This window comes from Electrophorus electricus, chromosome 22, assembly GCF_041902795.1.
Source record: "Electrophorus electricus isolate QZ-2024a chromosome 22, ASM4190279v1, whole genome shotgun sequence".
In the NCBI taxonomy this organism is placed as follows: domain Eukaryota; kingdom Metazoa; phylum Chordata; class Actinopteri; order Gymnotiformes; family Gymnotidae; genus Electrophorus; species Electrophorus electricus.
Window position 1 is genome coordinate 12,816,810 of NC_137518.1, and position 71,646 is coordinate 12,888,455.

The 71,646-nt window shown below is 43.3% G+C and overlaps 3 protein-coding genes and 1 non-coding gene across 4 annotated transcripts; 1 reads left to right on the plus strand and 3 right to left on the minus strand.

Moving 5' to 3' along the window:
- Positions 1–4,314: 4,314 nt before the first annotated feature.
- On the minus strand, positions 4,315–4,386 carry trnae-cuc (transfer RNA glutamic acid (anticodon CUC)). Its single transcript has one exon. It is a non-coding gene; the product is annotated as a tRNA-Glu (tRNA).
- A 931-nt stretch (positions 4,387–5,317) lies between these two features.
- Positions 5,318–6,899, plus strand: mustn1b (musculoskeletal, embryonic nuclear protein 1b). Its single transcript, XM_027029841.3, has 3 exons — positions 5,318–5,468; positions 5,802–5,925; positions 6,490–6,899. Exons 1-3 carry the CDS (start codon positions 5,460–5,462, stop codon positions 6,594–6,596), a joined length of 240 nt encoding a protein of 79 aa, XP_026885642.1. The 5' UTR covers positions 5,318–5,459; the 3' UTR covers positions 6,597–6,899.
- An 11,713-nt stretch (positions 6,900–18,612) lies between these two features.
- On the minus strand, positions 18,613–29,312 carry itih3a.1 (inter-alpha-trypsin inhibitor heavy chain 3a, tandem duplicate 1). Its single transcript, XM_081705689.1, has 22 exons — positions 29,165–29,312; positions 28,548–28,580; positions 28,313–28,333; positions 27,836–27,990; positions 27,466–27,570; positions 27,203–27,365; positions 26,405–26,515; positions 26,194–26,322; positions 25,934–26,050; positions 25,674–25,842; positions 25,385–25,510; positions 24,806–24,987; positions 24,433–24,618; positions 24,113–24,252; positions 23,374–23,534; positions 23,180–23,218; positions 23,000–23,047; positions 22,801–22,914; positions 22,482–22,683; positions 21,580–21,752; positions 20,777–20,888; positions 18,613–18,853 (listed from the first exon to the last, which is right to left on the minus strand). Exons 1-22 carry the CDS (start codon positions 29,267–29,269, stop codon positions 18,715–18,717), a joined length of 2,730 nt encoding a protein of 909 aa, XP_081561815.1. The 5' UTR covers positions 29,270–29,312; the 3' UTR covers positions 18,613–18,714.
- Positions 29,313–30,288: 976 nt separating this feature from the next.
- On the minus strand, positions 30,289–43,306 carry LOC113589952 (inter-alpha-trypsin inhibitor heavy chain H3). Its single transcript, XM_027029831.3, has 21 exons — positions 43,127–43,306; positions 41,668–41,822; positions 41,344–41,448; positions 41,110–41,272; positions 40,908–41,018; positions 39,869–39,997; positions 39,646–39,762; positions 39,373–39,541; positions 38,672–38,797; positions 37,446–37,627; positions 37,134–37,319; positions 36,039–36,178; positions 35,783–35,943; positions 35,477–35,503; positions 35,321–35,377; positions 35,113–35,169; positions 34,876–34,998; positions 34,507–34,708; positions 31,678–31,850; positions 31,302–31,413; positions 30,289–31,141 (listed from the first exon to the last, which is right to left on the minus strand). The coding sequence occupies exons 1-21, from the start codon at positions 43,253–43,255 to the stop codon at positions 31,003–31,005; spliced, it is 2,763 nt and encodes a 920-aa protein (XP_026885632.2). The 5' UTR covers positions 43,256–43,306; the 3' UTR covers positions 30,289–31,002.
- Between the last annotated feature and the right edge of the window lie 28,340 nt (positions 43,307–71,646).

The window sequence follows — 71,646 nt, forward strand, 5'->3', positions numbered from 1 at the left end:
AGGCATATTTATTGTGCCCATTTTTTAGTGGAAACTTCCTTGTCAGCCCCTATTTCATAACTATGCATGTGAAGAAATAACTTTGTATAACACACAGACAGGAGGAAGTAATGCAGGAGTATTGCGCAGTCTGCGTGCCAAATGATCCACCTTCTCTTCTGGTCAACCACTGTACTGGAGTAACCTTGACAAAACACTCAGAATCAGCTACCAGATTATGCTCCAGTATGCTCCTGTGTTTGTTTGTTTGTTTGTTTGTTTGTTTGTTTACAGTGGATCAGCCTTTAGCTGGGACATAAACCTGCACAGACAGACCAAAAACCTGTACTCCTGCTTTTAGCTGATTTATGTTTATGGCCTTAAGTGGCATCTGAAATATGATAGTCCGCCTTGTCTGTTCAGTCATCTGAGCACGACTACAGAAAAAATAGCTCCCAGCTGTTGTTGCAAGTAGGTGAAAGGCAACTTCTCTTTTGCTATGATCTAAATATATTCATAAGAGGGGGACCACTCAATGTTGTAAAATGGATCTTTGCCAGATCTACATGCTATTTATAGCCCATACCGCAGAAGCAAAATAGAAACAAAGCACAAAGTTCTGCTTATATCAGTCAGTTTAGGCTACTGAGGGTCTATGATGATGCCTTTAATGTTCACTAGTCTGTTTTCTTCCTCTTGTATGCCAAATAATGTTCTGATCATTAGGACATGGGTGCAGTAACACAGTAACTACTGTAAAACCCTTATCAATTGGCTAAGCCTGAAGGGTAACGTTTTTTCCACCTTGTAGTTTTTCCATTGCTTGAAGTCAAAATCCTTTGTACACAATCAATTTATCATTCACAGTTACATAAAGATTCATTCCTAGGGCTAATGCGTTCACCAGAAACTAAACACAAACCTTCCAAGACAGCCTGGAAGCAGACAAGGAGATGAGGACCAGATGCCAGCCTTGTCCTGTTCATGATACGGACCTTTGGGTCCGCACGTTAAGATGTTCCTTACGTGTGCCAAGATGTTAGGGATTAGATAATGACCTAGCTAACCTCCCCCCTCCCGTCCACCTTGACTTATCAGTGGGTTGACCACCACGGAGCCCACCACATCACACGCCTTTTCATTAGGATTGTCACCCTTCTTCTCTGGGGTTTGTTGAATTGAGCCAACGATGTGTCCAGAAGGCTCAGCGGTAAGATGTAGCATCCCTGAATGTCCACTTTGTAATAAATACCACAGCTGGTACAATAGTGGCCTCCATGGTGACTAAGGCCATACAAAGCCCCACTGTTAAAGCACGCTCAGTCTCACCAGTTCCACTTAATTAGACAACCACAGACTATCTATACATAAATGATATCAACCGAACCACAGACTATCAATACATAAGTAATAACAACTAATCCCCAACTAATCTGTGACCTCTTGAACCACCGTCACTGACTAGCCCTTTCGGGTATCTCTGATAGCTCTTTTAATGCTACTCTTTTTTTGAAGTCCAACAATCGGAGAACCTTTTAATACGCAGCGTATTTGGGTTCAGTTAGAGTTCAGATCCCCTCGCTACAAAAGCATTGACTTGAGTACAGGGGCATCACTAGAGATTTATGTGTGTGAGTGTGTGTGTGTGTGTGTGTGTGTGAGTGAGTGTGTGTGTGTGTGTGTGTGTGAGTGTGTGTGTGTGTGTGTGAGTGTGTGTGTGTGTGAGTGTGTGTGTGTGTGTGTGTGTGTGTGTGTGTGTGTGTGTGTGTGTGTGAGTGTGTGTGTGTGTGTGTGTGTGTGAGTGTGTGTGAGTGTGTGTGTGTGTGTGGGGGGGGATTACTATCGAGGTCTTGGGGTCAGCCCTTTCACTGTCAGTCTCACTTTTTCTCCCTCTCCTTTCCTGTGTGAAGAACATTTTTATTAATCATTTATTAAACCTGTTAAAATGTTTTATATAAACTGGCAAAATCTCTGCTGACTCTGTTGACTCTGTTGACTGGTATGTAGATACAGTAATAAGTAATGAAATCTAACGAGCCATCCATTCACTTTAGCCTTAAATAGGGCACTGTTTGAAGCAGAAACCGTTTAAATATGTATTTGTTATTCAGAGCCACTAATTCGAATTGCCGTCCACCTTCAATAACAGCAGTGGCAATACTTCGCTGGTAAAGGGGGATATTTAAGTCTAAAATCAAGTCTTCCCAATCTGCAAAAAAATTGCATGTTTGGCGTGTTTGCAGTATAACTGCATACTGACGACCATGTAATCTCTTGGATCTGACAACAAAATATGCAGATATAACAGATCACTAACAGCATGAATATCCGTAAATTATCATCAGATAGTCTGTTGAATCTGACATTTTATGAAAAGAATTATAACAGATCACCAGATAATAGACCAGCATGAACTGCACATACGTTTGCTATACCATAAAAAAAAGAACTTAGCATTCAGCCTTTCTGTAACACCCCGATCGGAGCAGGGCGCGGAGCAGGACACACAGACTCCTTCAACGCAGACAGACGTTTATTTACATATAACGCAGAAAACAGTGGAACTCACACATAACGTAATAAGTGAACATATAACTATCTCGAACGATATGGATATTAACAAGGCGACACGAACATAGACGTTTAACATGAATACACATCAACAACGACCAACGACGAGGTGCACACTGATAGCTGTTTAAAGAGACATGCAAACACTTAACGTCTAAAACCTGTACGCTACAGGCCGTACCACGTGACTCGGGGGGGGGGGGGGGTCGGGGGCGTGTTCCGTGACACTTTCAGGATAAAATAGGTTACATTCAAATTTCGTGTAATCGTTGGGGTTGATGGTATATTATATTTATTTATAACCTGTTATATTAATGAACAAACTATCTGATAACATTGAAATACGACTTCACAAACTAAACATTCTTATTCAGACTTCTCATAGCCAAGTGCAGAGGGTCACAAAAACCGGCACAGCGTAATTTATTGTTATTCATTTTAGAGATCTCTTGTATCTATTTGCATATTTTGATGTCAGATTCAAGAGAGTAATATGCGGTCGTCAATATGCGGTTATAATGCAATCATATCCAGCATGCATTTTTGCAGAGCCTTTTTTTTGCAGACTTGCTTTTAAGAACAGTAAATATTCCCCTCTACCGGCGAAATATTGCTACGGTCAAGTGTTCATAAAGTGCAATATGCAATATTAATGTGCAGTACTGCAAGCGGCCACTGTTCCCGTGGCTAATTCCATTAGTGTCACGGCCTGCTCCGCCCCCTTAAGTCACGTGGTGCGGCCCGACCCGGGGGGAGGGGGGAGGGGATCCGCGCGTACGGTTTGTGTCGTAACCGGGATTGCACACACGTGCGCAGGGTTTAACGTTACGTGTCTCGCGCCTATTTAAACCGCTGTACGTGTTTGCTCACTTTGATGGTCATTGTCGCTATTTATGCTTCAATCTTGAGTATTCTAGCTATAACGCTGTTTCTGTGCAGTCGTCTAGTAATGTATCAGGGTTCTATGTTGAACGTTAAGTGTACAGTTATGTTTTCCGTTAACGTTATGTGTGAGTGCGAGTGCTGTTGTCTACGTCTTAACGTAACAAATGTATGTCTCCCTCGAGGGAGTCGGTTCGTCCACCGTGACAATTAGACTCACCACTAATGTGTCTTCCACATGAACGGCTGACTTTTGATTGTCTTATAATTGCCATTGGGAGGAGGACGTGAGCAGCGACAAACAAATGAGTCATTGTTTATCCTCCACAGTTTGGGAAAATATTGCAACACCCTCAAACAAACGAAAAAAAAACCCCAACTGTAATAGAAAGCTGGACACCCGGATGTATGGCCTAAAAACTGGAGTGTTCGAGTGAAAACTGGACGGGTGGGAATGTTGAGCGCATATAAAATATAACAGTATTTGCTATCGACAGCTAATGCAATAAATGTTAAAAATTAAATGTCGTTTGCAACTATTCCACGTGATAAGCCGTTGAGGAGCGTCTCATAAAGTGACTTGTAGGTCAATGTAAATATAGACAGGACGCCGGTCCGGAAGTCCGACTAATTTACCTTTAATACGCAGTAAATGAATAATTTAAATTCGAATAAACTATGAGCTCTTAATGCACATCAGAATAAATCATCTAGTGTTGTAGAAGATAGACGTTTTAGTCACATGTTAGAGCTGGTTGTATCACAACTAGATGATGGAAGTTCTTGATTTTTGTTACCTGGGAAATAGCCATATCTGTACAATTTCTTAATGAAGATATGAATTTAGACAGCGAAACCTTCTGATTTACGGCATAAAATACATTCCCTGACCGGGAATCGAACCCGGGCCGCGGCGGTGAGAGCGCCGAATCCTAACCACTAGACCACCAGGGATACGAGAAAAGTGATAGGAATGAAGCTACTAAACGTCAATTTATGATTATACAGCTCTGATTCTAGTCCTAGAACTTCCCTACTACACGTCATAATAACTCAAGATCTAATTATTTAAGATTCATAAAGTTATTCAGGTGTTTAACAGTTCAACATACCATGCAGCCTAAGGGAACTGCAGAGCTGAGCTTGAAACTGACCCCATTACTAACTCCTCTCTCTGACACACTGGTTCAATGTCTATTCTTAGCATGGCTTCTCTAAATCACTGACACACACACACACACACACACACACACACACACACACACACACACACACACACACACACACACACACACACACACTCACACACACTCACACACACTCACAGTGGCTGAGTCATTGTGCCTTAAAAGTGCTTTGTTATTTTCTTTTGCCCTGTCCAAACTGATGTGTCTCGCCCTGCTTTTGGAAACTTTCGCCATCATTATGGTTCTTATAATTATCATGTCCTTTTGCTCCTGCCTGTCATAACACATTTTAAAAATTCACTTATGTTTATTTGTTAAGCTTTGAGTATGTTTGGTTACATTTAAGAGTAATTGCTTATTAGAAAATATATAATGGCTGGGGTTCTTCCATAACCTACACGATAGCGTCATTGCATATTTGTATATTAACATATTTAATATAAATCTGGACAGATTATACTTAACATCAACGTTATATTTAACATTTTTGGTAATCTGTGTTAGAAAGATTGACTAAATGGTGTTTGACTGGAGTAGAAATCACATTTCCATGTATATTTAATCTATCTTTATATTGTAACCATGAAGCATTATATTATGTCCCATTTTAGTAGGGTAAATGAAGGGTGAGTGTATTTGTTTAGCTCTCCATGGTGGTCGTGCTGAGTGGGTGGGATCACCACCTTCAGTTTCACAGCGGATGACGTCCTATCTAATAATACACAACGAGAACGACAAGAGAGAGGTGGGGTCCATGAGAAAGCAGCAGAACGGATATATAAAGTGTGGAACCGGCTGGGGTGAAAGGAGAACAGGCAGCTCACTTCACAACCATACAACATGTCTCAGGTACGGACCCAAAGTCTGCTAACTGCTTCTAGACATATAAACTGTGTGAACGTTGACACAACAAAGGAGATAAGGGTGTTGTTTGTTTAAAAGCATCAACAGTTAAAACGCTGCAGTCAGTGGAGCTCCTCTATGTTCGTGTAATGCTTCTTGCACAAGCTCCGAAAACAGGGACGCAGCAGACAATTGCAACAGAAAACGTTGGACGAGGAAGGAATGAGGGCAACTTCACTTCCGATCTGACCATGTCACTCTGGGGCTGTCAAATGAAAACATGAAATGAGTGCTAGCAAGCGCTCTTCTCCTCTTTTACTGCGTCATTCTTTCCATCAGCCAGGGGAGGTGAAAAAAAAGAAGCGTCCGCCTGTGAAAGAGGAGGACCTGAAAGGAGCCCGCAGTAAGCTCGGCCTGAAGGGCGAGGTTAAGAGCAAAACGTACGAAGTCATGGTGGAGTGCGGTGAGTGTGCTTCTCCTTGCATCTCCGACAGACACATACACCTGCGGTGGGGTCTTAGCTTAAGCCTGTGGTGGAGTCTTATCTTAAGTCTGTGATGGAGTCTTATCTTAAGTCTGTGATGGAGTCTTATCTTAAGTCTGTGATGGAGTCTTATCTTAAGTCTGTGATGGAGTCTTATCTTAAGTCTGCAGTTGGGTCTCCGCCAAGAATCTCATTTTGTGTATGACACCTAATATTTCTTGAAAGCTGGTCCACATTTGTAGTATTATACATATTATACATACATACATACCTTTTGGTGGATTAAGGTTTTATGGTTTTTATTAAGGTTGCTTTAAGTCCAGTATTTTAAAGCAACTATTTTGATTTTACGTTTAGCTGTTAGTTAGCTTTAGAGGTCAATGTTTTTCTGAGTTATAATGCTGTAATATGTTAATTTAGATTTTTAAGACATTAGTGTTTTTAGTGTCTTTACATCTTTGTGGACTTTCTTTATTAGGCACACATAAAATATTTCTCTTTCTGTCTCTCACTCTCTATCGGTCTTTCACTCTCACTCTCCAGAGCGCATGGGCAAAGTAGCTCCATCCGTGTTTAGTGGGTTGCGTTCGGGAGCAGAGACGGCCATCGAACAGCCCAAAGCTCCAGCAGGCAGTGTGTTTGGCAAGTGATGACACCAGCAAAGCACCAGCAAACCGATGACATCAATAAAGACCAAATAGAAAAGCATGACTGGAATGGCTGAGTGGTGGTGCCCCGTGGGCCTCCGAATATAACCACTGAATTTTATAGTTGACGTATTGATGTCCAGAGGTACGATGAGTGAAATGGACTGTCACTGATTTCTTCTAATTGATAATTATTGATTATTATTGATATGCTTATTACTTTTTCCTAATTGCATTGCTTGGTGATTTTATGCTTGTAAGGTGCAATTTCTAGTCATGTTTTATACATTAAAATCCTAAATGGCACAGGTTGTGATGGCATTGTTTTCTTTTATACATTATGGGTTTATGCAGTAGGTGAGGTTTGGGAGAATGACCATGACGGGAACTCCTCCTGCTCAGCTAAAGTAACTGTCTGTGCTGCTCTCTATTGGGTCTTCACACCTCACCACCTCCTCTCTCCTCCCTATCCACCTCCCTCTCTCCTCTGTATCCACATTCCTCTCTCCTCTGTATCCACCAGCCCTCTCCTCATTATCTACCTCCCCTCTCCTCCATATCCACCTCTCTTCTTCTCATTATCCACCTCCCTCTCTCATCCATATCTACCTCTCTCTTTCTGCATGTCTACACTGAACTGGATTTTCAGCAAGGGAAGACCAGCCTTCAAATGCAGAGCAGAATGCACACAAAAATCCAGATGTTCTCTGACCTCTGTGCCCTTTTTACAGTTGTGTCATTTCTCAAACCGTTTGACTAACCGAAGCTGTGATTTGCTCTTGCAAAAAGACAGCTGACAGATTTCCTAATCATGTAGTGTACATACACTTTATCTGGTTTAAAAGTCTTAGTATTGATTGAGGACAAGGTCCATGAATCAAAATTGTTGGTAGTGACTACCAGGAATAATAGCAGAAAATCAGAACATAATTCTCAATTAATTCTGAGTCCTTATGAATATATATTGTCTTTTGTGCACTTTTGTGCATGATATGTTGACTGGTTGCTTACATGAGTTTGTGAAGTTGTATAGTAACAGCTTCACTGATCATCTGATCAGAAGCTGCCTTTCACATGGTCTTGAAGAGCCCAGACACAATGTAGTCTGTATGGACTCCATCAATCAGCCCAGTGCTGTTATTATGAATAAACCAACAAAGCATGTTTTCTCCGTTCTTTACATCCTGCCTGAAGTCCTTCTGCCAGCCCCTGGTTAAGAAGAACCACATAACAAGGATTTAATGTCATGTTCTGTACTGTAAATGTATATTTGAGGATATTAGGCCATACAGGAATATGCCTTCCATAGCAGTATTTAGTTCACAGTGTACAATCAAACACAATATAAAATCATATGTATTGTAAACATTGCAAATTTCAAGATTTCAGTGAGGTGCCTGTGTGTTTCAGTTTATTTGTATTAGTCAGTTCCTAAAGTGGTGTTATTAAGTTCCAATATGCACCTTTTACGTTTTTACAGCAATTAATTTCCTGATTCGGTCATCTGTGGCTAACATCCTGACATCGGTGGGTGTATGTATAGAAAGACAATAGCTAAACATTTTCATGCAAAACAACCCCTCACCGATGTCTTAAGGAGCTTTGAGACAGTACTCTAGAGCAGTACTCTAGAGCAGGGCTGTTCAAATTCTGGTACAGAAGGTCCAGGTCCTGCAGGTTGACCACTGTTCATTTTTGTGTAAACTTCTGTAATTGCTCCAAAAGCAGATTCACTTTGAGTTGAAAGACCAGTAGTAATACTCAGGGAGCGAAAGCTATTTATACTCAGTAACTCAGTCAGGATTCCTGACCCTATCTCTGACTCAGAAAGGGTTCTTGATCCTATCTCTGACTCAGTCAGGATTCTTGACCCTATCTCTTGACCCATTAGTGTTTAAGCCTGTTTGACCAGTCAGATACTCCAGTCAGTAAGTGTATTGACATTTGTAGTGGTTTACATTTACCTTGTGACTACAAGGATGTGTCCCTTCACAAACATAAGGGTATCCAGTTTGTTTGCGTCCTTCCCAGGAAACATGCCACTCACCATAATTTCTACTCCATTATAGAACTGTCCTATAAAAGGCAAAAACAAATTCAATATTTAAACAAATACAAAATTTCAGGTTTTGAGCTAAACCAATATATGTAGTACAACAATTAGAGGTCTGGAGAATTAGTACATTTTTAAAATATTGATATCTTTAATATATATCTTTAATAAATATATCTTTGCATAATCTCAGAATCTTTTTACATCAAACCAGACCTCTTTATTTCATACTCACGTAGAACCTGTGAATGTCTGCATCAATACACCATTAATAAATATTAAAATGAATAAATATGTCAGAGTAAAGATGAACCCTTAGAATAAGTGCCAGCAATGAGAAGAACATGTCTAGTCCTTTGATTCTTCCTTTTAGCTGATAAATCACTCAGTTGTACAGCTGTGGCTGTATCAGGTTGCATGTAACAGCCTTTTTTGACAAATGACAGCTGCAGTGTTAAAGACCAAGTGCCTTATATTAGTTTAACACTGTTATGGCCCCAGCAGTGCAGATAGTTAAAGGGAATGTTCGCCTTTTTTTTTTTTACACAGGATCCTAAACATATAAAGCACAATTTCTAGTCACCTTAGACAGTTTTTATGTCAGCAGGTGGAGTTTTGAGATTTTTTTATTGTCAACAAATAATTATCTTGCTAATCGAATTGTAATCAGATGAATTTATATGGATTGATTAGAAAAAGGAAAAAAAAGAAATTGGGTGACCAGAAGACACTGGAAGCTGACTTTGTTTTGGTCTCACTCGGTAACAGTAACATGAGGTGTGTTGTTGTGGGCTGTGGAAATGCTCCATCAAGATCATCCATCAGTGATCATTTCCACAGATTTCCCTTAACATACAGAGCCTCGTACACATTATGGCAACGAGCAATACAGCGGACCACAGGGGGCGTTGTGTCTGAAACCTGAAGTTGTACCTACTATTTTACCATGGACTGGGGTATGGCATGGGACTAGAGCTACAGGTAGCTTTAATCGTGTCTAATATTATGAAGCCATTGGGTGGATTTATTTTTATTGGGTTCTAACAAATTATTTGAGCAATTGCTATAAAAACTATGTGAGGTGTCTAGACATCACCCTAAAAAACCTATATATGTTTAGATAGGCTCAAATATGAAAAAGGTGACCTTCCCCTTTAAAGATGGCATCAAATTATAGTGACCAATGTTCACATGCCTGTAACAATAATAATACCAAAGTATATCCTAGTTTAGCACACTGAAACTCAAAACCAAACTCAAAGAATTCTATAATTCTACCACACTATTTCTTTTTATACAATTGTTTTCAAGACGCTATGAACATTACATTGTAGAATGATGAAAGAAAGACCTGATTGGTTGGCCAAGACTTCTACAGTTGCTAAAATATGGACATCAATGAAAAACACAAATATTCAATTCTGAGATTGTCTTTACCGAGAAGGCCATGGACACTTTGTGAGAAAGAGTGGCTGTCCAGGCTGTAGAAACCCAGATAGTCCTGGTGGTAGGGATGCTTCTTCCACACTTTGTGCAGGATGATCACAAACTTCACAGAGTTTCTCAGGCTGACAGTGAGACTGCGATCTTTAGTAACCTGCAGAGCCATGCTAAAGAAAGGAGAAGGAAGAAGAACTTTTGTAGTTTGATTCTAAAAAAAATGTTTTAATTCGGAGTCAAAATTGCTGAAGTTTTTATGGCCACTAACAATAGAGCCAAACTGACATGCTGAAGTTGGTGGTGAGGGCTGTCTTGGTTAACTCCACCTCGAAGAACACTTCCTGTGAGACGTTGCCCTTGTTCAGAGCTGTGGAGGTCATGACAGTGTGGGAGAATTGAGATGCCACCTTACAGTCTATCTTCACACTATGTACCTCTATCTAACACAGAAAGGGAAATGAGTGGATAAGTGAGTTTCTGGTATCTATATTAAATTAATCTTAAAAATTCTGTCTTTCATAAAGAATAAATGCATTCAAAATATTAAAAATGCCAAAAGACAATAAGATACATCATTGTGGGTCTTATTGGTTTAGACTGTTAATGATTTACATTTACATTTATGGCATTTAGCAGACGCTCTTATCCAGAGCGACTTGCAAAAGTGCTTTGTCATTTACTCATAGAATACATCCTAGTACAGTAGAGTAGGCTAGAAGTGCAAAATACATAAGGTTTATCTTAAACAATGATAAGTGCTATAAACAATAAGTGCTAGAGTTTGTTAAACCACATAAACAATACCCTACAATAAGTACTATATTAGTCAGTCAATATGAGAGCAATGTCAGTTGTCCTTTAAATATTCTGCAAATAGATGGGTCTTCAGTCTGCGTTTGAAGACTGTAAGGGACTCTGCTGTCCGGATAGCAAGTGGGAGTTCATTCCACCATCTTGTAGCCAGGACAGAAAATAGTCTCGATGCTTGTCGTCCATGAGACCTGAAGCAAGGTATTTCAAGCCGAGCCATACTTGAGGCTCGAAGTACTCGAGATACAAATTGGGCTTTGACCATTGACCTCAGGTATGAAGGGGCTGGTCCATTTTTGGCTTTGTAGGCAAACATCAAGGTTTTAAATCTGATGCGTGAAGCTACAGGGAGCCAATGAAGGGAATGCAGCAGTGGAGTAACATGTGTGAGCTCAAAAGTCTAACTTTGACATCACAAGAGACTGCACAAGCACTTGGGTAGCTTCCTGCAAAAGAAAGAGTCGAATCCTTCGTATGCTACAAAGGAGGAATCTGCAAGCCCGGGTTAGATTAGAAACATGAGTTGAGAATGACAACTGGTTGTCCAAAATTATGCCCTGCATGTCAGAGGGTGGAAAAGAAAGAAATAATTGAGTGTCATCAGCATAGCAGTGGTAGGAGAAACCATGAGAAGATATTACATCACCAAGAGAATGAGTATAAAAGAGAAGAGAAGGGGACCCAATACTGAGCCTTGTGGAACACCAGTGGTGAGTCTACATGGTTTGGATGTGGATCCTCTCCATATCACCTGATAGGACCATCCATTCAGATAGGACTGAAACCATCTCCAAGCAGAGCAGGCCAACCAAGCCTGGAAAGAACAGAGAGAAGAATTCTGTGGTTCACTGTGTCAAAGGCTGCTGAAAGGTCTAGAAGAATCAAAACAGATGACTGCTTGGCAGCTTTAGCAGCATGAAGTTTCTCAGTCACTGCTATGAGGGCCGTTTCTGTAGAATGTGCCAGTTTGCAGCCAGACTGATTGGGATCATGCAGCTGGTTCTAGGTGAGAAAAAGAGACAATTGATTATAAACTGCTCGTTCAAGGCCTTTGAGATGAAAGAGAGAAGTGATACCGGTCTGTAGTTGGTAACGCTGGAGCTGTCAAGTGTGGCCTTCTTGAGGATTGGTACCACCCTGGCAGTTTTGAATGCAGTAGGCACGTATCCAGAAGATAAGGAGTTGTTGATGATGAAAGAGATGATAGGAAGCAGATCTCTTACGATTCTCAGGAACAGAGCAGAAGAATTGGAGCCAGCAGACATGTAATTGGATTGCTGGAAGTCAGGAGTTGAAGAATTTCATCTGAGGAGAGAGGAGAAAAAGAAGTCAGGGAGATGGATGTTGGGGAATGCACATTGGTTGGAGGGGTGGGAACAGAGGAAAAGGACTGGCGGATTGCCGCAACCTTCTCCTCAAAGAAGGTGATGAAATGCTCAGGAGTAAAAGATGAGGAAGGAGGGGGAGGGGGAGGATTAAGGGAAGAAGAAAAAATAGTGAAGAGCTTGCGTGGATCAGATGATGATAAATCGAATTTCTTTCTGTAGTAGGATGACTTTGCAGATGTTACTTCCAGTGAGAACTTGGAAAGGAGAGACTTGTATGAGCTGAGGTCTGAATCTACCCGAGATATCCTCCACCGCCTCTCTGTAGTCCTTAGTTCTCTCCTGTGGCAGCGAAGTGTTTCTGTTAGCCAGGGGGCAGGTGGGGAGGACTTAGTGGGTCTAGAGGAGAGAGGGCACAGAAGATTCATTGGTGAGGAGAGTGTAGAAATGAAAGTATTTGTAACTATATCCAAAGAGAGAGGATGGAGAGTCAGGGTGAGGAAGGGTGGACAAAATAGTAGAAGGGAAGAGGGAGTTATGGAGTGCAGATTGCGACGGAGGAAGGAGGAACATGTTGGGGAGGACTGGATGGAAAGAGAAGGAAGGGAGAGAGAGAAGGATAGAAAGTGATGGTCCGAGAGGTGGAGGGGGGCGACTGCGATGTCCGATGTTGTGGTGGTACGGGTGAAGATCACGTCCAGAACAATGCTCACTTTGTGAGTCGGAGGGTGAGGGTAATGACTAATTCTAGAATTCACCATCGAACATTGGCTATACCAGGCACTAATGTGCCCTTGTTATTCTCGGCCAATATTACTAGTGCATGTTCAAATAAATACAACAAATGGCGAATGACTGCAAAAATGGAAGACTTGCTTTGTCATTAATTTAAATGAATTTACTGAGGCACTGCTTACACTTTGCTTCTGTAAAAAGGCAGCAAGTTTTACTGCAAGTTTTTTGTTTTAGGAATTTTGGATTAGTTCCAAATGACCCATGGTCATTTGATGGACGTGATGGTCGAACAGTTCAGGTCGTTTTCAATGATTTCACTGGTGAAAACTGGAAGATTTATGGTCCACATTTTTATTTACATATTAAAGTTCCATCTACTTTGATTGAGTAGGATTGCCATTAATAGCTTTGATTTTAACAGTGCTGAATGTATGTTTCTCAGTTCTGATGTCTGTATTCTTTATTATTCTTGATGCTATGCATTGGTTATTTGCATGTTATTTACAGTTGTACTGGGGCTCGAGGCACTGGGGGGTTACAGTGACTGGACCCCTTATAATTCCAGTTGAGCCCTTTCCATCAGGGATTACACTATGCATGTATAATGTTGGCTAAATATGATGTACATTTATTGCAATCCAAATTGGTAGATGACTAGTGAAAATGTTAAGTTTAACACTAGAAGAGGCTTTGACTTTTTCTATATTCTGTGGAATATTGGTGGAAGGCAGATGCATACGCTGAGAAGAGAGATATTTATTAGGTGAAAATCCAAAATCAGGGTCGATAGTACGGTCCAAGGTCAGTTTACTAACATGGAGAGATCCGGGAAACATGATAAAACAAAGAAAGTAAAACATGAAGTAACAAAACAGAAAACAGGCTAGGTACAAAATGACAGGCAGCATGAAAACACAGAGGCTAGAAAAAAACAGCTAAGTAAAACAAACGAGAGAGGCATGGTTAACAATGACCAGCAACAATACAGACTAAACACAGGATATGTATACATAGCATAATGAGCATTAAACAAGAAACAGGTGATACAAATGAAAGGCAGGGAAACTTAAATGAGGGGCAGAACAACAAAGAAGCAAAGACATGAAACAGGATAACCATGACGACTGTTACGAACCCCAGGAACAACCATCAGCCCCGCACAGCCATGCTCACTTGCACACACCCTTGATCTGACTCACCGGAATTCTAGCACACACCTGATTCCCATTCCCCTCATTACCAACCCCTTTATAAGCTTCCCTTCCCCGTGCACACGTTGCAAAGTATTGTTCCCATGTAGCGTACCGAGTGTTTCCTCATCCTGTGTGCTTTCCTGGTTAATGACTCCTGCTTTCCTTCTAGACTTCATCTCCTGACCCTCGGACACCTCCTCAATGCTACCCTGTGCATCAACCTCAGACTGACCTGACTACGGTTAACCGTGTTACTAAACATATCTGTTTGATTGCAAAGATAAACTTCTGCAACTGGATCCACTTCAACGTGTGTGCAATCGTTACAGAATACTTCGACTTTTTCATGGATCCAGCAGAGGTACAAAACAGACTGGTCCAGCATGAGGTTTCCATGGCCGAGCTACGTGAAACCGTTCAGAGACTTTCACAGGTTGTACTTACCGTGACTTCAGTGATTCCTTCACCGTCCACTGCAGTTACTCATTGCATTCCTGCGGCCGTCCCAGAATGATTCGATGGCTCTCCAGACCGATGCAAGAGATTTCTGATGCAGTGTTCCATGTATTTTTCCCATTATTCCACAGAATTCATCACTGACAAGGACCATGTACAGTTTGTGCTGTCGCTACTAACTGGTGAGGCAGGGGCTTGGGGAACCACCCTCTGGGTTAGCCAGGACCCTACATTACAGTCTGAAACAGAATTCTACAATCTTGTCAAGGCTGTGTTCAATCATCCTGTGAGTGGTGGGGATCCCAGAACTATTTTATGCGAGATACATCAAGGGAGGCGCACAGCAGCTGACTATGCCCGGGAATTCTGTACGATCGCTGCTGGCAGTGACTAGAGCAAGACAGCGTTGAAAACTGTTTCGTCACGAACTTTCTCTGGGATTTCAGACGGAACTCTCATGCCGAGGGGAGTCGACTACACTGTCCGAACTTATCAAACTCACTATTACTGTGGAAAACCTACGACGGACCCATCAGCCATTACAACGCGCACCCCGGGCCCATACTTTCGTATCAGAGGATTCTGACAAGAGATCCGGTGGAGTCCCTGAGCTGATGCAAGTGAGTCGTTCATGCCTCACCCCCTGAGAACGTGCCAGACGATTCACCGGCGGATTTTGCCTGTACTGCGGCGCTAACAGCCACTTCTGCGACAACTGTCCTGTACAACCCCGTCCCCATCGAGAGAATGGGAGGTCTCCTATGTTTGACACACACGTAAGAACATCTCTACTGTATCTGACTCATCAGCTTAGGCAAAGGCAAGCTATATGCACAGCACCTCCCGATCCCCAATGCCGTAGTTCTGCTCTGCCGGACCCTGTAGTCCTTAGGGCTGATGGTAACAGTGTTTCTCTCTCTGCCTTAATGGATTCCAGTGCAGCAGGGAATTTTTTAGATGTTGGGTTAGCTCCACGACCAGGAATCCCTAGAGTCACCTTAAATCCCGTATTCATTCTCTTAATGACCAACCCATAGGTGAGGGTATAGTCCGACACAAAACTGTCAGTCATGCTACAGATCGGGTTGTTCCATTGTGAGTCGATTCAGTTTCTGCTTCTGCCCATGTCCCGTGACTCCGTCATCCTGGGCTTTCCCTGGCTGTCGACCCATAACCCTTGTATCTCTTGGTCCTCGGCTGAACTGACATCATGGAGTGCATGTTGCTTCCAAAACTGCATGTCTTTTCCAAACCTCTCCACTACGGTCCAGAGCCCTGAGCCGCCAGCACTCCAGTCTGTCCCTCAGCTCTGTAGAACCTTCTCAGATGTGTTCTCTAAGGTTAACGCGACTAGACTCCTACTTCATCGACCTTGTGATTATGCTGTAGAGCTCCTTCTTGGGGCTCTCCTACCCCACAGATCCAAGCCTTACCCCCTTTTCTGACCTGAAGAGGCGGCCTATATCAGTGAGGCGCTGCAGCACAGTTTCATACGGCCCTCTACTTCACCAGTCGCTTCTGGATTCTTCTTCGTGAAGAAGAAAGGAGGAGGGTTACGGCCGTGCATCTATTATCAGGCCCTTAACGAGGTGACAGTGACGTATTCCTATCCTCCTCCCCTCATCTCCCTAACCCATGAATGACTACTAGGGGCTACCATCTTCACGAAATTAGACTTGCATAATGCCTACAACCGCATATGCATACGGAAGTGGAAGACAGCCTTCACCACGACTCGAGGCCATTATGAATACCTAGTAATGCCATATGGCTTCTCTAATAGGCCCTCTGTTTTTCAGGTGTTTATGGATGATATATTTCAGGACATGATAGACAAGTTCCTGATTGTCTACATAGACGACATCCTCGTGTTTTCCCAATCAGAAACGGAACATGTGGATCATTTAACGGCCATCCTGACACGTCTCCGGCAAAATCAACTGTATGCCAAGGCACATTAAATGCGCCACCTTTCTAGGGTGTACTCTTAAGCCGGGAGCCCTCTACATGAACCCTGATGAGGTAACTGCTATATATAAAAAGACCTTTTGTGGTGGAGGTGGATGTCTCTGACATAAGAGTGGGCACTGTACTATCTGAGCATACAGGAGAGAGAGGTGATCTACAGCCTATTGCATACTTCTCCCAAAAACCAAGTCTGGCAGAGCAGAACTACGGCATTGGGGATCGGGAGGTGCTGTCCATATAGCTTGCCTTTGAGGAGTGGAGGCATTGGCTAGAGGGAGCGCGACCCCTGCCTATGCCCCTCCGACCATGGTCCCACCTGGTTGTGGACTTTGTGATGGACCTACCTGTTTCAGAGGACAATACCACCATCCTAAGTATAGTGGACCGGTTCTCTAAAATGGTTTGTTTTGTCCCTTTGGCAGCCCTGCCCACTGTGCTAGAAGCAGCAGACATCTTATTCCACCAGGTATTCAGACAGTTGAGCCAACCTGAGGACATCGTGTCAGATCGTGGCCCCCAATTCACATCGTGGGGGTGGAGGGAACTGTTGGGTAAGCTGAACATTACGGTGAGCCTAACATCCGGTTATCAGCCTCAGGCTAATGGGCAAGTAGAGAGGGTGAACCAAGAACTTGGTAAGTTCCTACACCTCTACTGTCAACACCAGAGACATGGAACACATACCTTCCATGGGCGGAGTATGTGTAGAACTCCTTGTGCCACATGGGAACTGGTCTCACCCCATTTGAGTGCGTTTTAGGTTACCAACTGCCTCTCTACCTCTGAAACACCCCCGTGTCAGACCAGCCGGCCATGGAGAGATGGTGTAAGGAGAGCAAACAGACCTGGGAGGAGATGCACCAGCGACTAAGGAAGGCAATTGCTGCCTACAAGAGGAAGGCGGACAGAAAACGGGGAGAAACCCCTTAATACGTGATCGGACAGAGGGTGTGGGTCGCGACCAAGGATGGCCGTGCTGGCTCCACCGGCAAGATCAATGCGAGGTATGAGAGCCTGTATACCATCACTAACCAGATCAATGAGGTGTCCTACAGGATTGGAATCACGGGGATCAGCCGGGCATCTTGGGCGTTCCACGTATCAGCGCTGAAGCCCATGAAGGAGGGTTCCCTCACCGAGGAGGAAGCTCCCTCGGTTGACCGGCCTCCACCCTTGGAGATGGAAGAGGGCCAGGTGTATAGGGTGCGGACCCTGCTGGACTCCCAAAGGAGAGGGAGGGGACTGCAATACCTGGTGGACTGGGAGGGGTACGGCCCAGAGGAGCGCAGTTGGGTTTCGGCCTCCCAGATTTTGGACCCCGACCTTGTTACCTCCTTCCATAGGCTGCACCTGCTGAAGCCTGCCCCAAGTCAGCTGCGTTCCAGGAGCCTGGTGGGGTCTTTGGGGGGGGTTCTGTCACGGTAGGCCGGTCCCCTACTGGGAGGGACACGCCCACTCCAGGCAAGGACCGAATCACTAACCTGCCCCATTCACAATCACCTGTCTTGACAGGAGACACCTGCTCCTCATTACCTCTCACTATATATTCCTGCAGGTTGAGAGAGACAGCGCTGCGCATTAGCGGTCGAGACCTCTTTAGTGCCCGTCAGTGCAACTCTGATACTACGAAGAGGATTCGTCGTAGTGGTTTCATGTTATTTAACTCCTAAAGGAAAATAAAGAACAAGTCTGTTCCACCTCGGCTCTCACTTCATCTGTGCTGCCTACGTCACAATAAATCACTAATGCAGTATCATTATTTGCCTCCACTCCCATAGTTAAAACAATTAGAAACTAGACTAGAAACTTTGGGCTGCTCAGTGGTTATGTGATCATCGTACATCTCAGGCTCACCCACATGGTTTATGTAGTCATTCCAGTTCTCACCAACTACTTAATTATATAATGTCAAACCACAAAGGTCAAATGGATTTGAAGCCAGATCTGATAGCAGCAAAATATGGATTCCATAGGTTTGGTACTAAACAAAATACTACAGCAAATGTAACAATAAAACATCTGAAAGAACACTGTACATGTAATTTTCACATTTTTGTTTTATTCGAAAGTGTACGGTATACGCATATATATTTTGATTTTGTCTAAATGGTAGTCCACTGAATAGTAGATGCTGTTGTCTCTTAGATGGTCTTGAAGAGACCAGACACAATGTAGTCTGTGTGGACTCCATCAATCAGCCCAGTGCCATTATGATGAATGAACCAACAAGGCACGTTTTCTCCGTTCTTTACATCTTGCCTGAAGTCCTTCTGCCAGCCCCTGGACATCCAAAGTTATTTGGAACAAATGTAAGATCATTAGTTGCTTACATGGAATATCTATTAAATGTTAACACAAATGGTTTTGGTTTTATGGCATATATATATAACAGGGTTGTGTTTTCACTACAATACCAGTGAAGCCTTGCAAATGTACCAGGTTTTTCATGATATCAGTGCTTTGAATTGTTTATTCTCTCTCACCATACACAGTTTGAATATCTCTACATCTCTAGCTACAGTACACTGCAGTTAGTCACACACACACACATACACAAAGAAAATACCTTGCAAAAATCACCAAATTTATCTGGATTACAACAAAAGCTGCCCCTCAAAATTAATTACATTAATCTAATGGTGTCTGTTCTAAGACAATGTTCTGTGACAAAAATGACTAACTGAAAGATCCTGTTGTCATTAGGACCTCTGTGCTGTGGAAGCTCCATGTTTACACTGAAGAAACATATTGATATAATCAAGAAATTTGCTTACAATTACCTGTTAATCATTAAAAAGTTAACCTTCTCTGGATAAAACACCCCTAATTTAAAGCAGCAATGGGTAGGTAAATATAAAACTGTATTTCAAAAAGTTGTCATTTTTTCTAAAGTGGTCACTATATCCTGACAGTACTACATCAGACAGATAATCTATGAGAAAATCAGACTCTTCCAGTCCCACCTAGTCCTCCTAATGCCATTATCAAGAATCAAAACAACCAATCAGAGCCTTGAGTGCCTGACGAAATGTTAATCACTGCTTTCGCAAGCGTGTGGATAAACAACCACTATCAGTGAAAAATCAACTGGTCCATCCAGTCCTCCTTCACCAGCAACAGCTTACATGACAAAGACAAGTAAACAGAAGATAGCAAATTAAGTATAATTAGATTAAACCAAAGGTAAAACAAGGATAAACATTGGAGCAACTTTACACAGGTGGAAAGAGCTACGTGACCTGAAAGGATTCACAATGGAGTCAAGAAATTAGTGGCAAATGTTATAGATGTGCAAAAGATAAGAGCAAGGCTACAAAATAATATACTCATGTGATTTGAAATCCTTTTGAGTACTTTTGGACCCACTGTGAGGAAATGGAAACTACATCACACCACCCAGGCACCAAACATGGCTTAGACATGACCATCCCTCAAACGTGCCAGAGCAAGAAAGGGACTCAGGAGTGAAGCCACAGGGAGTGTCAGTATCATAATGAGGGGATGCCGTTCCTCAGCTCGTTAAAACTGATGAGCGGTTGTATTACGCAAAATACAGGGAGATACTGCAAGACAATCTGCTTCAGTCTGCTAACAAACTAAGGCTTAGGAGAAAGTTCACCTTTCAGCAGGACAGTGATCCCAAGCACAAGGCCAATGTAACACAGGAGTGGACGAACAACAACAGATGAACATTCTACAAAGGCCATGTGAAAGATCTAAATCCAACTGAGAGTTGGTGATATTTGAAAACTGTTCTCTACAAGTGCCATCCAAACAAACTAAAGGACCTGGAGCAAATCTGCTAGAAGAAATGGCTGAAAGTCACTCCCAAACATTGTGTAACACTGGACGAAATTTTAAAATATTTGGGTCTAAATGTCATAGTATTTATCAGATAATCAGATAATCAGATAACAGTGTTGGTGATTTTCACATAATCCAAACATTCTTTATAGTTGTAGAAGTATCTGATGAAGAAAGGAAATTTAATGACACATGGTCTGCATGGTCTCCAGACTTCAGTCCTATAGAATTTATAAGGACCGATCAAGATGATTTTTTTCAGTCAAAAATCACTGAAAAACCTCATTTCCAGCAAAGTATGTATAGCTAGCTCTGTATATGTAACAAGTGTAAACCTCGTAAATTCACATATGTATCAGTAAATATATGTATAAATGTGTATATGTAGTTTGTATTTACCTTGTAACTACAACCCTGTGTCCTTTCACAAACATAAGAGCATCAGGTTTGCCTTCATCCTGCCCAGGGAAGACTTCACTCACCTCAAATTCCACACCATTATAGAACTGTCCTATAGAGAGAGGCAGAGAGTGTTTAACCCTGGAACATCTGGAACCTAAGGCAACATTTGGGTCTTTGACTGGGATTACTTACAAATTATGCCCAGAATTGTATTCGATGATATATTATGAGCCATTTTAAGTGAGTACTTTAATCTTTTGCATCAAGGACGTACAGAAGTAACCTTTATGAAGGGAAGATTGAACCAATGCTATAAATATATATGAATAACCTGCTCCTGTGATCTTTAGTGCAAATGTGTAGATTATGTGTAGAGTACGTTTGCTAGAAGCCCAATATTCTGAGCAGAATAGGCAGATGTCTTACGAACATTTCTTTGTTGGTCTTTGTAAATGTTTCCAATCTACACGTATTTGTTGTCTATTCGCAAATGCCCAGTTTTAAACTAACTACTAAACAGTGAATGTTTTTACATGACACCAATGGAAAGTTATAAGTAAAGGAATAAAGCTGTATGTATATGTCTATTCAAATACTGTGACACGATGCACGATGTCTAAGGACCGGATAGGCATTAAACTGTCAAGGCCAAAAATGAAAAATACAAGAAAGCTTTACTGTAGACCGTTTCGCATTATTTGGATGAAATAATTTTTTTTTTCTGAATTTTTCACTAGTAACATGTAAATTTCATTATACTGCAAAGATATCTGTTCCTTAAGGTTCTGTGGCAATCCTACCAATCAAACCATGGACACTTTGTGAGAAGAAGTGGCTGTCCAGGGTGTAGAAACCCAGGTAGTCCTGGTGGTAGGGATGCTTCTTCCACACTTTGTGCAGGATGATTACAAACTTCACGGAGTTCCTCAGGCTAACAGTTAGACTGCGATCTTTGGTAACCTGCAGATCCATGCTGGAGAAGGAAGAAGAACCTTTGTAGTTTGCACATCTTATTGATCTTGATGTTGCCTTTTCACACTTATGGCATGCTGTGATTTTATTCAACATACTCAAGTAATTTTGTTTCTGTTAACATAATCTCTGTGACTGCATGTCTCCAGGAACGGCTGCAGCTGTATTCCCCTGGTCCACAAGCATGACTGCCTATTCCATAAATGCTACATTAAAGGAGCAGTGTATAAGATTTAGTGGCATCTAGTGGTGAGGTTGCAGATTAAACACCAACCAACTGAATACACCCCCCCTCCCCCATCGCCTACAAGTATGTATTAGAACCTACGGTGGCTATCATGTGCCAAGCTACTTCCAAAATGATATCAAAATCTACAACCTCACTGAATAGCCATAAGACGAGATGTAATCAAATTACTTTAGATTTCTTTGTGAAGGTCATGAAGTTACTTTGTTGGTGATGAGAATTCACCTTCCCTTACTTTTTCTTCTGTTAATAATAACTATTATCCTCATTCTAAGCTAACAAAAACATGGTTTCATAATTGAGATTCCATTTCTGCTAATTGATCTCACTAAATCTTACACACTGCTCCTTTAAGCGAAGTTTTACACTTTATATTGAAAGCTTGGCAGCCACTACCTGGATCCTCTCTACTCATCCAGATTCCCCTGTGTCAGCACTGGTTTTATGAGGTACCATCAGAATTTCAGTTTCTGTTCTACTTACTTGGGGCCTTTGACAGAGGTGTTGTCAGACCAGAAGAGTCTCGCCACTTTGCCGTGGTCAGACACCAAGATCTTCTGCGTGGAAACCATCAGTCTGATACCAAACTTATCATGAATGATCCCAAAACTCCCAAAGTAGGTGTTCACCCTGGTTCCAGGGTCCACCTTCTTGTCTCCAATGGTTTGGCCATTTACCACAATACCTTAAGGAAAAAGTAAACATTATAGAAAAGTGAAATTCTTCCAAATGTCATAAACTAATGGAGTGCTTTCACAGTCTTAACTCATCCTTTATTGTTTCACTTAGAGAATGTTCACACCTGTTAGTGGATCTTTGACCAGGTTGAAGATAGTGCCTGGTTTCTCATCAATGTTAAAGCACAGTGCATCGTTTTGATCTGGTAACTCGATGATGAAGTGGGGATCTCCATCAACTGTCATATAAAACTCCTGGTCACATAATACACCATAGTGGTCATTACAGTCTTTGAGTTTTCTAAAACTTAATTAAAGGTTTACCAAAATATGTGGGTGATGAACTGTAGCTAGTCTTTGAAGCAAAGTAACCTAGAATCAAATACAAACAAATGAGGCAGTTTTCATTTCTCTTTCAGATTACAATTCTTCTGGAACAAAGACAACTGAATCATGAAATAACAACTTCCTTCCATGTCTGTCGGCTGGTAGGTCAGTTCTTACTGGTATGTGTAATGGGCGGTGGAATGTGCTGTCTCTCATCTGAGTATCAGCACAGAACAAATGGAAAAACAGACAGATCAGTGTTATTTTTTAAAACTCCATAAACCAATTTTTCAGAAACATGCAGCAAGGTTACTGACATTTCCCACCAAATCAAAAGGCTTAGTAGTAAAGTAGTGGTTCAGCATCCATACCCTCAGTCAGCTTGTCAGCAATGAGAGCATCCTCTGGCTTTTCTTCTTTCTGGGGCTTGATGACCACCATGGAGGTGAGTGGGGTGACAAAGTTGTACTTCAGTGAGAGCTCCAGGGCTTCAGCTGTGGCATTCACTCTCTCTTCAGCTGAGCCCTTGTCTCTGCCAGAGTAAGTCTTCCATTAATGTTTGCCTGGAATCCATGTTACCTGCCAACACCTGATCTTCTAAACAGTGCTTCAGAATCCAGACAGGCTTTATACAATAATCAAGAGCATTTCAATCAAAACAATTTCCTTAAGTGTATAAATGGAGGATGTAATATTTGGGTTCTTTTTGATAGGTAGGTTATAAGGATTCTGGTAAAAATAATTAGAGCAGGTTTAGGAGCAGACAGCTAACTAGTAGGGCATTCTTCAGCTGCAAATATTATTAGTTGAAGTTCAGTGAGTGACTTCAATAAAAGCACTAATTTAAAAACCAGGGGCTTAGGTTTAGTAAATGTAGAAAACATTGGCTGCTCAAATTCTTGATAATTCAGCATAGAAGTCATATATTTTCACCTGGGGGAACTTAAATAGTTGACACTGCAAATACTGTCATATTCACTGGAAAATGAGAACATTGTGTGTGCACAGTACCACAGTTTGGAGCTGATGATAAGAAAAGTAACAGGAGCAAAAGAAGAGGAGACAGTTTCTAAATCAAAGTGCTCCTCTAATCAGTCCTGTCACACTGACTTCTTGTCCAAGAGTTGCTGGATGGTCAGATATGCCCAGAGACGCTCAGTGAAGTCCCCAAAGATGTACTCTTCATCGGGGAATGTAGTCTTTCTCTCCTGAGTACTGGCCTGACCTTTCACTACAAAGTCATTTTGAAACTGGAAATGAACAAGTAAATTTTATATAAAGGCATTACTGTTAAATGAATACATTCATTGGTTTCATTACGTAGCAAATAACATGACAGCAAATCGATAACATCACTCTACAGGAACTCATTCATTTTTAATTCAGTGATTAATAATCTTAATTTTTGTAGGAAGGTCAATGTCTCTCACCCCCAGAGCAGACACTTCGATTGGAAAGTCATTCATGGCGATATCATTCAGTCGACCTGCGACCACGATCTCAGAGCCGTTAAAGAGCTGCTTGAAGTAGCTGCCTGTGAGTGCACTGACCGTGTTGTCCGGATAATTGAAGTGCACTTCTGATAGAAGGGGGCTTGCCACCTCATCATAGAATCCCTTTCAATTAAAGCAGAAAATAGGAGTATGGACGTTTTCCTCATTATGCTTTTGAACACATTAGCGATAACATTTAATCACCTCCATCAGAAATTGTTCAAGAATAGAATAAACAAAAATGTATATATAGCTGTCCTTGCTACCAATGCAAGATTTATATAAAGACAATACCAAAATGTACAGCTACCTGCAGCTGAAGTACTGCATCTGAGTCCTCATAGATCCTGCGAGCCAAGCCATTGTTCTGCTTGGCTAATACATCAAGGAAAGGGTAGTCCACATCATAGCCAAAGCCCAGGCAGAACAGCGTAATGTTTCCGCCAATGGCATCACGAATGCTCTCTTGGATTTGAGGAAGATCTCTAGGCCCTAAAAGTATGGTAATGGCATTTAGTTATTCCATTAAAACACGGCTTTGGATGAAATTGCCCATAACAATAGAACAATTGTTATGTGCAATGTTTGTAGTCATATTTGGCCACGATGCCCAATTTCAGTTATTATGAGTTTGAAGGCTTTTCAAATGGAATATTGTCCAGTCATGGTATCACTAATTCTTCTTCCAATGTTAAGTATATACCTATCCTCAATATTGCACTAAATGAGTTTAGAAGTGAAATTTTATCCAGAATTTGCTGAAGCTGTGGTCAGAAGAACCTTGAATACAGCAAATGACTACAAATACTCTTTTCATTCGATTGCATACACCTGTCTTCAGCTGAAGTGGAAGAGGATAAATGTTTGTGTGCCATAGCATCTTTCGTACATGTATTTGGGACTCCATCAGTCAATAGAATGATCATAGGGACACTGTTGTCTGCCAGGGAGTTGGTCTTCATTTCTTTATACAACATCTCTATGGATTTTATTACACCATCATGAAGATTAGTACCTATCGGTAAGTAAACAGATATTGACAGATTGTGAATGGACTACAGATGCTTGTAGGCTCCTGCTGCATGCAGTGAACTTGTGGGAAACATCTAAGAATTGTATTGATTACTTGCACAATTAATGTTAAAATATTTGGCCAAATACTTCCTGTTTGGACTTACCACCACCTGCTTGTAGAGACATAATAAATTTCTGGGCTAATTGTATGTTCTCTGGTGTGGCTTGACTCAGATATGGCCTCCATACATTAATGTCATTAGAAAAAATCACAATGCCAAAGTAATCATTTTCAGGTAGATCCTTCAGGATGGACAGCAAGGCTTCTTTGGTCTTCCAAAACAGATAAACAGGTCAGGTAAAATATCAAAAAATACAAGAATATGTCTCATAGTGGAATTCTACAATGCTGTAAAACTGTCACCTGCATAATCTTTTTTCCATACATGGACCCACTAACGTCTATACAGAAAATCACATTCTTTGGCACTTGTGGCAAATCAGATGGGGCAAAGAAATGGACAAAGTATCCATTTACAATCTGAAATCAAGACAGAGACATGCTGTGTACATTTAAAGGTTATAAATATTTAATTGTAATACTGCTTTTTGTTGTGAAAACCATTTTTCACCCAGTGAACTTTTTTTTTTTTTAATCTGGATGAAGTCTCACATGGATCTAACCTGAACATCACCGATGCCTTGGGTCCGTTTCACATCATATTTGATGAAGAAATCTCCATCTATGAGGGTACCATCACAGTCTGGGCATTTTCTCTGCTGGTCAATAGTTGGAGAGAAGGACACATGGGCCTGCAAGGAAGAATGATAATGGTCAGGAATATTATTCCATACAGAACCAGCACCAGCAAGCCAGCACTTCGGTGTGTATTACCTTTTTATCAGTGACAGTTTTCTCCACTAGGGGAAGTAGTTCATTGGTGATGAATGTGCCGTAGGCATCTAAAAAGGCGATGCCTTGTGGCTCATGTATGTCAGCTACGATCTGTGGGTGAGAGCGATTAACGCTAACAGATGATTCATTAATTTTGCATTAGTTATGCACATGTAACATACACAAGGACCATGTGAACAAGACTGTATGGTGTCATCCAATACCAAGTTTCAGTTTGCTTCAAGACATCTAGATTGAAACAAAATCGCAGTTAGACAGGGTATAGACACACTGTTGGAGAGGAAAGCTTTCCCTGAATTGACTTCATTACATTATAATTGGTGGTGGTGTGTGTTTTGGTTTTAAGTAGGGAGCCTGATGCCTTAGCTGTATAAAGTTTTCTGTCATTACTTTGATCATGTTTTAAAATCTTTTCATTGTGACACTTGCTATATTTTTAACATCAAACTAGTTATTCTGTGAGGAATATTCTGAAGAGAGTAGTTGGGTGATCTGGCTGGTTGAGAGCAGGCTCTGTCTGTTACAACTGGCCCCTCCTTCCCAAGCTCGGTCAGAGCACACATTGACTACAACATACTGAGACTTTTTGTCAGCCAAAATGCCTGCTGGCTTATAAAAAACTCTTCCTTTGGTTATGGTTCACTGTTTGGAAGTAGTGTTCTAGTATTTGTTTTAAATAGCTGGAATGCATGACTGCTATTGAGGTTATGTAAAGGATATGCAGTTATTGTGGGTTAGGAGGGGGTGTATATACAGAGAAAACAATTATTGTTTTGCCTGAAACTCCTGGACCAGCTGTTTGGGTTTGACTCTGATCATGATCTCATAGTTGCCAAAGCGACGCTGAAGGAGCTCTTCATATGTGAGAGTGAATGTGACACCACTGTGGGCTGCGATGTTCACGGACACAGAGAACTTCTCCATCTTTCTGCCGGAAGCCCTGAAAAGACAAAGATCAGTTTTGCTATGACATTTTGTTTTACAGTCACAAAAAACAGTGTTGTTATTCAAACAGTTTCGTGAGACTCTCCCCTACTCACTTGACCAGGCCGGCGGTCTGTCCAGAAGACACAGCCTTCTCGTACTGTTTCTTGGCTTTCTCCTTTTCTTTAACTTCTCCAACATATGTCTTACCTTCAATCTCCCTGAAATACAAGCATCGTTTATTACTGTTAAAGCCCACGGTTGTAAACAGTATGAGCATTCAAGGATGCAGTAAATTAATGAAATATTTCTGAATGAAACCTAAAAAAAGTTATTTTGTGTTCATGGTAATTTAAGATGGCATTATTATCCTGTGTATAATTTCAGTTATAAATGTGTACATTTTAAATTGTTACATTGTAATTGTGATTAATTATGAGTCAACTTAAATGTTTTTATGGCCACTGAAAATAGAGCCCAACTGACATGCTGAAGTTGGTGATGAAGGCCGTCTTGGGCAACTCCACCTCGAAGAACACTTCCTGTGAGACGTTGGCCTTGTTCAGAGCTGTGGAGGTCATGACAGTGTGGGCGAATCGAGACGCCACGTTACAGTCTATCTTCACACTGTGCACCTCCATCTGAGAGAGACAGAGAAAATAAGAGAGATTTTAAACCATCGTTTGAAGTTGGATGCAGCATTTAGCACATGCAAAATGTCAGTACATTGAAATGAAATGCTATCACGTGCATTTATGTATTTGTATATTTGCATCCATGCGTTATTTCCCATAGCAGTAATGACGGTCTTGACAAAAATGAATTCAGGCTGAATAAGATTCAAGTGACTCTTTAAAACCTTTATCGATTAGTTCTAGATTATTTTGCCAGACAAGTTTAGCTACGTTGACTCAGTCCACCACAGGGCCCGCAAACACAGGACGGGGCCTTTTCTTGTCTTACCTCGCTGCTCACACTTCGCTTCTGTGAGGAAGAAGAATCGAGTGGAGAAAAGTCATTATATTGTGTATAATGTGTTACACGACATATTTGAGATCTTTTTATTTACTGAACTTTACTGAACTTACAGAACTTTTTCAGTAACTTTTTACTGAATTCACTGAACTGAATTTACTGAAGGTTTGTATAATGTAGCCTAATATTGAAAATATATTGAAAGAAGATTGAAAAACGTCACCTTTATGAGTCTGTTGGTGCTGCCGCCACTTCCCTGGAAAAGGAGATATGAAGAAATCGTGACGTACTTCCGAAAAGCTGCTCATGGACTACTGCGTAAGTGATGCTACAATACAGGAATGTGCGGTCAAGCATGTCTGTGATATATCTTTTTAAGAGAGGTTTCTCTTCAGTTTAGAGTATGTTAGATGGTTGGTATTTCGTAGTATTTAAATGAGTAATGAGGATTTTTTTAACAGCAAAAAGCAGCAAACAATATATATGAAATATTTGTTATTTTTACATTTTTTCTATAAGATGCAGCTCCCATGAGATGAAGATTCAAACTGCTTTGTAGTGCTCAAACAAATCAGTTCATGCTCCACAGAGTGGGACCAACATTATGCGTTAAAATAGTGGTAGTTACTCTCTCCGTTTACGAGCTTTTTATCAGTCCTGTTTTGGCATTTATGTCTGACAACACCCAGGAAATTAAACAATAAAAGACTCTCTTTCCAAATGTGTTGGTTTGCCATGAACTCAGCGAAGTCAGAGACAGAGTTTTCCCCCCAAAATGTAATTACCACTGCACAGAAAATCAGATGGAATTGCTGTTTTAGCAAGGAAGAACTGAAGTACCTGTTGCGCGGTGCCTCCTGAGACCAAAACTGCACCATAAGACCCTGACGGGATGCACAAAGACAGAGTAATGCAAAGCAGCAGTGTGATCCTGACTGTAGCCATGGTGGATCCTGAGCTCACCTCTGCTGCTGTCTGCAGTAACCCACAGATAAACTGTCATTGTTTGTTTGCCCTTTAAACTTTATTTTAAAGTTGTCCATTAAACATGTGGCAGAGCATGCCTTGCTAGCTCACTCACTACAGGTAGCTGATCTATTGTCAGGTCAGTTTGAGCTACTTTGAGCTCACTATTTGCTGAATATAACGATTACCACTCTCTGTCTACTACAGACTGTCTTTCTTCCATCTTGTATTTGCCATGATTGTTGGTTTGAATAACTTTGCTGTAGGTTTCAGTGCTTTGATAAACACTTATAAGTAGACAGATGCTGTGACACTGTCAGCGGGTCTGACGCATCACAAAGGTGAATACACAGCCGGTGGTTAAGGTACTTGACTTATAATCAGAAGGTTGCCAGTTCAAGTCCTGCCACTTGCCCTGAGCAAGGCCCTTAACCCTCAGGTTGTATTCAGTCATAATTGTAAGTTGCTTTGGATATGTGTCAGCTAAATGCTGTAAAATTAAATTGGATAATACAATAATGCAATTTCTAAAACTAAGTTAAATGAATAAGAACTACATGCATATATAAGAGACTAAGGATTGATACATGCAGCTTTCTGTAATGTACAGATACATTATTATATTTATTTATTGTATATTGCTTCATAGAACCATACGTGTTAATTACTGCAGAGTCTGCAGTATAAATGTAAGGGTACATTTATGTAAGGGAGGAAGGACCAGAGATAGATAGATAGATAGATAGATAGATAGATAGATAGATAGATAGATAGATAGATAGATAGATAGATAGATAGATAGATAGAGAGAGAGAGAGAGAGAGAGAGAGAGAGAGAGAGAGAGAGAGAGAGAGCGAGATCCAGATTGATGACTACTGATGTATATAGTTGAGTTAAATCTTTGCTACTTTGGGTTAATGTTACAAACTGTATATTTGTATTCTCAGTGTTTATGGACAAAGTACCTGCTAGGGAAAGACACTCAGTAAACGGTGAAGGAATATTCAATGCCTTTATTGAATGCATCAGTTTGTTAATAAAAGAAAATGCCTTCAAAAGAATCTGTGGGTTCACTTGCCTTGTGTTTGGGACACCTCTATACGATGCAACACTACAAGTATGCACTACTCACATTAAGTATGCAGAGAGTATGCACTTACATATGCACTACCCACTTACAGATGCACCAATACCACATTCCTGTGGTGACTAGTTTGTGCATTTACTTTATTGGTTTCTCATCTACTGTGCTGGAATTTTTGGTCGTTATGTTGACCCCTAATTCATAAGCCCAGGCTATTTACCGAACTTCATCATGGGTAGATTATTTTCTATGCTACTGTTTCACCTCATACAGTTTTCCCTTCATAAGTTGGACTAGGAGTGAGAGACTGAAGAAAATCAACTCAGTGGAATAAAATCAATCATTCAGGCTAACCACAAGTTCAAGCCATAATATTGCACCAGTGTGTTTGGACAGTTGCTAACCTTGTTTAATTTGAAGCAAGCAAACATAAGCCTCAACAGCAATGTCAATGTCCACTCGTTTTTTATTAACAGAATTCCTGGTCTAGTGGCACATGTTTGGGCACCCCTATACCTCCCAAAATAATAGAATACTCTTATATATGTTTGAGCAGTAATGATTAGAGAAAGGTAAGAAATGTATTTATAGTTCAGTGATCTCAGGGGTGTTCCAGGTACTCTCTTTCTCAGACAGTACTAAAGATGTCAGAGACAATGTAATCTGTGAGAACTCCATCAATTAGTCCGGTTCCATTATTATGAATGAACCAGCAAGACACATTTTCTCCATTCTTTACATTCTTCCTGAAGTCTCTCTGCCAGCCCCTGTGGGTACAGAGTCACACAGCAATTATCACCACCTCTCTGATAACTAGAAACTCACCGGTAGCATGAAGTCACCGCAGTCGTCAAGTCCTGTTAAATTTCACAGGCTTTAATACGTCTCAGCAAACAAAAACTGCTTGATTGCTTTCTGATTCTTTACCTGGTCACTTTAAGGGTGTGTCCCTTCACAAACATGATGGCATCAGGTTTGTCTGGATCCTGCCCTTCGACAAGATTGCTAACTTCAAAATTCACACCATGGAAAAACTGCCCTGTGGGGACCAACATTGAGCGAAACACAAGAACACAAGAGAGTTACAGTTAAATACTGCTGTACTTTTAGTGATAAATGGTTTCTTTTAGCCAACACTTTTGTCCAAAGTGACCTGCAGATGTGAGATGCGGGACTGGCGTAACTTTGGGCTGTTTATACAAACATAGTCTCTTGAGTATAATAACACTGGTTTTATTTTATTATGGTGGTGAAGTACTAGTTCACATTTATAGCATCTCTGTAATCCGGTCACTAGTCTTACCAATCACACCATGGACTCTTTGTGAGAGTAGATGGCTGTCCAGGGTGTAGAAACCCAGGTAGTCCTGGTGGTAGGGATGCTCCTTCCACACTTTGTGCAGGATGATCACAAACTTCACGGAGTTCCTCAGGCTGACAGTGAGACTGCGATCTTTGGTAACCTGCAGGTCCATGCTGGAGAATGATGGAAATACTAGGCTCAGAACATTCAAAATGAGTCCGTTTTTATACTGCTTTTAGATGGTGGGTATTATTACTGTGCTTTCAAGAAAATTTACCAGTTAGCCGCTTAGCTCACTGAACATCTGGTGCAGGTATGTAATCAAATTAAAACATTTCAATTGCTAGTAAAACTGTCAGTAACACATGTATGTGTAACTGCATGTTCTGAATAATCTTACAGTTATTTACAGTGTAGACAGTGTATACATAAATAAGGTTTCATTGGCTAGCCATGCCTTCGGAACCCAAACACATAGCACTCTGCCACAACAGGTAATGTGAACTGTCTGCATCTTCGTATGGCTCTGAGGTTACTAGTCCTTGATAACCAAACAGCTCTCTTTTCTGGTGCTAGCCCACTGGACTCACATGAGCAGGGGACCGAACAGAACAAAGAGGCAGACTGGCTGGTGAGGAATGGATGGAGAAGTTCTGACACAACCTAAAGTATGGGCTGCATTCTACAGAGGAAAACACTGCAATTTTATTGGTACGTGTTGCAACTGTTATATGCTATGCCATATATTGAAAACACAGAAGTGGCTAAATGATGTGATATGATTAAAGATTGGTTCAAATTATTTTTACAAAAATGTTTTACATATGTTGAATCATGCAAATGCTGTCAAGGCTCAACTCTGTGACATGTGAGACTGGTCAAGATAGTCCCAGGACGCTCACCTGCTTCAAATAAAGTTAAAGTTAGCGCAATTACAGCTTCACTCACTTTACACCCTTGACTGAGGACATTTCTGACCAGAGGCTGGTTTTTTGCTTGCTCTGCTTCAAATAAAGTTAAAGTTAGCGCAATTACAGCTTCACTCACTTTACACCCTTGACTGAGGACATTTCTGACCAGAGGATGGTTTTTTGCTTGCCCTGCTTCAAATAAAGTTAAAGTTAGCGCAATTACAGCTTCACTCACTTTACACCCTTGACTGAGGACATTTCTGACCAGAGGATGGTTTTTTGCTTGCCCTGCTTCAAATAAAGTTAAAGTTAGCGCAATTACAGCTTCACTCACTTTACACCCTTGACTGAGGACATTTCTGACCAGAGGATGGTTTTTTGCTTGCCCTGCTTCAAATAAAGTTAAAGTTAGCGCAATTACAGCTTCACTCACTTTACACCCTTGACTGAGGACATTTCTGACCAGAGGCTGTTTTTTTGCTTGCCCTGCTTCAAATAAAGTTAAAGTTAGCGCAATTACAGCTTCACTCACTTTACACCCTTGACTGAGGACATTTCTGACCAGAGGATGGTTTTTTGCTTGCCCTGCTTCAAATAAAGTTAAAGTTAGCGCAATTACAGCTTCACTCACTTTACACCCTTGACTGAGGACATTTCTGACCAGAGGATGGTTTTTTGCTTGCCCTGCTTCAAATAAAGTTAAAGTTAGCGCAATTACAGCTTCACTCACTTTACACCCTTGACTGAGGACATTTCTGACCAGAGGATGGTTTTTTGCTTGCCCTGCTTCAAATAAAGTTAAAGTTAGCGCAATTACAGCTTCATTCACTTTACACCCTTGACTGAGGACATTTCTGACCAGAGGATGGTTTTTTGCTTGCCCTGCTTCAAATAAAGTTAAAGTTAGCGCAATTACAGCTTCACTCACTTTACACCCTTGACTGAGGACATTTCTGACCAGAGGATGGTTTTTTGCTTGCCCTGCTTCAAATAAAGTTAAAGTTAGCGCAATTACAGCTTCACTCACTTTACACCCTTGACTGAGGACATTTCTGACCAGAGGATGGTTTTTTGCTTGCCCTGCTTCAAATAAAGTTAAAGTTAGCGCAATTACAGCTTCACTCACTTTACACCCTTGACTGAGGACATTTCTGACCAGAGGATGGTTTTTTGCTTGCCCTGCTTCAAATAAAGTTAAAGTTAGCGCAATTACAGCTTCATTCACTTTACACCCTTGACTGAGGACATTTCTGACCAGAGGATGGTTTTTTGCTTGCCCTGCTTCAAATAAAGTTAAAGTTAGCGCAATTACAGCTTCACTCACTTTACACCCTTGACTGAGGACATTTCTGACCAGAGGCTGTTTTTTTGCTTGCCCTGCTTCAAATAAAGTTAAAGTTAGCGCAATTACAGCTTCACTCACTTTACACCCTTGACTGAGGACATTTCTGACCAGAGGATGGTTTTTTGCTTGCCCTGCTTCAAATAAAGTTAAAGTTAGCGCAATTACAGCTTCACTCACTTTACACCCTTGACTGAGGACATTTCTGACCAGAGGATGGTTTTTTGCTTGCCCTGCTTCAAATAAAGTTAAAGTTAGCGCAATTACAGCTTCACTCACTTTACACCCTTGACTGAGGACATTTCTGACCAGAGGATGGTTTTTTGCTTGCCCTGCTTCAAATAAAGTTAAAGTTAGCGCAATTACAGCTTCACTCACTTTACACCCTTGACTGAGGACATTTCTGACCAGAGGATGGTTTTTTGCTTGCCCTGCTTCAAATAAAGTTAAAGTTAGCGCAATTACAGCTTCATTCACTTTACACCCTTGACTGAGGACATTTCTGACCAGAGGATGGTTTTTTGCTTGCCCTGCTTCAAATAAAGTTAAAGTTAGCGCAATTACAGCTTCACTTACTTTACACCCTTGACTGAGGACATTTCTGACCAGAGGATGGTTTTTTGCTTGCCCTGCTCAGACACTGTGATCTCCCGTGTGGTCACCATCACTCTGATGCCAAACTCCTCGTGTATGATCCCAAAGTGGCCAAAGTAGGTGTGTGTTGTGCTCCCAGAGATCATCTTCTTGTCTCCAATGGTCTGTCCATTTACCACAAAACCTGTAATTCATTTCAATTTGAAATAATTTGATTTAGATCAGAATTAAGTGTCCAATCCTGAGAACTGACATATCCTGAGAACTGACAATTTTTCTAGATAATTGTTGACATAAGGGCAAACTACACTTGCCTTTATGTCAACAATTATCTAGAAAAAATGTAATTACCTGTGAGTGGATCTGTCACCAGGTTGAAGATGGTGCCTGGTTTGTCATTGATATTGAAGCACAAAGCATCATCCTGATCTGGCAACTCAATGATGAAATGCGGATCGCCGTCAGCTGCTAAAACTGAAGAGGAATACAATCCAAGTAAACCTCAGACCTTCTACGGTGGTACAGTCCTTCAGTACAAATGAATGAAATAATCCTTGAATGTTATGGTCTAAAAAAAAATAACCTTACTTAATGCTGGATAAGCCTGACCCTGCAGCCCAATGGCGTCTGCGTCAAAGTCCATATCTAGACAATCATCATCATCATCATCATCATTAATTAGCATAAAAAAATATTAATTTTGTAGCACCTTTTAAAAACAGGGTAAAAGGGTAAATTAAAGTGATATAGAAAAAAGTAGACAAAAGGACTGGTAATATGTCATCTGTAACCCCACCTAATACTGGGTAAGAACTGCTCAGCAGACTGTAGCCTACAGCATAATCCATGAAATCTAAAGAGGCAGAAGTGTTGCTTTAGACAGTGTTTAGACAGAAAGCTAGAAACCACACTGCGGCCGTATCCACTGGCCGTCAATAGAAGACATAATTACCCTGTGAATGCATGCTCTCCCGTTGCCCTGTGTGGGAAAAAAAGAGTTACACAGCATCAGCATCACGGTCATCTCAGCAACTTCTCAAGTCTCTCCTCGTTCAAAACTGCCAAGGGCTACTGGTGAGTGAAGGTGTAAACTAAGATGTCCTGAAGAGAAACATGAACGCTGTTAGTGTCAGTGCAACAACACTAATATTTAGATATTCTGGGATCTAAATGTAGTTAATGTTGAATTTTGGGCTTAATACTGACAATTCAGTTCAACATTTTTTGATGTTTGATGACGTATTTGTTGTGTAGTCACCCTCAGTCAGCTTGTCAGCAATGACAGCATCCTCTGGATTTTCTTCTGTCTGGGGCTTGGTGACCACCATGGAGGTGAGTGGGGTGACGAAGTTGTACTTCAGTGAGAGCTCCAGGGCTTCGCTTGTGATGTTCTCACTTTCTTCACATGCACACTTGTCTCTGTCAGAAAATGCTAGCATCATCAGACTTCATCATAATGTAGCCTTCTACTGTGGAGTCAACTACGATGGTACTGGAAAATGTGCAGCACTGACCGCTTGTCTAGGAGTTGCTGAATCGTCAGATATGCCCAGAGACGCTCAGTGAAGTCCCCAAAGATGTACTCTTCATCGGGGAACATGACGGCCCACTCCTCAGTACTGGCCAGGCCGTTGACCACAAACTCTTCCTCCAGCTAAACAAATGATGGGGTGTGGTTCTTAATGATGGGGCATGGTTATCTTATTGAGGGGGCGTGGTGGTCTTAATGATAGGGTGTGGTTGTATTAATGATGGGGCGTGGTTATCTTAATGAGGGGGCGTGGTGGTCTTAATGATAGGGTGTGGTTGTATTAATGATGGGGCGTGGTTATCTTATTGAGGGGGCGTGGTGGTCTTAATGATAGGGTGTGGTTGTATTAATGATGGGGCATGGTTATCTTATTGAGGGGGTGTGGTGGTCTTAATGATAGGGTGTGGTTGTATTAATGATGGGGCGTGGTTATCTTATTGAGGGGGCGTGGTGGTCTTAATGATAGGGTGTGGTTGTATTAATGATGGGGCGTGGTTATCTTATTGAGGGGGCATGGTGGTCTTAATGATAGGGCGTGGTTATCTTAATGATAGGGTGTGGTTGTATTAATGATAGGGCGTGGTTGTATTAATGATAGGGCGTGGTTGTATTAATGATAGGGCGTGGTTATCTTAATGATAGGGTGTGGTTGTATTAATGATAGGGCGTGGTTATCTTAATGATAGGGCGTGGTTGTATTAATGATAGGGCGTGGTTGTATTAATGATAGGGCGTGGTTATCTTAATGATAGGGTGTGGTTGTATTAATGATAGGGCGTGGTTATCTTAATGATAGGGCGTGGTTGTATTAATGATAGGGCGTGGTTGTATTAATGATAGGGCGTGGTTATCTTAATGATAGGGTGTGGTTGTATTAATGATAGGGCGTGGTTATCTTAATGATAGGGTGTGGTTGTATTAATGATAGGGCGTGGTTATCTTAATGATAGGGTGTGGTTGTATTAATGATAGGGCGTGGTTATCTTAATGATAGGGCGTGGTTGTCTTATTGATGGGTGTGATTGTCTTAACCATCTGTAACATGAAGCCTAACTGAAGTCAGTTTGACAGCACTCACCCCTTGAGCGAACACCTCAATGAGAATGTTGTCCGCCTTAAAGTCGTTCACTTGACCAGCAACCACAACCTCAGATCCATTGAAGAGCTGCCTGAAGTAGCTGTTTGTCAAGGAGTTCACTGCATTGCCCGGATAATGAAGATGAACTTCTAAGAGGAGCGGACTAGCCACCTCTTCATAGAAATCCTTTAGAACAAATTCAGAGTGCACAGTTGAGATCCTGCTTTTGGAGATTTACTTGTCCTTATTTATGGTTAATAAGGCCTTGGCCATAAATTATTCTTTTTCACTGAAGTATGTCTTCCTTTCCACCTGCAGCTGGAGCGTAGCGTCTGATGCCTCGTAGATCCTGCGAGCGAGACCGTCGTTCTGCTTGGCCATCACGTCCAGGAAGGGGTAGTCTACATCATAGCCGAAGCCCAGGCAGAAGAGGCTCATCTGTCCATCAATGGCCTTACGAACGTTTTCCTGGATTGTAGGTAAATGATCTTCTCCTGAAGTGAACGAAACACAACATTTAAGAGGCACTGTGGAATGTTAACAGTTCAATAAGCATTTACCTGGAGACTTACAGCAAATGAGGGGCACAATGACACCGGTTGGTTGCTGTAATCAACCTCATAACCTCATAAGTCAGGTATGACTTCTGGGCCAACATCACCCCAAAAGGATCTTAAACAACACCATGAACTTACCAAAAATATAATTTAGCATCAAGGACCACAAGACAGGTATATTTTCGCCTTACTACGTATTAGTATCACCAAACTACTGTACCCCCACCCCCCCACCCCTCCAGTGTATAGGTAACAGGCTACATCTTTTTAAACCCCCAGCTATGCAGCGCTGCCAAGCATACTAAAACACTTAGAGGCAAACGCTAAGTGCCCAGCATACAGATCGTTGCCCATGTATCAGTATGCAAGCCAGAGAGATCTGTGAAAACATGGCATACCCACATTCCCTGGACACAGATGGCACAAGGCCCAGAAAGGACTCCAAACTTCAGGCAGCACCACAACTCCAAGCTTGTAACTAGATCGACTGCTTCTGGGTTGTACTGCTCTACATATAGAATAATTTGTAGGCTTTAGATCTGAATTCATTTTTAAACTGCTGGGCAGAATTGGCCTGTGCATTGTGTTTATTTAGTGATTAATATTTAATGTATATAACATTCAGTAAATGCATTTTTTGTACTTGGTTTACTTCACTAGGCATGAAGGGTAATACGTTATATTACAGCTAATAATATCATTGCTGCCTATGCTACCCTACTTAGACATTTTAGAGCCACTAACAATGGCATTTCTAGCAGTAGCTCTATGGGCAGTAGATCTCCAGAAGTAGACCTACCAACAGTAGACCTATCAGCAATAGTGCTACCAAGAGTAGACCTTACCAGCAGTAGACCTTGCCAGCAGTAGACCCACCAGTACTAAACCTACCAGCAGTAGACCTACCAGCAGTAGACCCACCAGTACTAAACCTACCAGCAGTAGACCTACCAGCAGTAGACCTACCAGTACTAAACCTACCAGCAGTGGGCTCTCCATCAGTCAATAGGATGATCATGGATGCACTGCTTGCAGGGAGTGAGTTGTTTTCCTTGGCTGTAGTTAGCATGTCCACAGCATGCATAACAGCCCCATTGATATCCGTCACTACAGAAAAAAACAAGACATCCTTAAAGGAGTAGTCTGCCAACAAGTCATATTTTCACAGTTTTCCTCTTTCCCCAGTGTAGTACTTCAGTAAAGTCATGCTGGGTGTGCAAATTGTGCCACTTTGGTTGTGTAGTGGAGCTATGGGGCTAATGTGGCTAACTAGTAATGGGAACATATGCCCATGTGTTATCCTCATGCAAACTGCACAGTCAAATTATCTTGAGTCAACTGTATTGGGTTGTTCAGAAATAGCAAATACGTTTGCTTATGTGACTTTGGACACTGCATGATATATTTAACTATGAAATGGACAAAAATTAAATTGTCATATTGTTTTTAACTATGTAGCATACTTCTGTACATTTTCAAAGATAAAAGTAAGACATGTCCTACACATAAGATAGTCTGTTTAAGAATTGAGTCTGAGGCAAGTGTGTATTTTTTTTTTTTTTTGTCAGACTACTCCTGTAAAGCCTCATTATCAGATCTCAGTGATATCAGATCATATCAAGTTTCAGCAGCAGGGCTGAGACCACATCGTCACTCTCCCCTATCGTGATATGAGTGCTTACTTTGTCTGGCAGTTATAGATCTGACGAATTGCTTAGCCTCCTTTACATTGTGTGGGGTGGCTTTGCTCAGTGATGGTCTCCAAAACTCGATTTTATCATCAAATGTGACCAGTCCAAAATGGTCTTCTTCAGACAGGTCATCTAGAATGGTCACTAGGGCCTCTTTGGTCTACCAAAACATAACAAAATGTCATCTGCAATACAAAGCAATAAACCGAGAATCAAAGCCCTGAACACTGTAAAGTTGATCCGTTCGTTGCTGTCTTCGTGTACCTGTTTTATCTTGTTCCCATGCATGGACCCACTCCTGTCTATCACAAACACGACGTTCTTTGGCAGTCGCGGCAAGTCAGCCGGAGCAAAGAAATGCACAAAGTATCCGTTCACTATCTGCACCAGAGAGGGAGGCAGATATTACCGAGGGAGGAAGAGAGTTTCTCAGAGAAACAGCCACATTCGTTTGCTCAGAGATTAAACTGCTTATTCCAAATTTAACCTGAATGTCACCGATGCCTTGATCCCGTTTGACATCATACGTGATGAAGAAATCTCCATCTATGAGCGTACCATCACAGTCTGGACATTTTCTCTGTTGGTCCAGAGTTGGAGAAAAAGACACATGGGCCTGGAAAAGAGGAGGTCATGAGAGGTCACGTACAAGTACTTAAAAGTTTCTAATAATGCATTTTTCTCCTCTTTTTTTCTAACCTAAATTACAGTACACGGTTAACATCTTTTACTAGTGCGATAGGAGGTATGTTGAAACGAGGCTATCACTGAGAACTTTTGACGCGCTGTTTTATGGACATAATTAAATCGTGTCTGCTTTTAAATCAGGGCTGACCTAAAGTTTGCCATCCTTTTAATACTAAAGTTTGCCATCCTTTAAGCCCACACTTCTCCAATTACGTTAACGGTGGCTGTGATTAAGCCGTTCCGCGCTTATCTTCCGTCCTTCTGGAAGAACCCCGGGTCAGGGTTAGAATAATACGGTAAGAGTTTCGGTTTTCCGCTGTCTGGCTGGATAACTGTCTAAATAACCATCCGAGACTCGGGTTTGCGCCACGTTGGAGCCTTTTCTCACAGTGATGTTCTGTAAAATATCGACAACTTTAGTTGCTTCGGATGTCTAATGTTGTGTACCGGTGCAAATGACAAATTGGCTGTTGACAGGCAGTATTGCGATGACATGCTTATAATGATACATGTTTCCTATATTTAAGACATGTAGGATCACACTGGTGCGTAAACTAAGCGTGCTCAGTATGTCTGGGATTCAGGATTGGTGAAATTCGTCAGTCATCACGCAGTTTTTGTTTTTTGTTTTTTTGACTGATGCCGATTACAGCTGCTATATGGATTATGTGTTTCATGTAGTTGTGTTTGTTCTCTAAACTAATGACACACAGTTCTTAATTTCAAAGCTGGCTGGAAACAATTGGGCTACAGACTATCAAACGGCAGGGTTAGTTGAAGTTTACAAAAATACCTAACTCAAAATGCTGTATGAACGGAGCCTGAAAGGATTGCCTCACCGTTTTGTCAGTGACAGTTTTCTCCACCAGAGGGAGCAGTTCATTGGTGATGAATGTGGCGTTGATATCCAGAAAGTCAATGCTCTGGGGCTCATAGATATCAGCAACGATCTGCGGGCGAGACTGTGTAAGTGTGACCAGTCGAAAGACAGAGACAGCGGGAATTAAACAGAAAGCAAAACTCCAGTAAAGTCCTGAGCACCTGAAACTGCTGGACCAGCTGTTTGGGTTTGACTCTGATCATGATCTCATATTTGCCAAAGCGACGCTGAAGGAGCTCTTCATATGTGAGAGCGAACGTGACGTTGCTGTGGGCTGCGATGTTCACGGACACAGAGAACTTCTCCATCTTTCTGCCGGAAGCCCTGAAAAGATCAATGTCGCTTGTTAGCGTGACGAGGTAACGGAGTTATCATTTACGGTCTTGGAAACTCACTTGACCAGGCCGGCGGTCTGTCCAGAAGACACGGCCGTCTCGTACTGCTTCTTGGCTTTCTCCTTTTCTTTGACCTCTCCAGTAAATATCTGACCATCAATCTCCCTAAAACACGACGTGAAAGAAACGGGCAGGAACATTAACAAGCGCACGACCCATTACATGTGTAGCACTTGGCGACGCAGGTATTTTTCCGACCTTTTCCTTACACATATGTCATAGAAAAAAAGACTCAACTATTAAACTGTACTGTGATTCATTATGAGTCAGTTTAATTCACTAGGAGTACGTTTTTATGGCCACTGAAAATAGAGCCAAACTGACATGCTGAAGTTGGTGATGAAGGCTGTCTTGGGCAACTCCACCTCGAAGAACACTTCCTGTGAGACGTTGGCCTTGTTCAGAGCTGTGGAGGTCATGACAGTGTGGGCGAATCGAGATGCCACCTTACAGTCTATCTTCACACTGTGCACCTCTATCTGAGAGAGTGACACATATCAGAACATTACAGAGGACATTACAGAGCAATGTTATTTCCAGTATGAATTCTAAAAAGTTGTAGAAGTCCATGAAGACAATAACCAACATGGAAACTAACAGGAAGCATCTTGCCAGTACAGACGATTTTAAGAAAGTTAATGAGTTGAATGAATTTTATTTGAGGTTGGAAACCCATAACTTTACTCAGGAAAGTTCAAGAATTATGGAAATAATTAAATGGTGATGTTTCGCAGAAGTTTAGCCAGAGCGGTAACTGGGGAACTGCAAGACAACTGCATCAACTGGGATTGGTGTACCTGCTGAACTGTACAGTGTTTGACAGTTGTAAGTTCTAAGGACAGTTGCAGCGACTGTTGAGTTGAACAATGATTGCGGGACTGTAAACAATTAGGAGTTTTTTTAGGCCAGTACATTGTGAAATGTGACCACTTGGAACTCAAAATGATAACGCTATGGAAAAAAAAGTGAACATGTAACTGTGTTTCTGTGTGTTGAGTCCAAAGCAAAATTTCCCTGTGGGAGAATAAAGTGTATATCATCACTGTCATCATCATGTGAAACCATCCAGTAGGTGCACTTGTTTATTAATGTAGGTTGTACTAGTGTCTGCTTTTCCCAGGAAATTGTTGACTACATTTCCTAAACAGATCTGCAGCACTTGAGCAATTAGCAACTATCACAAAGCACAATACATTAAAAACAGCATGACGCAAAAGTGAAAATGTCCCCCTGAAGTAGGACAGCAGGTAGAACTCCACCGCCACGGACACCTTATTCATGTTATTTTTAGATCTTAAATGGTGTTTGAAGCACATTCAGAGTGTGTGCCTTTGCCACATGGAAAATAAGACCGACAAGTTTAAACTGGTGTATGAAGCTTAGCGGAACTCTGTGGAGTTACATTCCTCAGTCCTGTCAGGTATTCGGTTGGCAATGTTGGAACCATGCGATCACTCCTCCGCCAGAGGCGGGAGGGTGGCAAAGTCAACGGTTGACCATAGATGGACAGAAACGTGCCATTATCAACACCATCATGTTGCTCTTTCAGATGGTTGAAGTAAATGCTGATTTATGGAGTGGAATTGGGGGCATCTGCTGTCCTGCCAAGTTCCATTGCAACCATAGTCAAACCCTAACCCTGATCCAGCAAACGTAGGAGCATCCAGGGAAATCCGAATATCACAGTGTGTTTGTGCCTGGAACTCCATCTTAGAGAAGGTGTGAGACCTCCCTGGATAATCTGCTGTGTTGTTGTTGTTTTTTTCTGTGAGTGAGGTCTTACCTGCTTCTCTGTCTGACCATGTTGATGATGAGGGAGGGGATGAAGGGGTGATGGAGTGCCTCGTTGCTGAGCTGAAACGCAGACACAGGCAGACGCACTGAGCAGCAGTCTAATCCATACTCCAGACATGATGAAGTCCGAGCTCGAAACTGACTTCAGACTTTTCTGCTACAGCCTTTAAATGTGTGTGGGTGTGTGTGCATGAGAGAGAGAGAGAGAGAGAGTGAGAGAGTGGAAGCTGAGAGAGTAAGAGCAATGAATGAGTCAGTGTGTCTTGTACAGGCGTGCTGCCAGTAGAACTTGGGTACTAATGGTCTTGTATCTCAAGTGTGTGTGCAAGACTCTGTACGGCATTGTTTTGTAAAATCCTTGCATGTTGTTTTGAAAGTAGCAAGGGGTGTTCCCCCCCCCCCCCAGGGGGGATATGGGGGTGTTGCTCTGTTGATCACATTGTCTCCCTCAGCCATTTTCCAGATGACTGTATGACTGTGCAGTAGCATTCAGCAATTCTTAGTTTGTGTTAGTGGTGTTTTGCTATAAAGTGTCACATTCTTCACACTGTCCACACTGTAAATGCACAGAGGACCTGATGAGGTAAACAACTCCAAACAAGGTTGCCTGCTTCCTACACTGAATACAGACGCTGTTTTGTTGTGTTCAGGTCATCGCTGACTCACGATGATGTGTAAACCACAGAACCACCCCTACCAGAATTGGCTCTTTTAGGTTTGGTCAAATTACAGGCACAGAAGCACCGGTTTATCACTAACGCCTCAGTTACTGGCAGTTTCTGTGTGCATACAGATGGGAGGGAGAGAGGGAGGGAGAGAGAGCTTCTAAAAAGGAGAGGATGGGAATCAATGGCAATGCTGTGTGTCTTGTGCAGCAGTGGGTTCAGACCTGACCTGAGCCTGGCTAGTGTTACCCAGGGTGTGTGTTCATACACAGTTTGTTTGCCTTGGCGCACCACTCTCTCTTAGCAGGCCTGAAGTCACATATGATGTCATTTTTCAGAAGGAAATATTTGGCTATTGTTGGCAGAAAGGGCCTAGCTGGGGATTTGCTGTAAACAGCACTGATTCATAATATAAGCTTCACTTCTTTTTGCTTCTCTGTGCGTCCCCGGGACAGTTCCATGAAACCAGGATCTATGTGTTAAGACTTAAACACATTATAAGAAGACAGCAACACTGGATTTATTATGGGCTTATTCTTATTTCTTAGTGGCTACATTTCCTGCATATTTAACTTCATTTGAACTGGAAGTAGCCCATCCAAACCACCTATTAATTTTGAGAAGGATGTAGATGTTTCAGTCCCAGGTAAGCCATTCACAGTGCGTGTGCATGCGTGTAGGTGTGTGTGGGGGTGGGTGTAGGGGTGTGTGTGGGTGGGTGTTCCCTGTGGGATGAGACTAGGAGAGTTGACACGGATCTTGTTGTAAGTTCAGGGGTTGAGCTGGCTGTTAGTCCGGACCACTGAGGGCGGGCTGAGGGTAGCAAGTCTGTGCTGAGACCTACTAACATATAACAGACATGTTTGTTAAAGTTGGGGACCTGCCTGGTGCTCTGTCCTTGGCTGACGTTAAGTCTTTAATATCCTTACACTTACCCCTTCCCTTTTTCGAGCTTATTCCGTGTCATTCTGTTGTCTTGGATTCAGAATGCAAGCAGCACAACTTATTAGTGCTACCGATCTTTGTCATTTCCCGAAGGGTCTTCGCAACGGAGTTCGTTGGGCGCAGAAGCCCAGTGTCGATGCTTTAATTGTCCACAAGATGGCAGCAAAAGTGCAAGCAAAAAGTAGCACACTGATTCACTAGATGGCAGGAGAGGTCTGTAAAGTGTTGTGGCGTATGCTGAGGAAATAATAAGCGCTCTCTCACTCCCGTTTTCCCTATAGTGTAAAGTGAATGCAAAGAAAAGTTAATGTATGCTTAAAGCTGTATTCGCTTATAGTCTCAAAATGCGGCACCCACATCTTGATAACTGGTAATTGCTGCCGTCGGCACATTTTAGGGAACTTCTGTTCTATTTGTATGCGATCATTAGACGCTGGAAGTTAGAATATGAATATTATGTTTATTGTAGAACCGTTTATCTTCTGGTAGAAATGTTTTTAGCGTTTTAGCGTTATCAGGTTTGACCTTGTGTATATTTATATTTTGCAATTGTAAAGAGATCACTGACAGGCCCTAGAAAGATTTGTCACTGAGTTTATAAACTTTTTTTATTGTATTTTGACATTTAATGCATTTAAATGCAGGCCTGTTTAAAAGGAAATACCCTTTTTTCCTGAGAAGTTGTATATATTGTCAATAAGGATTGGAAAAATATTTTATTTTATATTTATATTTTATTTTAAATATAAAGTGTGACTGCAATTTAACCTTTTAAATTTCATGGCAAATATTTCATGAAAAACAGGTATAGAAATAGGTGGATCTTATATGTGAACTATATTTAATTTGAAAGTGTTTATTCACAGATTTAACTGAATATGTATTAAAAATTGGTCATTGATGATATTTTTCAAATATACACAATATGACTTTTGTCCCAAGTCAAATTCTGATTAACTTTTAAATTGTATTTGTAAATTTATTAAAACATTTTATCACACTTGTTGTTTCACTGCTACTTTCAGGCCTTTCTATCCTTCACTCTTCTTTATCATAGTTTAAGGATCTAGATTAACCCTCTGTTCTATCTAGATTAGGATTAATGTTAACTCTCAATTTTATCTAGATTAGGGTTAGTCTTAACCAACAATTTATCTAGATAAGGGTTAGGGTTAACCCTTTCCTTTTTCTAGATTAAGGTTAGGGTTAACCCTCTCTTTTATCTAGATTAGAGTTAGGGTTAACCCTCTCTTTTATCTAGATTAGGGTTAGGGTTAACCCTCTCTTTTATCTAGATTAGGGTTAGGGTTAACCCTCTCTTTTATCTATATTAGGGTTATGGTTAACCCACTCTTTTATCTAGATTAGGGTTAGGGTTAACCCTTACTTTTATCTAGATTAGGATTAGGGTTAACCCTCTCTTTTATCTATATTAGGATTAGGGTTAACCCTCTCTTTTATCTAGATTAGGGTTAGGATTAGGGTTAACCCTCACTTTTATCTAGATTAGGGTTAGGGTTAACCCTCACTTTTATCTAGATTAGGGTTAGGATTAGGGTTAACCCTCACTTTTATCTAGATTAGGGTTAGGATTAGGGTTAACCCTCACTTTTATCTAGATTTGGATTAGGGTTAACCATCTCTTTTATCTAGATTAGGGTTAGGGTTAACCCTCACTTTTATCTAGATTAGGGTTAGGATTAGGGTTAACCCTCACTTTTATCTAGATTTGGATTAGGGTTAACCATCTCTTTTATCTAGTTGTTGTCTGTCCCACAGATGAAAAATAATTGCAGACAACATGGGGGGGCGGTGGTGCATGTGCTCATGTGGAAAAACAGATAGGGCAAAGATTCTATGCATGTTTTCCCCTGCAAACAAACAATTAAAAAAAATTCAAGGATTATGGCCAATTCCAATAGCATTTAATAAAATCTTTGATTTATGTATTTCCAAATTCAATTTGATGTGCACATCCAAACCGGTTATTAAAAATCAGACTGCCTGACTCGTATCTGCTTGTATTAATGTAACACAGAAATTACATTGGAGCAGAGTTTAATGCGTCACTAAACGTCTTTTTTTTGTTGTGGTTGTCGTTATTGTTATGGTCATAAATTCTGAGAGCTTTGGGTTTAGTTTTTTCATACAGAAGATGGTGTTGACCTGCCAACAGCAGATGACATGCTGATAAGAGTTCAAACCTTGTAAGAACGCATAACAAAAATATACTCCAACTTTTAGCACCGGCCATTTGTCTCTTTAAGGACATTATTGCATAGTTTTATCTACACCTTAAGGGAGGACCCAATCTAAGCAGCTCTTAAGATAAAGAGCAGTAACTACGTTGGAGACGCAGAGGTGTTTATCCCGACACGTGCAAGAATTCCTTGAAGTGCCTTAAAAAAAAAGTGCTTTTCTCATTTTTGAATAGTGCCACCATAATCACCTATGGACCTCAAGAATGAAGCGGAGTGTTGTAGTATCTGTAGAGTGCAGTCTCTAAAGTTTCCAGTGGTGTCATGGTGTGTCTGTAAGAGGGTTGTGGACAGTGTGAACTCAACTTATTCACCCTCACCCCACATAGGCCTCCCCCCCCAACGCCCATGCCCCCTCCCCGAGTCTGTGTTTGAATTTTTGGCATTGCTTCTGCCTCTGATGCGTGATGTGGGACTGAACTCTCATTGTGCACACGTGTGTGGGCGAGCCGGCATGCGGGCACTTGGCGTGTGGTGCAGTGGGACACGCGTGTGGCCCCCCGACGCCAGTCTGCCCGCTTGTCTGCCCGCCTGTCTGTCTCTCCGTGCCGCTGTTTAGACACACCTGAGCGAGACTGGAATCACCCACATGACTGTCTAGCCATTATCAGCTTACTCATGCTTCACTTCAGAAAACCTCTCCTACTTCCCTTTCTATCTTTCCCCTCGTTTTCTCTCTCTCTCTGTCATTCTCCCTTTCTCCTTCTGTCTGTTTTTTCTCCTCTTTGTCTTTGTCTACGTCCGAGCATCCTGTCGTCTGTCTCCTAGTCTCTGTAGCGGTTGCTGGTCGTTTTCCTGAGGTGCTGTCCAGTTTGACTCGCTATTGACGTGGGTGCGTCCGGCCCAGGGCTACTGTGGAGAGCTGGACAAACGGCGCCGTTCACGTCTGTTTTTACTTCAGATGTTTTTTACTTCAACTGTGAAAAAAAACAAAACCGCAGTAATGAGGTTACCAGTATTTTGCTTCTAATGCCGCCTTGCAGGACTTTGGGCCGTAGAGGAAAATAGATTCATACCTGGGTTCTACGAACCCGCTGACCCTTACCCCTTTACTGACCTCAGCGAGGAAGGTCATGACCCCAAGGTCATCGTTGAGTCCAGGAGGAGAGGAGAGTGGCTCCTAGATTCGCTCTCCCAGACTGGGTCCAGGAAACATTTAACCCCTTTACACGTTTTTTTTTCTTTCTGCGTAGATAAAATGTTTTACATATTTCAAAGTTATCTGCCTCGTTTCTGTTTGTTTGTTTCTCGCATGCTGGAAGCAGCGTACCTGCACCATCATGCTGGCGTTAAATCACAAGTACAGTTGAGGGGGAGACCGAGAGAAAGAAGCAAAGGAAGAAAGGAATAAAAGAGGAGAGAGAGAGAGAGAGAGAGAGAGAAAGGCAGAGAGGTCGAGTGGTGCCATGTGCTTATCAGAGACGTGGAGCGGAATTTCAGATGGAGCGATAAGGGGGGGGGGGGCGACAAACAAAATAAAGAATACAAAAAAAATTCCAAATTAGTTTGAAAATAAACAAGCAGGCAGACGACAGAAGCACCGGTGCATGCTGGGATAGCGGTCAGCATGACGTGGACTTGTGTTCAGGCACCACCAGATGCACCAGTGTGTGTGTGTGTGTGTGTGTGTGTGTGTGTGGTTTGCCATTTCCAGCTCAGCTCTCTGTATACTGGACATGGACAGGATAAGAAAGGACAGTACAGTCCAGTGTGGGTGGCATTACATCACAGGCCTGCTGTTTTGTGGAGACCTTTCAGTCTTCTAATACACTTAAATGCATATATATATATGTGTGTGTGTGTGTGTGTGTGTAAACTGGATCGTTTAATATCCGGGGGGGCTTGACATTTTAATGGAAGCAGCAGCATCCACAGATCTGTGTCGGACCCCCCTGGAGTGAGGGGGGCTTGTTTGGTTGCTGTTATGAAAACAGAGGGTGAGGGGACAGAGGAGAGAGGTGAGAGACGTGGCAGCCAGACTCTTAACCGCATCTGTTTCGCTTTTGGGTAGCTTATGATGCCCCAGCCATGACCCCCCCCCCCCACCCCACCACCCCAGGACCAATCAGCCGTGCTTTGTGCGAGTCACCTGACAAGCCAGTGGCCTGCCTGATTGCGCAGGAACATGTTGGGTTAAGAAAGACGCCGGATCAACCAGCCCACATGCACAGATTGTTGGGGGCCGTCGGGTGGGAGGTGGGGTCTGAAGATCTGAAAGTGCAGCCGACCCTGGACCGCACGAACGTGTTGGAAATGCCCCTGACTTCCGTGCATATGTGTGTGTGTGTGTGTGTGTGTGTGTGTGTGTGTGTGTGTGTGTGAGGTGACTGTAATTATCATTAAGTGCTGATTGGCTCTCCCCCCTGACCTTTAGTGTTAGTTAATCACACCATACCAGGCTGTTTCAGGTGGGCTGTACAAGGAGTGAAGAATCTTAAATTACAGTATGTGTATCTGGATATTTGTACATATATAACTGGATGTGTGCTTTGATGTCTGTGTGTGTGTGTGTGTGTGTGTGTGTGTGTGTGTGTGTGTGTGTGTGTGTGTCTGTCTGTCTGTCTGTCTGTCTGTCTATCTGCCCCCCTTCTCTCTCTCTCTCTCTCTCTCTCTCTCTCTCTCTCTCTCTCTCTCTCTCTCTCTCTCTCTCTCACACTTTCCTCCCTTTCACATCTTACACACACAAGCCAGGACCAGAGGACAGCTATTTGTTTCTTTAAAGATGTTGTGGAGGAGTGGGCAACTGCCCCTCACACACACACACACACACACACACACACACACACACACACACACACACACACACACACTCGTCCCCGCTCTCACCCGGGATCCCTGGGAAAAAGGGTTGATCATCAGGGCTGAGACACAAAATCACAACCAGACCCGTGGCCAAAAGCATCAGACCTTCCACCCCAACAGAGCCACCCAGGGAGCCAGGCTCCGCCCTCAGGCAGCCCCTGCACAGCAGCCCCCCATGACCAGCCGCCACTCGGACGAGGTCACTGCATTGGCGGCTTAAGAAATGTGACACTTGTGTAGCTGCCATACGTTTGTCCTGTTGTCCATGCTGGGAGTGTCTGGAGTGAGGTGTTTGTTCCTCAGGGTAGGACGGAGTCAGAACGCAGAGAGGATACTGGGAATGCCACGCCTTCCAGTGCAGGACTGGGGGAGACTGAGCAGCATCGGCCTGTGTGTGTGTGTGTGTGTGTGTGTATGGTCATACTTGCTGGCTGTTTCTCACACACACACACACTCACATACATGCAGCCATGCGCCACACGCCAGCCTCTACCTGACCTCTGCCTCATGTCCTACAGAAGCCTGGCACCAGACAGTTACTCAAGCCCTCAGGCACCAGAGCATCTAAAGGTCACTCTGTGTGTGTGTGTGTGTGTGTGTGTGTGTGTGTGTGTGTGTGTGAGATTGAGAGAGAGAGGGAGAGAGCGAGAGAGAGAGAGAATGAGCATAGCAAGAGTGTGAATGGATGAATGTTGTTACATTTGTGTAGTTTAGCCTGTCACAATGCTGAATAAACAGTACACATGCACTTTGTACTCTCTCTCTCTCTCTCTCTCTCTCTCTCTCTCTCTCTCTTTCCTGAACCAGGAGAGGGTCTGTGTTGCCAGTGGGCCTGGTGCCATGTGGGAATGTGGAATGTCTTTTCCAGCTTTCTCAGCTCCAGTTCTCGTGAGCTGCGCGATTATTTCCGAACCCAGTACAATTTCACAGAGGAATCAAGTGAAACAAATCAGATTGTTCACCACAAGCCACTGGGAAGACGCTTGACGGACGGCTGTGCCTCACGCCTGCCATGTGCTGCTCGTTTCTAGTGCTTTGGACGAGCACGATGAAACGCGCTCCATCTCTCGTGTTCGGGGTGGAGGGCATGGGTGCCCGGCATGTCCGAGGATGCTGAGGGAACCACGTGACCCAGCTGTCTTCACGCTCCCATCAACACTACGGTTCCACAGCACCTTTCATCTCGGGTTGTTGTTTTTTTTTTTTTTAGTCCTGTAAAGGTGTTTTTAAATATGTTAATTAAACCACATATTTACAGCGAAAGTAATTTGCACTGTCTGTTCTGTTCTGCACCTCATATCCTCTTACCAGCGCCTCTGTTCTTTCAACAAAAGAAAAAAGACAGTCTTCTCCTTGAGTAAATTAATTAGTTTCGCTCTGTTTTCTGTCTTCTTTTTTAAGTGCGTGAAGAAAGGAGTGGGAGGGGTGGAGACAACTTGCTGATTGGATTAACATTTCTCTCTTTGTAAACATTGTGACCCGTTGTGAGTTTGGTAACGCCGGTGCTTCCTCACTTTTAAGATGGGCTCTCGCTGTCTTTTGGGCTCTGCCATGTTCCAAACAGGATGGAGGGGTGTGTGTGTATGTGTGTGTGTGTGTGTGTGTGTGTGTGTGTGTATTGGGGGGGGGGGGCTCCGTTTAAAGCTCTATTTTAATACTTTGTGTGCTAAATGTGATGTTTTTTAGTTGCTTTTGTTCTCACAAATCTGCCTACCCACATGGCTTAGCAGTGCTTTGAGTGATTTACGTGCAGTTCTGACAAACATGGCTGTTTTAGCCCCCCATAATACATTCATTTCAAGCAGGGTATGTGCAGATGTGTGTGTGTGTCTTTGTGTGTGTGTCTCCGCACTCACAAAATACAGTAAATATTTACTTTTGTATTTATGTGCTTTCATGTTCTGTAATTCGATGCAGCCTAATCAACTCTGAGGAGCTGTTCCACTCTCCCAATGCACCACTGCCATATAAGGGCCAGAGAGGAGTTTACCTGACACCAGTGCATGGAGGATAATGTGTGTAAGAAACAGTTTAATGTGGAAGCTGCCCTGTGTGTGTGTGTGTGTGTGTGTGTGTGTGTGTGTGTAAGTGTAAGTGTATACATGTGTGTTGGTGTGTGTGTGAGCATATGTAAGTGTGTTTTGTGTGTGTGTGTGTGTGTGTGTGTGTGTGTGTGTGTGTGTATGTAAATGGGTTTTGTGTGTGTGTGTGTTGGGGTGGGTGTGTGGGTAGGTGTGTAAGTGTGTGCATGTGTGTTGGTGTGTTCGTGTGTGTGTGTGTGTGTGTGTGTGTGTGTGTGTGTGTGTTCGTGTGTCTGTAAGTGTGTGTGTGTGTGCTGGTGCGTTCGTGTGTGTATGTGTGCAATTGGGTTTTGTGTGTAGGTGTGTGTGTGTGTAAGTGTATGCATGTATGCTGGTGTGTCTGTGAGTGTATGTAAGTGTGTTTTGTGTGTGTGTGTGTGTGTGTGTATGTGTGTGTGTGTGTGTGTGCGCGCGTGGGTGTGTAAGTGTGTGCATGTGTGCTGGTGTGTGTGTGTATGTGTGTGTAAGTGGGTTTTGTGTGTGTGTTGGTGTGTCTGTAAGTGTGTGCATGTGTGTGTGCGTGCGTGCGTGTGTGTAAATGTGAGTCAGCGCACACTGCTAGGCCAGACATAGTAGATGACAGGTGGCCAACAGGCTCAGAGAGACAGACATCAACAGAAGTGACGAGTGCTGCCGTTAGAATGTACAGTAGCAGGAAGAAAGGGATGAGACCAGAAAAGACAGAAAGGGAGGGAGCGAGGGAGTTTCGGAGGTAGAGGTAAAGGTAAACAGAGAGACTGAGTAGGAGAGAGACAGTGAGGGGATTGTTCCTACCAGACTGTTCATTCTTTTCGTCTTATCACTCCCAGGGTCTCTTACCGAAAACACAGGAGCGAAAGTGCAAGGGGAGCACTTCACTCCCTTTTTCTCGCTCTCTTTCCGCCCACTGTGCTCATTGCTCCACGTTTTCTCTCTCGTTTCTCCAGGAGATGTGCCTGTGTTCCTTGCCCTCTCCCTCTCTCTCCTCCTGTGTTAACGCCCTTCTCTCCGGACCCCCGCTAACCCCCCCCCCCCGACCTAAACACATTAGAGTCTCCTCCAATCCTGGGGCCTGGCTGTCCATAACGAGCCCATGGTGAATCTGACTCCATGGAGACATTCCTACACTCGGGAATGCTGTTCCTACACTCGGGAATGCTGCGATGTTCCTACGCTCGGAGAGCTGTAGCGTTCCTACACTCTTGTGCGCTCCCGTTTTTATTCCCGTCTGCTGAAGATGAAGGGGAACTGAGGCTGTTTGTTCTCAAGGACAGAGAAGTGAGAGTTATTGGAGTTACTAGTAGCAATACACACCGTTACAGCGCTCTTGGTACCGCTCAACGGTGCCCGTCAACGGTGAAACTGGACCTATCGAGCCGAGCTCGGGAACTCCCGGGTCAGCAAGAGCACTGCAGTGGTTTTCTGTTCAGAGTGTTCACTAGGTTTTTAGGGTGCACATGTTAAGTGTGGTACATGCGTGTTCATGGGCCATGTATTTGCTAGGCGTGTTCTGCGTGTGATAGGATAAAAGCGTTTGGGGGTGGTGGTGGGGATAATGGTGGGGTGGGGGAGGGATAATTAGATATCAAAGGAGCAGAGGGGTGCGGCCCCCCTCTGATGCTAAAGCACTTATTAATGAGATAGGCCTTATCTGCCCTCCTTGGAGGAATTCTGCCTTTGATGGCTCCACTTTGGACTTTAATACATTTTTGATTGATAGGCTGAGATGACAGGGGAGGGGAACAGCGAGAGATAGTGACATGCGTGCACCCCCCGTGCCCTTCATGTGATCGAGTAACCTGTGCAACACGAGCACAGGGGAACGAGCGTGAGCACACTCGCACGTTACACAAGCACACACACACACGCTTGTGTAACACTCTGTGTGTGTGTGGGGGGTGGGGGGGGTGAAGGGCAGAGAGCATGGTTGCGGGGGAGGCTGGTAAGAGGCTATTTAGAGGTGCTTTAGATGACCAGGCTAGGCCAGCATGAGGACTGCTGGGTAATCTTATCAGAACGGAAGGACACAAGATAACACTGCACAATACTGTACGCAAATAAAACAGATGCTGCAACACCTCACTCATGTTAGACTCATCTCATATGTGTAAGCGCACTGTGATACACCAGGACAGTGTCGAATCACCTCATATAGCACCAAGCAGCCTGTACTCCATGTACCGGACCAGATTTAGTCATTCTGGGTGTGTACAGGGGCAGCAGGTGGATGGATGAATGGATGAATGGATGGATGGATGGATGGATAGAGGAGAGAGTAGGGTAATATCAAAGAAGGCATGTTTGTCACCCCGTTCATCGGAAAGAAAGGCAGACACCAGGCAGCGTGAGAACAGATCAGTCAGACTAATGGACTACTTTCATTGGTCCATTTCCATCAGTCTAATGTGTGAGCAGCAGACGGCCACAGAGTCCTAGAAGACGACCGCAGTGTTCTAGAAGACAGATGCAGTGTTCTGGAAGACGGCTGCAGTGTTCTAGAAGATGGCTGGACTGTTCTGGAAGACGGCCGCAGTGTTCTGGGAGATGGTTGCGGTGTTCTAGACGATGAATGGAGTGTTCTGGAAGATGGCTGCAGTGTTCTGAAAGATGGCTGGAGTGTTCTGGAAGACAGCTTCAGTGTTCTGGAAGATGTCTAGAGTGCTCTAGAAGATAGCTGGAGTGTTCTAGAAGGCTCCAGCATGTCTGAGAACTCTGCAGCAGGACACTCTGGTGGACGCCAACAGGTCAGGCTTCACGCAGAATGCTCTCGTGAGAGGAAATCTGACAGCTGGTACAGATTTGTGAGCTGTGTGTCACATCTGTGAGGAATGATCAGAAGCAGAAATGTCTAAAGCCTGCACCTCTCTGTCCTGAGCAGTTGCATGTTCTTGCATGACTTTTGATTTGTGCATGTTTTGCTGTGTGTGTAACATTTGTAATGAAATGACTATTGGTCAGTAATAGTGAAGATGGATTCTGTTTTGGGGTCAAACATTAAACTATAAGGGCTCTCCTGACTTCTCCAAAAACCGTGTGGTTATTCCACAAGTCTGCTGCATCTGTGTTTGTGCTTCAGCTACTTTAGTTTGGATTAATTCGTAATTATTTTAAAATCACGGTTCCACGGTTTTCAGATTTTGAATCAGACCCCTTGCATCGTCCACACTGAGCAGTCCAGGGGGGCGGCCGACGAGTCCACCTGCTGCCAAAAGATCGCAGGTCTGCCTCTTTCCCTGGACAGGCATCGGAGTGCCGCTACGTTTGAATGGGAAGACAGGCAAAGACTCTCGCACAGATAAGGACTGAGAAATTCAGAATTCCAAAAAAAAGGGGCTAAAAGAACAGTGAGCGTCTGGAAGCCTGATAAACGTACGATTTGTTCATTAGCGTTGTTCAGCTCGTGGGGATACGGCTGGCCGGGCGCATCCTCTCAGATCTCATCTCGTCTCAACTTCATCGACGTCTGTGAAGTTCCAGTGTTTGACTTTAGGGCCTGTGTTGCACCACACGTGGGTGTTATTTACCGGAGCTCGTACGGTGTATTGGCCAATGGGAAGCCTGAATTTGGCTTAAAAGCATTTGGCTCAAAAACGAATTTGGCTTAAAAACGGTGTCAATGTCTATCGGGTGAGGAGAAGATGAGAGAAGAGGAGTGCACACGGATGGGTAGGAGGCAGGAGGGTGGAGGAGGTGAAGCGAGGCGAGGGTGGCTAACGCTAGGGGACAGAAGGCAGGAGCGCTGGTGTCAGGGGGTGAGATGTATGGTCTGGGCAGACCGAGGAGAGGAGCAGGGGGGGAGGGCCGTGGGACTCACAGGCCATTTCAGCGTCGTGGATGACGCCCAGAGATGCGAGACAGACAGGAAAGAGACCATAAAACACACGACGACAGCACACACATCACACTGACAGGACTGCCGCCTGCAGAACTGATAACGCCGCCCTGCCCCATGCCTCTCTCACTCTATCAACCCCATCCATCATCCACCCACCCCCCAAACACCTCCGTCTGCCCACAAGTGCTGCCTTTTCACCCCAGCTACACCTGCACCTCGCCGCCTCCCGTTCCACCCCAAACCTCCATCAGATCCCATCTCTCCGTCAGCCACACAGAAAGGTCTTCAATAAGAAAGAGGGATATGATATAGGTGGAGGAAGATTACAGAGAGTGAAGTGTGGGTTCTGCCTCACACCGTCCCGTGATTGATCTTTTGCATTGGGGAAGTTTGTCCTGTACTGCATTTAAATGTTGTTTGGCGTCACTGCTTTATATCCGCCTGCTGGAACGCTGATCTAAGGCCATTTTTACTGGAGTGAACCGAAATGAAGGATTGCTCTCACTAAAGTACTCATAAAGTTAAAAGTCACCGTTCGAATGGCCCGTGCAGCACAACTTCACAAAGTTAGCGCCGTAGTGAATTATGAGGCTCTTTTGATATGCAGCTGTCGGTAACTTTCCGTCGCTGGGTCCTGTTTCTGGCCTCATTTGCACAGGTGCACGCAGCCCCTCCCCCTGACTGGAGGTTCTTTTGACAGAAATTACAATTAGGGGAAAATTTATCCAAAGAGAAGCAAATGACCCTTCAAGGCCACCATTGTTCTCTCATCACACTAGGCTTTGTTTGCATATCTCCCTTGCCTTGCTCACCCTTGTTGCTCATAAAATGTGTGTGTGTGTGTGTGTGTGTGTGTGTGTGTGTGTGTGTGTAAGTGGGGCAATTATGCAAATAAGGGCTGACACTGTTGAAACACAATGTAGATTGGAACGCCCCTTTTACACACTTGCATATATATTTGCACACACACACACACAAAACACACACACAGCAGCGTCCTTTCTCCCACTGCTTGACCCCGAGTGCGTTGCTACGGCAGTGTCGGACTGTCATGACCAGCCGCAGCGCTTTGTGAAAGCGGGTGTAACGACAGGCCCAGAGAGGCTCCGACAATAGAGCGGCCGGCGATTGCCAGGCTGGGCTGTGCTATCACACTGCAGCCGTGCACTGGCACTGGAAACTTAGCCGTGGCATGAAAGAGAAGGCATGTGGCGTCAGAGGCTTTATTTGAGCTGTCTGATGTACTCCTCAGCACACTCAATCTGTTCTCTGGCCCTCCCTACTTACTCTTTCAGCTGCTCGAGCGCACATACATGTATGCACGCGTGACACACACACACACACACGCAGTTACTGTGTCTTCTTTATTGTTCTGCTAAAGCAAAGAGTATGATTGCCTGCTGACAAGGTTACAGAGACTTCAGAGGCTCATAAAAGCACTTTTAACGCATGTGGAAAGACGTTTATCACACCTCTACATTTACCACACCTCTACATTTATCACACCTCTAAATTTACACACCTCTATCTTTACACACCTCTACATTTATCACACCTCTACCTTTACACACTTGTACATTTACCACCTTTACATTTATCACCTCTACATTTACCACCTCTACATTACACACCTCTATATTCACCACACCTCTACATTTACCACGCCTCTACTCTTAGCGTGTCTCTACTCAATCTGTGCCAGTCTGCACACACTGCTCTGCTGAACAACACCGATTGGCTCATTTAGTTCTCGCACAGGAACCAGAGGCTTAAACGACTTTGCGTCGGTGCGTCGCCACCTCTGTGTGACATAGCTGCGGTGCGGTTATCATAGCATGCTGAGCTAACAGTAGCGGCTACGGACACGCTAATAAAGCAGTAATCAGTGTGGTTATAACCGTGCCCTGGTCGTGGCAGCGTGGCTGACATCGTCGTGGTAATAGAAGCAAAAGGGAAAGCAAACAGTGGGGAGGACTAAAGAGATTTTACATTACACAGCTATTTCTGTTCCTCTCTTCCCTCGCGCCATCCCTGCTACAACTACCCCCTCTCCCAGAATGCCTGAGGAGGGAATTGGACTAGTTAAGCATGTTTGGTAACTGGATAGTCTATTGAGAGAAGCTTGCAGCTAATTTGTCATCCCCATGACACACACACGCGCGCGCGCGCACGCACGCACGCACGCACACACACGCGCGCACGCACGCACACACGCGCACACACACGCACGCACAGAGGAGTGAGAAAACAGAGACAGGCAGGAGGATGTAATGCTGTACTTTTCATCATTTAATTATTACCCTGCTGATGATGTTATACATCTCATAGTATGAAGTAACCAACGAATATCAGATTTTTTAATGGTAAGGAATAAGCGGCCAGCTATCAGCTGTCAAACAATGCAGTCACCAGAGCACAGATGATAACTACTTAAGATGTAACACCCAAAGTGCACAAGTTGAGAGCTAACTCTTGTCAGTAATGCATGCTGAACTTTCAATCCATTTTTGCATGCGGAATCCAATTTTTTTTTCAGCACCAGGGAAAGTGCAGCCCCTCTGTGTTGGCAAAACATGTGCAAACATCATACACTTGTACATTTTAGAAGTAAATCTGTACATATTTTAAGTGTAATACCACTTTTCCTTATTTATGAATATGTAATATATAATTAACATAACTTTGAATGCCTATCACTTAAAAACCATATGTGATAGACAAATTGTAAAAACAATTCAGTGTAAAAGTACTAAAAACTCCACCTGTTTTAGTTTGAGAAGCAAGAAAGTTCAAATTTTGCTGCACAGTAAATCATACACATGGCCCAAAATGACTGTGATTACTGGATTATTCTAGAATGGAATCATACACGACGAGAAATCATGAGACCCGCAGACAGACGGGCAAAAGGAGAGGCCGCTCACAGGAAAGGATGCTGTAGTTATTGACGATCAAAGTGATATTGATTAATGATCAGGACATGGGGCCAGAAGGGCCATTGAACAGGGGGGCTTTTTCTCTTTACTTGCCCCATAATCCTGCAGTCATTTGACAAAATGTGACGGGGGGGGGGGGGGGGGGTAAAGACACAATGGCATTCTTTACACTCTCTCCCACCCCCCACTTCCTGTTTAGCTCTGGGAATGTAGCAGAGCAAGAGTGTCAATGGTGGGAATTCTGTCTGACCCGAAATTAACCTTTGGCCCCTCCCCCTCGGCCTTAACCAGGCCAGACACAACACTCTCTGTGTCCAGACGTTGGGTTCCTGAGCAGACAGCTGGTTCAGACATGGCTTCTCCATGTCTTTGGGCAAGACACAGCACATTTGCACAAACAGCATTTTATAACAATGTAGAAACAGATTCTTTTCTTTTCTTTTCCATTATGGTTACCGTACAGATGATGATTTTCAAAATTGCTTCTGAATCTGTTTCAGCATTGCACAGTTCATGTCTGCTAGTCACACTGGCTGGAGTGATCGCCCCTGTCTAATATTGCGATTACGTTCAGTTCTCGGGCTCCGTCTAAAATGAAACCTTTGATCTCAGTCTATGAGTATGTTCGGGACTTCGTCATTTTGAAGTGAAGTTGTAAGTAGAGATGAAACAGTGTGAAAATTTAACATCACGATTATAGTGACCAGAATTGTCACAGTTATCAGTATTATCGCGGTATTGTTACATTTTTATGAAAATGTTCAAAAAGTACAATTATAGTATTATTATTATTACTATTAATTATGTATTATTATTATACTCTAATTATTCCCTCTCTCTCTCTCTCTCTCACTCACTCACACACACACACACACACACACACACACACACACACACACACACACACACACTGTGTTACATGTAAGCATATGCAATAACCACATGCAAAACTTACACAAGTAGTCTTAAGAAGTGACAGTAATTGGAAAGACCCCAACAACTGACATACATACAGATACAGAGGAGTACAGTGTTGGAACACATTCACAACCGATCAACCTTTCAGGTTTTAAATGGACAAAATACATGGCTTATGTGACTAAACTACATAGCTCATGTATTACATTTAGCAGACAATTTCATCCAAAGCAACTTACAGTTATGACTGAGTACAACTTCAGGGTTAAGGGTCTTGCTCAGGGGTCCAACAGTGGCAACTTGGCAGTGGTGGGACTTGAACCAGCAACCACTGAGCTACCACTAGCATTACAGTGCAGCCATCACTGTATTATTGTGTGTGCAAAAGACGAACAGAGTCTCAGGATACATAAAGGTTCACAATAAGACGGGTGTCAAAGCCCTTATTGTTGTTATTAATAATTACTATTATTATCATTCTGTAATTGTTGCTAGATACCGGCATAAATATAAGGTGGGAATTTAGCGTACATCTGTTCTGTCCTTTGATATCCATTAGCGCTCAATAGTCTGCGAGGTCTTTTATAGATGAATTTACTTCCACGGGCTACAAAAACTCTCTCAAATGAAGATGCGTGTTTTTAAATGCAAAAGTTAAGCTACCTGCTCCTACATTCTCACACATGGCTCCAGCTGCTTAGATGAGAGGTGAATTTCTGCGCATGGATGCTAAGGGCACGTTGTTCGTCACGTGTCAAGCGTGAAGGAAAGAGTTGGAGTCTGCTTGTGTGAGTAGTTTTCTGAAAGTCTTGGTATAATGGGATAATTTGCAGGTCGTTTCAGAATATAATGATAATTCTATCATTTCAAGAGAGCGAATTAAATAGCAGTTTTCCAGTGTTCAGCTCCCGCTGACTGTAGACTAGAAAGTAGACTAATTGCCTCAAGACTTTGTAAGAGTTCAACTATTTACTGAACTTCAGGCAAATAGTTACGCTGGGAAATTCATACAGAAGAAGGGAATAAATTGGTCTAAAGAGTGTTCTGTTTCAGGAATATGCAGATAGAAATATATATAATGAGCATTCAGCTCTGAGGCATCCAAGAGGCAGGCTCCACTACACCTCTGACAGCATGACATGCAACGGTTTTCATACTGTTTGTTTTTAAAGAAACACATTATTACATTATTTATATGTCAGAAAGACACTTTCAGTGGAGATTCCTCATTAAAAACTGGCTCTCTCATCATAAAGTTGTGAGTAATCGCTCAGAATTTCAAATCTCACACATCTAGCACTCTGTACTCTGCCTGACCTGATCTGGCACCAGCATACACACACACACACACACACACATGCTCAAAGCTACTGACAGCAGTATGTCCTTTATGAAAGCATGACACTATGAAGCTTTTAATGTTCACATTGTTATGTAGAATCCCAGCTATGGCCCTCATACCTGTCACATGCCTGTGTGTGTGTGTGTGTGTGTGTGTGTGTGTGTGTGTGTGTGTGTGTGTGTGTGTGTGTGTGTGTGTGTGTGCACCAGATGGCCCTCATACCTGTCACATGCCTGTGTGTGTGTGTATGTATGTGTATGTGTATGTGTCACACACATACACATACATACATACATACACATACACACACACACACACACACACGAACACACACAAGCAAAGGCACAGAAATTAAATTCTAGCGCTTTATTACTGTACGGGGATTTAAGAGAGCACACACACACACACACACACACACACATACATACACACACACAAACACACACACACACGCACACACATATTGTGAGAAAATACTCTACATGCTGAAAAAGCTTGTGACAAAGAAGGTTGCTACTCGACCTGGAAATGCAGAGGTCAGAGGTCAAGCAGTTCCTATTCACGGAGCATGTGCTCTCGGTGCTCTCATATCACAGTTCATGGAGCATGTGCTCTCGGTGCTCAGTGATCTCATGTCACAGTCATGTTTTATTCCCGCGGTTTCTTTCGATTTCTTTCTCTGTTTAAGTGGTTCAGTCCCAGAACTTGAACAACTTTCTATTTTCTCTTTTTTTCATTTTCTTCGTGGAATCAAGGCCTTCATGAACCGAGTTTGGTCACACACACACACACACACACACACACACGCGTCTGTGACTAAGGGTAGAGTTTAGCTGCTGGTAGTTTCACATCCGCCCCTCAAAGCAGGAGAGAAAATAAGTGAGTGGGAACCTTCTCCACTGCTGCTAATCAAAACCACCTCACCGCCATCCGCCAAAGTCCACCCCGAGTTGTTTGTGATTTTAAACCTTACGCCGATTCAGAGGTGTCCCTCGGCTGAACCGCCGTCCGGAGGATAGGGTGTGTGGAGCCATGCTTGATGGGTTTTTGGGTTGTGTGTGTGTGTGTGTGGAGTTCAGGTTGCATATCAAACAAACAAGCTGACCGTTCAGATTGGCGAGCTCCAGAGCTCCGCTCCAGTTAAGTAAATTAGTGTAAATTTGCACAAGTAACCTAATTTGGAGAGAAAACAAAGAGTGGAATTTTAATTGGGCACAATGGCACTGGACTGGAGCTGAGCGAAGTGGAGCTGGAGTGGAGCAACGGTGAGCACGAAATGAGCCGCGACCATGGGCGAGGCTGCTGCTGCGCTTGCTAGAGAGAGAGAGAGAGAGAGAGAGAGAGAGAGAGAGAGAGAGAGAGAGAGAGAGAGAGAGAGAGAGAGAGTGAGTGTGTCAGGGAGACAGATACAGTCAAAGAGACAGAGGGAGAAAGTCAGAGAGCGATAGAATCAGAGAGACAGAGAGAGAGGGAAAGATGGAGAGCGACAGATAGATGTAGGGCTTGTGTTTGTGTGCAACAGGGAGGGAGAGATACTGTTACAGTCTGACAAACCAAGCATGAAGGACCAGGTCAACCAGTGTCAGGAAGGAATTTATTAGTGTTTCTACTGAATCATGTCAAAAGAACAAGAAAACTCCACATGAACCTACAATGTGAAACAGCACAAAATGTAACCAGAGACTCTAGTTACTATAACATCCACTTCAGAGACACAGAGCGTGCCACACGAACTCTGAATACAGTATGATTATGGATATATGTGTACCAGCATACAAAATTTGAATGTGAGTGTATGTGTGTCTGTGTCTGTTTGTATGAGCAAGAGTGATTTGTTTATAAACTTTGACCGGGGGGAAAGCCATTAGACATGTTTAAACTGACCCGTTCTGTTGTGCGTGTGTGTGTGTGTGTGTGTGTGTGTGTGTGTGTGTGAGTGTGTGTGTGAGTGTGTGTGTGTGTGTGTGTGTTTGATGTCCGTGTGTATGGATTATGGAGGTCAAAACTGGGGTTTTAATGTACATATGCAACCCCTTAAAACATTGCTTTATGAAAACAGTGGCTGTCGTCCAATCAGATAAAAGTGCAGAACAGGAGTAACAGAATCTAGAGAGCGGGAGAGAGAGGGAGAGAGGGAGAACTGTAAAGAAGGAGGAACCAGAGGAGAGGGGGAGAGAGGGGTAAAGGATAAATGTTAGATACAGGAAAAGAAAGCAGGACTCTTGTGGTACAAACCTGTCACACCAGCTTTGGCTGAACACTGTGAATGGGGTGACGTGCATGTCAACGTTTCACAGCATCTGATGATTCCATCGAGAGTTATGAGCTTGTTTCCACCCTTATGTGAAACTCTACATTCATATCACAGATGAATCTGTAGCACTATGTAGTACAGTGATATATTTTGTATAGTAATATACTGCTCACCAACTCCGCATATCTCAAACAGAAAATGGAAAACCCGACGGCCAAATGTGGCCACACTGTTCTGTTTTTCTTCCTCTCTTCCTTTCTTCTTCTCTTTCTCTCTCTTTCTCTCTCTCTCTCTCTCTCTCTCTCTCTCTCTCTCGTTCTTTTGTAACTTTCTTTCAGCACTTCCCGAGCTGTGATTTCTCCGTGGGTACGAAGAAGGCACCGCAGCGTTGACTTGGAGGAAAACAAAACCAAAGTCCCTAGATCAGCGAAATCTCAGCTTCCCCTCCGAACCCTCCAACCTGCCGTCCTGCGCAGCGCGCGTGTGCCGCGGCTCTCTCTCTGCCCACCGGCGGGCTGAGACTCGCTTCCTGTCTCTTTGAAGTGACTGCGTGCAGAATGGAGATTCCTTGCATGGTAAATTCGCCCGTTGCCCGCGGCGTCTCCATTTCAACAGGAGTTTAAAGAACGGCGTCCGTTCGTTCGGGAAGAGCCCTGTTTCCCGCACATCAGAACCAATTTCTCCGTGTTTTGAACTCGGGCAGTCATGAGCCATGTAATCTCCAAATTAGGCCTTTTCTTCTGCGCGAGAGCTTCACTGGCTACATGCATTTGAAGTGCAATTATTTTGCTCATTACAAGTTAATTTTATTGTTATAGTTTGAAAATGTTTCCTGAGGTCATGGTGCTAAACGTTTGGAGAGCGTAAAGGAGAGAACGGGAGCGAGTGCTCGGCAGGAGGGAGGGCCTGTGATGCTTTCTTTCTGTGTTCCCTTTTTTTTCACTCTCTGTCTCTGTAAAAGTCGTAACTAAACCTTCTAAAATGTATAAAGGTGGAATTAACTAAGTCAGAACTGAAATGGAAAGCAAATAATCAGAGTTTTCCTCCTGTTATGGAAAGGCTTAGGTCTCTCAGCTATGTGTTCAAAGTAGCTACAGCAGTCCTTCTATACTGTTCCATATTTTTAAAAAGTGTGTGTGTGTGTGTGTATGTGTGTGCACATGTGTGCGTGTGTGTGTGGGTGCGTGTTTGTGTGCGTGCGTGTATGTGTGCGTGAGTGTGTGTTTGTGTGTTTGTGTGTGTGTGTGTGCGTGTGTGCGCATGCGTGCGTCTGTGTATGTGTGTGTGAGTGTGCGTGTGTGAGTGTGCGTGTGTGTGTGTGTGTGTACATGTGTGTGTGTGTGTGTGCGTGAGTGTGCGTGAGTGTGCGTGTGTGTGCGTGTGTGTGTATGTGTGTGTGTGTGTGTGTGTGTGCGCGCGCACATGTTACTGGGAGCAGAACACGGGTCAGAATGTTCTCTGATTTCACGTCAGGCAGTTCAGCAGACTAATGTTATCCGGTTCAGGAACAAAGCAAACATTTGTGTTGCCCCATAAAGGCCGGTTCTAATGACGTGGCTGAGACCAATATCAGCACCTCACATCCACGTGTAATAATAGATATCCCATTTAAGCCGATTTGATATTTAGTGTCTCATTTCCAGTTAAGCTCTCACATATCAGACCTGCCCAAAATTAAGAAATAACGCTGACGGCTTGATCCAGGCCAGAGATTCAGCTAGAGATATGCGTTAATAGCCACGCTAATCATTAGCCACTTATAATTGACAAAAAGTGCTTTAATAGAGCAGTAGATGGAGTTTGGTACTAGAGGTCTTAATAGTAACACTGCACAGTACCCACATTGTATTTTCAAAGGTTACAGTATGAGAACGATTGAGTTGCAGGAGGATGCATGTGAGGCGTTCTCAGACAGCTGCACAGACCCCTCAGCTGCTAATGCAGAGTCTCCCTGTATGTCCCCGGTGCCAGGACCCACAAGGTTCGACCTAGCAGGCGTGCGCGGAGACGCGGTCGGGCTGGTGGCAGAGCTGAGCAGGCCCAGTGCTTTGGCAAATGGAGAGTGTATTTGGTTGCGTTGGTGTGTCGGGTTTGGCCTGCCTTAACCCCCCCCCCCCCAAAAAAAAACGGGAACAGGTTTGCTAGTCTAGTGGCGTTACTCTAAATAATTAGCTTGCAAGAGGAAAGTTCATTCTCACACACATACACACACATGCACACATAAACATAGACAAAGTAACACATGCTTAGACTTGCACACGTAAACACAGCTCAGCACACAAATGTACAATTGATATTTCAGACTGAACGTGTGCACGTACACACATAAACACAGATGAAGAGATGCACAAGTTTTCTCTCTTGCACGCAATCACACAGATGCAGATTTGAACATAAACAGAAATACACACTCTCCCTTCCTCACACACACACACACACACACGGACACAAACATGTTTCCTTCTCTCTCTCTGTCTCTTCCTCTTGCTCATTTCTCTCTCTCCTTATGACTCTCGCTCTCCACTCTTTCCCTCGCTCATGCGCGCGCGCACACACATCCAAGCTGTTTGTTTTGCGGCCTCTCTCCTTTTCATCAGGCTGAGAGATAGTGGTGTGTTTTATGCCGTGCGTCTCTCTGTTCTTGCTCTCTGCTCTTCTTCATCCTCCCCACTGTCCTGCCTAATGCCATCAATACGAAATAAACTTTATCCTCAATAATAGCTGCTGGCAGGCCTCCCGCAAGAACAAAAACGCAGACAACAGGACAGGTTCAAAGGCAACGCATTACACACACACACACACACACACACACACACACACACACACACACACGCGCACACACACACTCTCTCTCTCTCCTTCATCCTTCTGTCTCTCTTTCTGCTCCTCGTCCTTCTTTGGTGTGTGCGAGCGCAAAAGCTCTTTGTCTGGTAAACGGCTCCATCGGTTTGATCCAGGCGTTTATTAGCTGGAGAGTTTAATTAAAAAAGGCCATTCATATGAAAATGGGGGTTTGATAGTGATTGCTGGCCCCCGCAGTCTGTCCCCGCTACTTTTAATTAGAAGAAGCCTGTTTGATTGACATCAAGCCCTTCTGGCTGTATACTGTCATACTCGCACGCTCCCTTTTTTAATCTTTCTTTCTCTCTCTTAGGTTTTTTTTTTTAACAACCAGTCATACACACACACTCCCATACATACCTACAGTAACACAAAGGTCATTAAAGAACACCCAGCACATCAAATCCAGCACACTTTCTGACATGGCAGGCTAATTAGCAAGGTGTGTGTGTGTGTGTGTGTGTGAGAGAGAGAGCGAGAGAGAGAGAGAGAGAGAGAGAGAGAGAGAGCAAGAGAGAGAGAGAGAGAGCCAAGCCAAAGTTAAATCACCATGGCCTTGTCAGTCACGCTCTGTGCACATTGTTCAAACATGTAATTAATGAAATGTCTGCAACTAGCACACTTATTCTGACCAATAACACACTTACACACTGACCAATAACACACTTACACTCTGACCAATAACACGGCCACGTCCTGCCTCTGCAAGGATTCCATTGGCTGTAATATTATAACCATGTTACTAGCCCTGTGTATAAGAAGCCTGCCTTCCAGCTTTCGTATCTCCCTCCATTCAGCCCCCAGAGATGAAGGCGGTCACCTGTTCCGCTTTACGTCCCCTCAGTGTGTTGCTGCTCTGGAGGTGGCATGTGTCTGTGTCTCTCTGATAGATTTATTTGCGTTACTGTTTACTGTGGCCTCGTGATTTACTCACAGTCTGCACTGCACCCGGAACGTGCGATGCTGTCCTTGCAAGTCCGTCCTACGCAGAATAACAGAGCGAGAGACAGAGAGAGAGAGAGAGAGAGAGAGAAGGAGAAAGAGAATGAGGGGGAGGGAGAGAGGGTGTGTGTGTGGGAGAGGGAGAGAGAGTGTGTCTTTTGGATTGAATTACAATGCCAATAAACATTTTCCATTCATCAGTTCATTGCAGCACGATTACTTTGTGCGTTAACTCCCAGCTCCTAAACATGAGTTGTACAAATTCAGTGTAAAACATTTCTTTTAATTGCAGTGTCATGCCACTTATCTGGTTGTTCCGAGAATTACAACGCACATTCAAGTAAAAAATTCAAAGTCTTCTTAGTGTTATTCATACAGTCAGTTTGGCTGGAATATCAAAGGAAAAAGCCTGAGTGATTTTAAAGATTTTCTTTCCCCAGTTACTGTGGTATATTTCCTTAGTTATTGCAGCCAGAACAGTAAACACAGCAGGAATTCCCAACAGGAATTTTAGGAAGTAAACAAATGTATTAGGCAGAGGCATATAGTAGCTTACACTGTCCAACAAGATCTTTATAACATGCCCTTCCAATTTCTAATATATAATTTATAAGATGTCTCTAGTTATGAATGTGAATTTAATTGTCTGGAGCGATTGGTTAACAGAGCAGAGCCAGTCAGAATCATGGCAGTAGATTCTGGCCTTAAATGAGACATTCTTATAATAAAGTGGTGGGAACTTGTAGATGTATGACAGAACTGTTTCAGTATTGTAAAAGCAAGTCACCTCCATGGGAGTCCATGGGTAATTATCTCTGTCAGGAATGTCAGTAATCTCTCTGGGTGAAGTAAGCCAAGTTTAGCAGAATGTTCCGGAGTACACACTGTGTGACGGGGCTGGGCGTTTTTGCCTAATGCATCCAGGAAGATGAACCACTGAAATATGCAGTTTTTTTTGTTCCCTCAGCATAGTTCCAGGTGATGCATGTCCTGATTAGAAAGGGAACCAGACATATTTTGGCAGCCTGTTCGTTCCCAGCCAATCACCATGCCAACCCGTATGACATCAACATGAGGCAAACAGACCATGTGCTACTGTAACCATGAGGCCACAGGAGATGTGGATAAGCTAACCTGAGACAAACTATGCAGGAGATGCAGCAACATGAAGACACATGTGAAACAACAGTAGGTCAGGGAGAGAGTTGTGTTAGCACGGAGACCACCAGTAGAAGATGGGACAGGAGCTGTGCATTGTGGGTAATATTCCTGGAACTGTGGAGGTGTGTCTTTGTGTTCTTCTGCCCTGGGTGACGGGAGATGGCAGGAATGAGGTGTTGGGCTGTCTGGATGTTCTCCAGGTCTTGGTGGTCTGTAGGACGGGCACCCTTCACTCCGCAAGTCTTTCACTGGCCAGCAGCTCACTGTTTTCAGCGTCATAGTTCTTTATGTCATGGACACCTTCCCTGATAGTAGAAAAATGCGAAGATGTTGATGTAGAATGTCTCCCCAACTCCCACATCTAATGTTTGGAGCTCTGTGGATTGGAATGTGCCGTGAGCATCAGTAAGGATGGGGATGTGAATGTGTTCTCTCACTCCCTTACCCACATGGCTCAGGATAGGAAATGTTTGTTGTTTGTTTTCTTGGACCCTCTATGAACCCAGAGGCTGTTGGTGGGGTATAGGCAGTCAGAGAAAGTGTCAGTGGCTCTAAGCTCAGTCACTGTTGACGCAGTGCGCTCTTCAGTGTTCCACTCTCAGGTTACATCAGTCTGGGACTGATGATGAAATGTTAATTACATGTAATGCAAATTACGTAATTGAGAGGCAAACTCTGTCATTGTCGGGGTTGGATCTGGCCTCCTGCCTGGTCATGCCACAGGAATTATTCCTCAGGAATAAAGAACATGTTGTTCAGGGAAACCCCAGTTTAGGACTGAGGTACATGTGGAATAAATTCCATAGAGTCTCAGGTTCTGGATAGGAGCCCTGTCAGATCCTGGTAGCTCAGTGGTTAAGGTGTGCAACTAGTAATCTGAAGTTTGCCAGTTCAAGCCCTGCTGCCAAGTTGGCACTGTTGTTACTCAAGTTGTATTCAGACATGATTATAAATCACTTTGGATAAAAGTGTCAGATAAATGTAAGTCCTGAGATGGTGGACAGATGTTGCTTTTGAAAGCACCTTTCAAAAGTTTAGAGAGGTTGTTTGTACATTTGTAGTTAAAGAATGAAAGCAGAACTTAATTTACTCTCTCTCTCTCTTTTCTCTCACTCCAACCCCACTCCTTTCCCCCGGACTCATCCCGTCTTGTCAAGCTTCATTTGTGTTTGCTTGTGTCTGCTTCGTTTGTCTCGCCCGCCTTTTGGGTTTCCGTGGGAACGTTTGGGTTTCATTTGGGGCTGAACTGCATTGGCAGTGCTGTGTAAATGTTTGGAGGCCAGAACCTTGTTCCAATTATGGCCTACTCTCCTGCTCCTCTCTCTTGCCCCTCTCTCCTGCCCCTCTTACTTGCCCCTCTCTAGGTGAATACCCTAATTTGCTTCAGTACATGTTACACTCATACTCATACACACTCGCACACACACACAAAAGTATATGTGAGGGTGTGTGTATGTGCATGTGTGTGTGTGAGCGTGCTTGTGTGTGTGTGTGCGTATGCGTGTCTGTGTGTGTGTTTGCGTGTGCGTGTCTGTGTGTGTGTCTTTTCACGTGCGCGTATGCACGTGCGTGTGTGTATGTGTGCGCGTGCTTGCGTGTGTGCCTGAGCGTACGTGTCTGTGTGTCCGAGCCCGTTCAGCGTGCTGCCCCGCCCCTCGCGCCCTGGCTGTGGACCCCCTCGTGCGTTCCAGCTGCCCTCTCAGGTGAGCGCCCGTTCACGCTAAAGCCAAGCCTGGATTCAGTGTCATGTTGTCCACTTAAATATCACTTAACACTGATGAACCTGTGCCGGGCCCACACCGGCCCACCTGCCAGCTGACTGCCATTAGACTGACCTTATCTCATGCTTGATCTGACCACAATAGAGCCCCAGCTCACCAAGGCTTTTTAATAATACATCATTAGCTAAATACTTTTGTTCATTTGTGTCGTGTTACATGTACTTCAATTTGCTCTTCCGCGTCTCATGCTTCACTCGGCAGATGCAATGTACGTCTGCCTGTGGTGTGTGTGGGTGTGGGTGTGTGTGTTTATTGCCATGAGTGATTTTTAAAAAATCCCTAACATCAGTGTCTTTCATTGTAACTGTAGCACTGTCTTCCTTTCTCTCTCTCTCTCTATCTCTCTCTCTCTCTCTCTCTCCTCCTGTTCTCCCCAGCCAACAGAAAGGAAGGTCAACCGTGTTGGGTAGGAAGAGAGATGTATATTTAAGGTTGGACTATTCATGTAAATGAGTGAGCAGATCCCCTTAATTTACCGAGTGCTTTCTCCCTCGACTACAGTCTTCCCAAACGCTTCCAAAATCACCATTAAACACTCTCCATTTCTGCATGTTCCTTAGTTGTGCTGTTAGAGCTTGACTGATAAAGTTTGAATAGAATTAGAAACAGTCTGAATCAGAATTTATTCATTGTTTAGTCTTGCAATTAAAGTGTTAACAGTCCATTAAAAGCTGCTACTAGCATTGACCCAGCAACGTTTGTTTACTGGTTCTGGTCTGGATGTGCGGAAATTGAGCTATTCTGTTCTTTTGAATGCTGACATGGCCTTGTGCCGTGTTTCCTCAGCCTCTTCCTACGAAGCCCCACCCCTGACCCACGCAAGCCCCGCCCCTTCCGTACATCACCCTGCTCCAGCTCTCCGCGGTCGTAGGTTGCAGCTTCACATGAATGGCACATAAAGTTGCCTATGAAAAATCTTTGTTTCTTTCTTCCTAGGGACACAGACATACAACACACACGCACACACACTGAAGACAAACATGCACACTAAACAGAGAATAAATGAGCCTTTATTTGGGTATGGCTTGCATAAAGTGATTACAGTCCATCTTGACCTAACAAATTTAGACGCCTTGACGCCCCCTCTGTTGGTGCCCCCTGGTCAGATTCATGTAATCTCATTAAATGCTGACAGAGGCTCAAGAGTCCTGAGTAATACACATGCACGCACACACACACACACACACACACACACACACACAGCTACTTTGAAGCCACTATGTCGGAGACAGACGACATTAGGCCTGTCTGCAGTCTTTTAGTCCTAAAACCATGTCATCTCCATCTGTACAGAGAGAGAGAGAGAGAGAGAGAGAGAGAGAGAGAGAGAAAGAGAGAGAGAGAGAGAGAGAGAGAGAGAGAGAGAGAGAGAGAGAAAAAGAAAGACTCCCCTCAAGCAGTTGCATCAGTAAACAAGAGATGGTTACTGCACCCGCAGCTGTGTGTGTGTGTGTGTGTGTGTGTGTGCGTGCGTGTGTGTGTGTGTGCGCGTGTGTGTGCATGAGTGAATGGGTGGGTGTGTATGATGGTGTTACCTTGTATGAGCATTGATATGTATAGGCCTGCATGCCCCGTAACATTACAAATGTATAGATTTGTACATGGCTGGATAATTCAGCTCCTCCTTACGGTGGTCAGGGCTACGCTCACTTTACACACCAATCACATGCTCACTTACCTCTTCTATTATTTTTCTTGTGCAGAGTGCTTAAAAGAAAATAGGCTCATGCAGTTACTTGCTAAATGTAAGAAGTCCGTATATGTATGTG

Excerpts from the sequence above, each read along its gene's own strand:
- mustn1b (XM_027029841.3), top strand. Across the intron at positions 5,926-6,489 it reads CGAAGTCATGGTGGAGTGCG|AGCGCATGGGCAAAGTAGCT; the intron begins GTGAGTGTGCTT and ends CTCACTCTCCAG.
- itih3a.1 (XM_081705689.1), bottom strand. The coding sequence starts at position 29,269 with ATGGCTACAGTCAGGATCACACTGCTGCTTTGCATTACTCTGTCTTTG. Across the intron at positions 25,843-25,933 it reads ATGGAAAAAAGATTATGCAG|ACCAAAGAAGCCTTGCTGTC; the intron begins GTGACAGTTTTA and ends CTGTTTTGGAAG. Across the intron at positions 23,048-23,179 it reads ACCGCCCATTACACATACCA|GTTACTTTGCTTCAAAGACT; the intron begins GTAAGAACTGAC and ends ATTTGATTCTAG.
- LOC113589952 (XM_027029831.3), bottom strand. The coding sequence starts at position 43,255 with ATGTCTGGAGTATGGATTAGACTGCTGCTCAGTGCGTCTGCCTGTGTC. Across the intron at positions 37,320-37,445 it reads ACGCTACGCTCCAGCTGCAG|GATTTCTATGAAGAGGTGGC; the intron begins GTGGAAAGGAAG and ends TTTGTTCTAAAG. Across the intron at positions 36,179-37,133 it reads TTGAGGTGTTCGCTCAAGGG|CTGGAGGAAGAGTTTGTGGT; the intron begins GTGAGTGCTGTC and ends TCATTTGTTTAG.